The 70,227-nt window shown below is 48.9% G+C and overlaps 2 protein-coding genes across 4 annotated transcripts in view; both read right to left on the bottom strand.

Moving 5' to 3' along the window:
* The window catches only part of SASH3 (SAM and SH3 domain containing 3), a 15,320-nt gene extending 7,906 nt beyond the window's left edge, over positions 1 to 7,414 (bottom strand). Inside the window, exon 1 of one of the 2 annotated variants that reach the window (XM_019019341.4) lies at positions 7,126 to 7,414. In XM_019019341.4, coding sequence (XP_018874886.1) covers positions 7,126 to 7,182 — 57 coding nt within the window. In that variant the 5' untranslated portion in view covers positions 7,183 to 7,414. The remainder of the gene's footprint in view (positions 1 to 7,125) is intronic. The other variant, XM_004064839.5, reaches the window with a different exon arrangement.
* A 10,342-nt stretch (positions 7,415 to 17,756) lies between these two features.
* Positions 17,757 to 48,563, bottom strand: XPNPEP2 (X-prolyl aminopeptidase 2). Of its 2 annotated transcripts, none has more exons than XM_031006151.3 (21): positions 48,050 to 48,563; positions 45,100 to 45,173; positions 43,204 to 43,314; positions 42,009 to 42,072; positions 40,935 to 41,039; positions 40,596 to 40,682; positions 39,525 to 39,671; positions 36,710 to 36,811; positions 35,452 to 35,533; positions 34,933 to 35,128; positions 34,016 to 34,105; positions 32,680 to 32,789; positions 31,890 to 31,967; positions 30,706 to 30,777; positions 28,039 to 28,099; positions 26,699 to 26,768; positions 26,004 to 26,108; positions 25,215 to 25,274; positions 24,510 to 24,586; positions 19,586 to 19,675; positions 17,757 to 18,987 (listed from the first exon to the last, which is right to left on the bottom strand). In XM_031006151.3, the coding sequence occupies exons 1-21, from the start codon at positions 48,096 to 48,098 to the stop codon at positions 18,793 to 18,795; spliced, it is 2,025 nt and encodes a 674-aa protein (XP_030862011.1). In that variant the 5' UTR covers positions 48,099 to 48,563; the 3' UTR covers positions 17,757 to 18,792. The 2 variants fall into 2 exon arrangements, with proteins under 2 accessions (XP_030862011.1, XP_063559162.1); XM_063703092.1 differs by having other exon boundaries at positions 17,757 to 19,266; positions 48,050 to 48,394.
* Between the last annotated feature and the right edge of the window lie 21,664 nt (positions 48,564 to 70,227).

Raw genomic sequence — 70,227 nt, 5'->3', positions numbered from 1 at the left:
TGAGCTGGCAATCGTGACGTTTGCCAGTGTTTGGACTTTTAGGCATGACCTATTATTGTTTGTGGTCTGTGTTGATGAGATGTTTTTCAGGATATGAGCTTTATTTTATTATTATTATTATTATTTGTATTTTTAGTGGAGACGGGGTTTCACCATGTTGGTCAGGCTGGTCTCGAACTCCTGACCTCAGGTGATCTGCCCACCTCGGCCTCCCAAAGTGCTGGGATTACAGGTGTGAGCCACCATGCCCGGCTGAGCTTGCCTTTTTTTTTTTTTTTTGAGATGGAGTCTCGCTCTGTCACCCAGGCTGGAGTGCAGTGGCGAGATCTCTGCTCACTGCAAGCTCTGCCTCCCAGGTTCATGCCATTCTCCTGCCTCAGCCTCCTGAGTAGCTGGGACTACAGGTGCCCGCCACCAGGCCCGGCTAATTTTTTGTATTTTCAGTAGAGACGAGGCTTCACCATGTTAGCCAGGATGGCCTTGATCTCCTGACCTCGCGATCCGCCGCCTCAGCCTCCCAAAGTGCTGGGATTACAGGCGTGAGCCACCGAGCCCAGCCTAGTGAGCTTTCTTAAATATATATGCATGCACATGCAAGGTAGCAGCCAGAAACCAGTGCAAGGCAGGTAAGGGGGACAGGCCCTCGACACAAGAAGTTAAGGCTGAGCCTGTATCAAGATAAACAATCGAGACCAGAAGATACACACAGGAACCAGGGTTCACAGATGGCCAGACAGATAGAGTGGGATAGACTGCAGACACCCGAGATAAGGGCTTGAGGAACTGAAGCCCCAAACCCACACAACGTTGAAGGTTTCACATCCTCTTTCCTACTAAAGGGGTTGTGTGTGTCCAGTGACAAACTCCCAGGGCGGGGGCAATATCACCTGTCCCCCACCAACACACACACAAATAATTGGCCCCAACTCCTGGGGACTGCAGTGTAGCAGTTTAGTACTCTTGATGGGTCTTGACCAAAGCCAAGTCAGCAATTGGGGGTCAGGGGTCACACATTCCTAAAAGTCACAGCAAGGTAGTTGATGAGAAACTAGGTCAGCGGTCAGGCCAAGCAGACGCTAGCACGATTGGGGCCTGATGGGTGGGGTGCCTGCAGCCTCTGTCAGAAAGCCTCCTCTGTGTTGCCCTGGGGAGCTGAAAAGGGGGCCATAGGTGGGTGTGTGGGAGGGGAAGCATGACCACAGGGTGACCACTCTGGTTCACCTGCATCTTCTCCATCTTCCTTTCTTGGTTGTCCCCTCCCACTATTCTTTCCTCTTTTTCTCCCTTTCTTTCCCCTTCTCTCCTCCACCTTCCATTTATTTCCTCCTCTTGTATGGCTAGGACGCAGCTGCCTGGATAACTTCCTCCTCTTATTGCATGGAAAAGAGGGAACGGAGAGAGGGTGGGCATCGGGCTGGCCTGGGCCCAAGGAGGGCAGGCTGGGCTGCTATTTATAGGCCGATGGGGCCTATTGTGGCCTTCTCTCCACCAACCCTCAACCTGATCTGCAGACCAGGAGGCTAAGAGTCGCCCCTGAAACCCTAGGGACTGGTGAGGCTGGAAAGCAAGCAGGAGGGCAGGCATGGGGCCGGAAGTCGGCTTTGTTGGGGAAGAGTAAATTCACCGCCTGCCTGCCCTCTAATTGCAGCCCTTTCCCAAGGCCTTTTCCTGTCATTAATCTGCAGTCTGGGGGCTGGGAGGAAAGGCCTTTGGCTCCCAGACCCTTGTGCGAGGGTCCCTCTGTCTCAGTTTTAGTCCAAAGTGGGAGGAGATAATCACAAAGGACTACAGAGATGGTGCTGGGTCTTGGGCCCAGTTGGCTACTCTCAGCCCAGGGAGATGGAAAGGACAAACACATGTTCTTTGGGTGGTTGAGTTTCAGGGCCCGCCAGGGTGGCATTTTGCCAAGCCTACCTCCAACCTCAGGGACAGCCCCAAGTATCTTGACCACCTTTCAGAGAGAGGTGACCCCCACTCAGGGTTGAGTTGAAATTCTTGAGCCTGGCTGGCTTTTCTGCTGGCTTCCCTTTGGAGTGAGGACTTCCTGGGAGTCGTGCCTGACGGGGGAGGTGGTACCATACACTGTTGGCCCCCTTTTCACTTCATGGCTCAGGGGAATGTGTGGGCCTCTTGGAAAGAGCTGCATTTCAAATGTATATTACATTTGAAATATACTAAATATATTGTTGAGTATATATGTATTGTATATTACATTTGAAATATATATTGAAATATATATTGTTGAGTATATATGTATTGTATTGTATATACGTATTGTATTGTATATTACATTTGAAATATATATTGAGTATACTCAACAATATATATTTCAATATATATTTCAAATGTAATATACAATACATTTGAAATGTAGGGCCACCAAAGAGTATATATACACCATATGGTTCCCCCTGTATAATTATAGTTCAAAGCCTGGCAGAACTCACCTATGCTATTGTAAGTCAGGATAGTGGTTACTGTGGGAGAAAGGGGGCATGCAGTGGCTGGCAGGGGCATGAGGGAAGCTTTCTCAGAAGTTCAACTCTGGATTTGTGACCTCTGGCAAGTTATCGAACCTCTCTGAAGCCCACTTCACATCAGGGCAAGTGTTCCCATCTTGGTTCTGCCACTGATTGTGTAAACTGGGTATGTTTCTTAACTTCTCTAGGTTTCTGTTTCCTCATTAGTGGGATGAAGACAAAAGCACCGACCTCATCTGGCTGTTGTGAGGATGAAATGAGCGAGTACGCCTACAGTGCTTGGAACATTGTCTGACATGGCAGTCCCTTGTGGAGTGTAGGTTTATGCTTACTCTTTCCTACAACCCACCTCCAGCCTCTTACCCTGGGCATTTCCCCACCTGGAATACTCTGCCCTTCTCTCTGTCAGCCGTAGTTTCTCCCCCTTCCAATTTAAGTGGAAAACCCGCAAATGCCCATCATCTGTAGAATGGATAAATTAATTGTGGCAGAGTCACACAAAAGAATAGTACCCAGGTAGGAGACAGTACAACTGTTCCCAACAGTATGGATGAGTGTCACAAACATATGGTTGAGTAAAGGGGCCGGCCACCAAAGAGTATATATACACGATATGGTTCCCCCTGTAAGTTCAAAGCCTGGCAGAGCTCACCTGTGCTGTTGGAAGTCAGGATAGCGGTTGCCCTGGGGGAAGGGGTGGGGTGTAGTAACTGGCAGGGGCATGAGGGAAGCTTCTAGACTTCTGAGAGTGTTGTTTCTTGATCTAAGTGCTGTCTACATGGGGATGTTCACATTACAGAAACTCATTCGGTGGCGCAATTATGATTTATCCACCTCTCTGTATGGATATTATACTTCTATAGAAAGATTTTTCAATTCCAGCTTAAAAGGCAGCATTCATGCAGAAACCATGCCCTGATCAATCTCTCAGAGGTCCACACTGCCCCAGCCAGCATCCTCTTCCCTTACTTCCTGAGCAAACTTGGCTTTCCCCAGTGGTCTCCTGAGCTACCCCCTCTGCTCCTTCAGGGTACCAGGCATATACTGAGCACCCTGTGAGCTCTAGGCCCCACCTCTGTGTGTGTGAGAATCCAGCAATGAGGGTCTAAACTCCTCCCGCATGCCTGGCATCCTGCCAAGCACTTCATGTGTGCCAGCTCACTCCAGCCTCATCGCAGCCCCGCATCATATTCGCACCTCGAAGCAGAGGAGACCAAGATGCGAAATGAAGTGCCCTAGGCAGGGTGGCGCAGCTGGTCTTAGGAAGAGCAAGCATCTAAACCCAGGTCTATGACTCTGGAAGCCCAAGTATGTTGCTGTGCTCGTGCTACCTCAGAGCTCATGCTGTTGCCCCGCCCCACCAGTGTAGAAGTTAGCAGTGGATTGAGTGTAGTGGTGATGGCATGCAGGTGGTTTTTGAACAGAGCTCCTAGGAAAGCAGGTGGGAGTGCAGAGGGGGAAGGGCTCTGGCGGGGCTTTGTGGAGGAGGTATATCTGAGCTGGGCCATGCAGGGGAGGCAGGATTTCTCCAGGTGGAGCTCGGAAGGGTTTGAACAAGAATGAAAGAGACGTTGAGAGCATGATGATGGGATGGTGGGTGGGGGAGTAGAAAAGGCTATGGAAGGCTCTTGCCCGCCAGGCCAAGGGCATGTATCTTGTGGGCAGTGAGGAGCCACTGAAAATACAAAGTGCATGCTGACAGGGTGCGGGGGTCATACTAGAGGTGTGCTGTAGGAAGGGAGCCATAGAGAAAGTGGGGATGTGGTAGAGTAGGAGCATCCTTAGGGGAACCAAGTCCAGGAAAAATCCCTCTCCACTTCCTGTACCCCAACACTGGCCTTTGGGTGAAATCAGATCAAAGGGCTTGCAGAGCAAGAACTTGAAGGAAGTGAAAGTCTCCAAAGGGCAGCTAAGAGGTCTGTCTCCCAAACCTGGGGCCTCTCCAATCCTTCATGATCCATGGGAGGCGCCATGTCCTAGCCCTACCATTCTAGAGGGCCCACACCCTCCTCTGCTCTGCTGGCTGGAAGGTCACTCATTCCACAGCTATCTGGGTCTGCCCCACGGAGCTCTCCTGCTGATGGGTTGAATCTTTTATGCTCATCAGACTCTTCTAGCGCCTTTGAGATCAACAAGGGGACAAGAGAGTGGAGAGAGAAGGGGTCAAGACTCTGGAGTCAGACAAATCTTGGCTTGGATCCCTGCTCGGCAGCTTCCCAGCTGTGTGACCTTCAGCAAGTTGCTTCACCTCTGTGAGCCTCAAGTGTCAAATAGGGATAATGACAATATCTGCCCCTACCTCACCAGGTTGTCGTGGGGAGTGAACAAGGTAAGAGATGCACAGCACCGTGCCTGGCATCCAATGAGCTCTCACTCTGTGGTGGCTCTTAGTACTATTAAGTCTTGTGTTCTCTGTGCCAGCACTGGGGGCATGGCTCAATCTTCTTCACAGGGTCTCCCTATCCCCACCCATGCCTACAGCAGGCACCCCCTTGTGTGGTGTGCACGTGCACACTTGTGACAGGGTACTCTCACATCTATTCTTTTGGGTGATCTGTACAACCTCTTGAGGGGGGCAGATTAGGAGTTATCCCCCTTTTCAGAGGCGAGGAAACTGAGGCCCAAAGAAAGTCAATGAGCTGTCCAAGGTCCTACAGCTAGAGCGTGGTAGGATTCCAGCTCAGCTTTCTTGCCCCCTGTCTGGCACATTCTCCATTGGCAGGCCCAAGAGGAGAAGCAGGGGCAGGAGAAAGAGGCCTCTCTTGCCTTTGTGCTTTCCTCTCCACCACGTCATCTCAGCCTCTGAGAAGAAGGGACTAGCAGTGATTCAGCCAGCCCTCTGCCTCTGGGCCTGGGGAAGATGCTCTGTACCTTCTGGAAGCTTGGCTTTTGGGGGACATTTCCATAGTCTGGGGCTAGCAGAGTGTGTGGAGGCAAGCTCATCCCAGCTCTGGAGGCTGGCACCGGCTCTGGCAGGGGTTGGGGTGGGGTTTGCCTGGACTACTCTCCCCGAAAGGACCCCTTCTCCTGGGAGAGACCTGGGGAAATCCCAGGGGCCCACTTGCCTGCCGAACACAGAATCTGGGTAATTGAAGCTGGGAAAGAAAAAGGGGACTTCTGGCTTCTGTGTGCCCCTAGGTACGTCTTCCTGATGTGGCACAGGGTCCCAGTGTCAAAGTGTCAGCTCTTTCTCACACTTTCCTCCAGCTCAGCGCCCCTGTGGTTTGAGGCCTAGCAGTGTCTATAGAGCAATCTCTGTTTCCCACCCCCACCACCCAGAGAGCAAGGGGAAGTGGCCCTGCTCTCTTAGGAGTGGCAGCCAATGGCAGGCCTGCTGGGCCTAGCGCCCTGCAGGGTTTGGACGGGGATGACAGAGCCCGTGTGAAGATTCATGAACCTCCCCCCTCCCCCGCCCACCACCACTGCAACCTTAGAGAAGCAGCTGAGGTGGGGAGAATACAGCCGGAAGTGGCAGCCACCCCAGGACCTGAGAGCTGGGGCAGGATGCACACCCCAGTGCCCCGAGTCTCAGTCTTTCAGCTGCCTTGGCCTCCATCTCTGAGCTACTCCCCTGACAAGGGGGATCCACCATAGGGCACCTGGGCTGAGTTCCAGGGAAAATTGGCGGGGGATAGCCTGGGCCTCTTGGACCTAGTTCAGGCCTGCTTTGGGACTGTCCTAGCATCCCATTGGATGTGTAGGATATACTTGCTGATTGTCTGGGAGAATCCTTCAATCGAATTAAAGAATTAGGTCTAGAAATCCTCAAACCCAACCAAAGAAATCTGGAAATCCTCAAATTCAACCACAAAATCCTAGATCTGGCAGAGCCTTCAAGGAATCTTCCAGTCCAGTCTCTGCCCCAGGAGGATGAACACCTCAGCCATCCATGACAGCTGTTTTTCCTCCTGGCCTTTAAAATCCTCCCTCCTCAGCCTTCACTCCTACTCACCACCTCAACTTAATTTCTCATTCCCCACCCAGGAAGAACCTGTATGCCCCCTGCATCCCACTGCACTTCCGGACGCCTTTTCCCCCAAGACTGGAATGGCCTCAGGCCCCCATCTCCAGGTTGGCTCCATCTCGGGTAGGGCCTGGGAGCTACCACAGAGCTGAGCCAAGTGGGCAGGGTCTGGGCCATGGCCAAAGCGGAGGAGGGGGTGGCGGTCCTGTGAGCATCACGGCTCCAAGCTGGGCGGCCCAGCGGGGCCCTTTGAGTGAGATGGCTCCTGAGAGGACGTGGCTGGGGCAGAAGTGGCGGCAGGACCAGCGTAGAGGAGAGATAATTAAGTACAGGCTTAGGGTTCAGCTTAAGCATTGTATTTTGTTATTCTCAAATTCTAGTCTAAGATTCTGGCCCCTAATTTTAGATCTTTTTTCCCATTCTTCTAGGGTTGAATTGCATGACTCTAGATTTCTAAGGATCTATTCTGTAACTCTGTTGCTCCAGAATTTTAAACATCTCTTCTGTACTTCTGTTACTCTTGTAACCTTTGGGTCCCTGTCCCGTTGCCTTCTAGGTGAGTGGCCCTCACCTACAGACTCAACATATGGCCTTTGGCTCTTCCCACTTCCAAGAGTCTTGGAAGGGATGGGTCGAGCAAGCAGAGGAAAGGAAGATGTGAGTTCCCAAAATGCTCCTCACCTTTTTCTTCTGAGTAGGCTCCTTCTCACTGGCATTGGAGGGCTTGCGGCGCAGCATGGTCCTCCACCCTGGGAGACTCCGTCCCTGCTCTCCTAGGTGTCAAGATGCAGAGGCCTCTTGCTTAGCCTCACCAGAACTGCCCGGGGGCACGGCATGAACCGAGCCTTCAGCTGCCACTCTGACTGCTGCAGTGGCAGCTTGGGGGTGCGGGCCATGGACACCCGGCAGCAGCAGCATACAGGAAGCCCTGCCACGTGACCTACTCTTACAGCAATCGCAGCCCCTGCCGGCCCCTAGGGAGGAAGGAAGTCCAAGCTTCAGTCTCCAGAGATTCTGATGCAGACGGCTCTTGGGTTGAACAGTCAGAGAAAGTCCCTACCTTGTTGTCTCATGTCGATCATCATCAGTCCTTCTGCTCCATCTTCCTAGAGGTGGACAATCAGCTCGACATTATATGGCGTACCCAAGCCCTTTATCTCACTGACCAGAATCCAGAAACCAGAAGTTGGACCATCTGGCTGCCTGTTGGATCAATGCTCCCGGTCAACTCACATCTTCAAGGTCGTCACTGCCATCACTACCACTACCATCATCCCTGTGACCATCACCACTGCTACCATCACTCCTATCAATAGCCATCACCATACAGCCATCACCCCTACAGCCATCAGGCCTGCAGCCATCCCCGCTGCCATCAGCACACCTATAGCCATTGTCACTATGGTAATCACCTCTACAGTTGACATCCTTCAGCCATCACCTCTACAGTCATCACCATTGCTGCTATCACCCTTCCAGCCATCATTCTTACAGCTGTCACCCTTCTGGACATTACAGCCAACTGCACCCATGACCCTCTCACCCCTATAACCATCGTCCCTACAGTCATCTCTCCTACAACCATCATCACATCCGTGCAGCCATCAGCCCTGCAGCCATCACTCCTACAGCCATCAGCACACCTAAAACCATCATCACTAGAGCAGTCACCCCTCCAGTCAGTACCCCTCAGCCATCATGAGTATATTTATCACCACCGCAGCTGAAAAGCACTTACAGCCAACTCCACACCTCTAGCAAGTATCCAACAGGCATTTATCAAACACCTATGCAGTATATTCAATTTGTGGGTTGTCTGTGGCAGATTTTAATAACTTTAATAACTTCTTGTTATTACAAAAGCAACTTGTATTTGTCATACAATTTCACAAACACATAAACAAAAAAAAAATTCAAAATTTCCCATCATTGTCCTCTACACTGTTTTAAGCATCTATCTACTCTCTGTCTATACACATTTTTTTTCTTTTTACAAAAATCATACTGCTCATAAAACAGATAATTGGTTTGGGGAGAAGGGGAGGGGAGAGAAGGGAAGGGAGACATCACACAGGGTAACAGGAAGCTTTTAGGAGTGATGAATATGTTCACTATCTTGACTGTGGTGATGATTTCATGGGGGAATACACATGTCAAAACGTATCAAATTGTATACTTCAAATATGTGCAGTTTATTGTAGCTCCATTATACCTCAATAAAGCTGTTTAAAATTTTTTAATTAAAAAGGGTCATAATTCACACTATTGGTGTCTGCTTTTCACACTAAACACAGTATCTTTTTTTTTTTTCGAGATGGAGTCTCTCACTCTGTCTCCCAGGCTGGAGTGCAGTGGCGTGATCTCGGCTCACTGCAACCTCCACCTCCTGAGTTCAAGCGATTCTTGTGCCTCTGCCTCCCAAGTAGCTGGGACTATAGGTGCGCACCACCACCCTGGTTAATTTTTGTATTTTTTGTAGAGACAGGGTTTCACCATGTTGCCAGGCTGGTCTTGAACTCCTGGTCTCAAGTGACCTCTTTGCCTCATCCTCCCAAAGTGCTGGGATTACAGGCGTGAGCCACTACGCCCAGCTGAACACAGTATCAAGATTGTCTCATGCTATGAAATAGTCTTCAACTACGTGATTTATAATGGCTGCGGAACATCCCATTGTGTGGATGTGCCATGCTTATTTCACCAAGCCCTTGCTGATGAACTTGGGTTGGCTTAAATTTTTAAATTATTCATTGAACATACTTATGGTAAATATTCACATCCATAGTTTTTTTTCTGTAGGGGAAATATCCAGAAGAGGAATTGCTGGGGTCAAAGGTATGCACATTTTTAAGGCTTTCAATTCTGTGGTACTTGTGAAATACTAGGCTTGTCCACCCCTGTTCCCAAGATGTTCTCGTGACTTCCTCTCCGATTCTGCTTCATGCCCTCTGACCATCCAACCTTCAGGGTGAGCTCAGGGAAGATAAGATCTTTCTTCCCTAAGCTGAAACCATACATTCTTTGGCCTACTCAGTCGGCCAGGCAGACTCATGAAAAGATTCCACACCCCAGATCTCCTTCCCACTGGCCTGTGTTTTCCACCCTGAAAGTCCCTACCAGGCGGCCCAGGGGCACTAGCAAGCGCGGTAACTGGTTAAGGCTTTTCGGCATATACAGTAGCCTGGCAGCCATGTAGGGGACCCATTGGGCCTTTGGGGCTCTGCGTGACCAGGGGCAGGAGGGCAGCCCCAGAGGGTTCTGGGATTGGGGACGCCGCTGTAGTGGCCTGGGGCACCTGGAGCCAGGGCCGTGAGGGAGGAAGCAGGTCGCAGAATCTTCCGGGCCTGCGCAGCGGCTGCGTCCCTGGCCGCCTCGCAGGATGTGCCCGCTTCCTGTTTGCTCAGCGCCGGCAGCGACCGAAGATCACACACTAACCGCAGAACCTTCAAAGGCGGCCAGCAAACCAGGGCACAGGGCTGGCGAGGCTTGGGAAAAGGCAGCGAGGGGGAGGTGAGGGTGCCTTGGAGAGAAATATGGAGAGGTGACCAGCTCCCAGGACAGAAGGGAGCAAGTGTTTTCAACGGCTTCCTTCGTTCTCCTTTTCAGATCTGTCTCCTCTGATCAGCAACACCTCCTCCCCGCCACCTGGGGACCGGGGCCAGTGGAGGCGGGGTGTCCAGGACCCCCCATCGGGACTTGCCTTCCCCCAGCTTTTCTCTTCCAACAGATTGCCCTGGCTGAATCCCAATAGGCCAGGTCCTTGCTGGCTAATGACCCTTAAACATGTGTTTAATAGATTTTCCCTTCTGGGTAACATATTTGCATTTTACAGGTTATGTTGTTTGAGGTACGCAGAGCTCTCAGCTAAGGAAGTGATACGAGTCAGTAGTTAAGGGAACAAGGTCACCTTAAACTTGATAATGGGCCGGCAGGCAGAACCTAGGAACTTGCTGTGGGCACAGCCTTGTGCTAGGCCTCGGGAGGAGGTACAAAATAAATAGCCATCAGGGCCCCTTGTACCTGGGAGCTGACATCCTAGGTGGAGTGGCAAGCTTACATTTACCCAGCACTTGTTCTTTACCAAGCACTACATTAAGCACTTGACAGATGTTGAATCCCACCACAACCCCTGGAGGCGAGTAGTTTAATATAAAGATGTATCCAGAAGTATAGATTTGGGGCAGAAGAACCTTGATTTAGCACCAATACTGCAGGATTGCAGGGTGTGTATGTGCGTGTGTGTGTTTTGGGGTTCCACTGATAGTGAAATCAACCTGAACCCTCAGAGGGTGGATGTAGGGCTACCAAAGACACAAAGGTCATCGTAGGCCACATTCAGATAAAGCAGCTCCCACACCAGCGCACTCCAAGTATTTTTTTTAATTTAATTTAATTTAATTTTTTTTTGAGAGTCTTACTCTGTTGCCTAGGCTGGAGTGCAGTGACGCGATCTCGGCTCACTGCAACCTTCACCTCCTGGGTTCAAGCTATTCTCCTGCCTCAGCCTCCTGGGTAGCTGGGACTACAGGCGCATGCCACCATGCCTGGCTTATTTTTTGTATTTTTAGTACAGACGGGGTTTCACCATGTTAGCCAGGATGGTCTTGATCTCCTGACCTCGTGATCTGCCCACCTTGGCCTCCCAAAGTGCTGGGATTACAGGTGTGAGCCACTGCACTCAGCCAAGAAATTCTTATTTAGTAGATGATCATGAGTGGGATATTTGGGACAGGTGAGATCCAGACCATGTACAAAAGCATCTCTCACTCTCTGAATGGATATATTTCTAATTTGAGATAGTAAGAGTTTGGATAGTGAGAGATACTTATATCTGGAAAAACCTCCCAAAAGATTCTTTAAGTTTTAATTAATTAATTAGTTAATTAATTAATTTGAGACAGGGTCTCCCCCTGTTGCCCAGGCTGGAATGCAGTGGCGTGGTCACAGCTCGCTGCAGCTTCAAACTCCTGGGGCTCATGATCCTGCCACCTCAGCCTCCCGGGTAGTTGGGACTACAGGCACATGCCACCATTCCTGGCTGTTTTTTTTTTTTTTTTGCCTATGTTGTCCAGGCTGATCTTGAACTCCTGGCCTCAAGTGATCCTCCTGCCTCTACCTCCCAAAGTGCTGCAATTACAGGTGTAAGCCACTGCACCCGGCCCCCAAAGATTCTTATTTCCATTCCCCCCCACCATCCCCACATCTAGCTGAAAATTATTATACTTCATGGCAGGCAGTGGGCTTTACAACAACCTGGTAAGTCAGGCACTATTGTTATCCCCATTTTCCAGGGAGGAAGCTGAGGCCCAGAGGAGTTAAGTGAATTGCCCACACAGCTAGTAAGCAGTGGAGCCCAGCGTTAAATGCAGGTCTGGTGTTGGCCAGGGCCCACACTACTAACCACTCAGCTGAAGTGCCTGTGATGTGGAGTTCCTGAACGGGGAGGTGAGAGAATTATGGAGCCCTCGGCTTGCAGCCTTCTCTTGGCACCTGATGCTGGTTTGGGTGCCACACTAGGTGCCACAGAGCCACCTTGAAGCAGGCCCAGAGGGGAGTGAACAGGATGGGGAGGACATCTGGAAGTCGCATCACATGTGCAAAGCTGCAATAGCTAGGGTCGATTAAGCGGGGATGAAGTATAGGGAAGTCGTCAACGTGTGAAGTACTAAACTCCTGTCACATTTAGCCTAGGTGATTGGGGTGGGGAAGCAAGTGGTATGAATGATGGGGAACAGATAAATGGAAGGTTTTAGTATATTCCAAGGAACAAATTTTGGCTATTCAGATGGCACTAGTTCAGCTCTGGTAAGTAATGATCTCCCCATCTCTTGAAATATTCAAGTAGGCCGGGCACGGTGGCTGACACCTGTAATCTCAGCACTTTGGGAAGCCCAGGTGAGTGGATCACCAGAGGTCAGGAGTTTGACACCCACCTGACTAACATGGTGAAACCCGTCTCTACTAAAAATACAAAAATTAGGCGGGCATGGTGGCACATGCCTGTAATCCCAGCTACTTGGGAGGCTGAGGCAGGAGAATCGCTTGAACCTGAGAGGTGGAGGTTGCTGTGAGCCAAGATCACGCCACTGCACTCCAGCCTGGGCAACAAGAGTGAAACTCCGTCTCAAACAAAACAAAACAAAACAAAACAAAACAAAACAAAAAAAACAAAAAAAAAAAAAAAGAAAGAAAGAAAAAAAGAAAAGAAAAAGAAATGTCCAAGCAGAGGCCACATAGTTTCTTGAAAATACCTGGACATTTCCAAGGTGAAGCCCACTTTAGTAGCCCGGCCCATTAGCAAATTTAATGGTGGTCATTTTAGGCAGGGAGGGCAGAAAGAGCAAAATTGCAGGAGGGAGAAGGCGGGCAGAGGAAAGCAAGGAGACAAGGGCAGGTGACTCTTGCGCCCATTCCTCATGCCCACATACAACACACACAGAGTGGGCAGCTGGTGGCAGTGACTGATGGGAGGGGAGGGAAAGACAGTGATCTTTGGAACTCTGAACTCGTGATAAGGTCTTGGTTTTAAAACAAAACAAAACAAAAAACACCTGCTGGTAGCTCTGTCAATTACCATCAGAAGAGGAGGCTGGACTTTGGTGCTCAGATTAAAACACACTCATGACTCACTGGTGGGGGGGGTGCACTTTCTATGGGGGACAAGTAGGGGCTGGGCTACTCTGCATAAATCTCTGTCCCACGGTTACAAGGACAAACCTCTCTGATCAGTGGGCCCCTCCCCCATGGGGACAATTGTCCAGGGCTCCAGGGAAGAGGAGGAACAGAACACCTCTCAGAAATGGAGTCAGGTTGTCCTGATTGGATTCAGATTGTTGTATGGTCACCTACTGGCTGCATAACCTTGGGCAAGTGACCTCACCTGCAATGAGCCTTAGTGAAGATGGTAACAGTGATAATGTGGGCCTTTCTTGTGGGTGTGTGTGACTAGGGTTACTACTCAGGTGACATGCATAGAGGGAGTGCTCTCAGCCCAGTGCCCCAGCTAGTGGAAAGTGCTGGGTACCTGGTGAGTGACTCCACATCAGTTCACTTCAGACTCCACCTGGAGTTTCTCCCCTTGCTAAATCCAGGAAGGCCTTGGTGACCGTTAGGAGCTGCCGCTTTCTCCCTTGGTGTCCCCTTGGAATCTTCTTCTTCTTCTCCTTTTTTTTTTTTTTTTTTTGAGACAGAGTCTCACTCTGTGGCCCAGGCTGGAGTGCAGTGGCAAGATCTCGGCTCACTGCAACCTTCGCCTCCCAGATTCTCCTGTCTCAGGCTCCCGAGTAGCTGGGATTACAGGCTCCTGCCACCACACCCGGCTAATTTTTTGTATTTTTAGTAGAGACAGGGTTTCACCATGTTGCCGACAATGTTGCCAAACCAGGCTGGTCTCGAACCCCTGACCTCAGGTGATCCACCCACCTAGGCCTCCTAAAGAGCTGGGATTATAGGCGTGAGCCACCATGCCCGGCCTGGCACCTGCTTCTATGTCTCTTGAGGTCCGCATCTGAATCTCTGCTACATGACCCTGTGGCCCATATCCTATGTCTCCACCTTGTCAAGAGTGCATCCCTCACCCCAAGTTGTTCTAGAACACAAGAGGTGTGACAAACAAGAGGGCCTGAAGCTGCCTGGGACCCGCTGGGAGAGAAACCAGCTTTTCAGCTTCGTGGACTTGCCACGGACCACTGGGGCTTTCTCAACCACCCATCCTACCCGACTTAAGCTGCTTGCTCAGTTCCTGTTTCACAAAGAAACAAGGAAGTGAAGAGATGGGCCGGCCTCTAGGCAAAGGCTAGCTGGGTAGGGGTTTGGGGAGCACCTCCCCCTCCTGGCTGTGACGAGCCATGAGGAGCAGGGACGGACAGGGAGGAAACGGTTGCTACTGAATCTTTCGCATTTCTATATATATATATATTTTTTGGTGCCAAGAGTGCCCAACCACTGATTTGAGGAAGCACCCAGTGAGTTGGTAAAATTCACTGCTGACGTGGTTTAGCTGGCTGAAGAGTAGCCAGCCCAGCCCCTTCTGAGGTCCCAACTCACACACAGCTGGAACCAGCTGACTGGCAAACCAGCAAAGGCTGAGTTAGTTATCATTTAAAAAAATGAACTATTAAGTGTCTCACACCTGTAATCCCAGCACTTTGGGAGGCCAAGGCAGGAGGATTGCTTGAGGCCAGAATTTTGAGACCAGCCTAGGCAACATAGACACCATCTCTATAAAATAAAAATTAAAAAAAAAATTAATCAGGCATGGCGGTGCATGCCTGTAGTCCTAGCTAATCAGGAGGCTGAGGCGGGAGAAGCACTTGAGCCCAGGATTTCAAGGTTACGGTGAGCTATGATGGTGCCATTGCTCTCCAGCCAGGGTGACAGAGCAAGACCCTCTCTCTAAAAAAAAAAAAAAAAAAAAAAAGGAGCTATTTAGATGATTTGTGTATGTACCTATCTACCTATCATCTTACCTATGCCCTTTTCTATTCAGATTTGAAGCTTGAAGGAACGTGGCTCAACACCGCCGTCACCATTGTTGTCACAGCTGTGTGACCTCCAACAGGTCTCCTTGGGCCTCAGTGGGTCATTAGAGGCAGTGAGGGAGTGACAGAAGCACACACTGAAAGCGAGAGCGGAGTCATTGTGGAGCTGAGTCAGTATGCTGCGGATTTAGTCCTTGCTCTGGCCCCACTGGACTGTGTGACCTTGGACAAGTCCCTTCCTCTTCCTGGGTTGCTGTTGAAGTTTTCCCATCTGTACGCTGAAAGGACTGCACCAGGTTTTGTGTGTGTGTGTGTGTGTGTGTGTGTTTGGTCATGGAGCTCCTATTCAGGATTGGCTCTTGAATTTTGCGGGCCTTGTGCAAAATGAAAATGCCTGGTGCCTCTTGCTTAAAAATTATCAAGAATTTTGAGACAGTGACAGGCGAGCATTAAACCAAGCATGGGGCCCTTCTAAGCACAAAGTCTTGAGGGACTGCACAGGTCCTACACCTGTGAAGCTGGCCCTGCAACTACTTCAAGTACAATTTTATGGGAAGCCCGTCAGGGCTACTTCGTGCAGCAGCTCTGTTTTCCTCGACAGCCCCTGTGGTGTTTCTGAGGCATCTCAGGCTCCCGGGAGCATAGTTGGAAAGACGTAAATTAGATGTTTGCTCTAGAGCCTTTCTAATTTCGGCTATTTATATATAAAACTTGGGTTCCAGACCTTTTTCTTACCTACCTGCAAAGGTGAAGCTGAATTGAACTTGTGCTGGGCAAATAACAGCTATATCATTTCTTGTCTGTGTGGCTTCCTGGTTTAGAGTGCTGCCACATCCGGGTCTCATGAGCCTCTCGCTGTAACCTCACCAAGAAGGCAGCATGGGAGATTCTAGAAAGGATAACTGAAGACCAGAGAGAAGTGACTTGCCCAAGGCCACACAGCTGGCACAAATGGGACTCAAACCCCAGAATCTTAACTCCTAGGAAAAGGGGCTTTTCCACATGGCCGGCTCCCCAGGCAATCAGCAGGCAAGGAGAGGTTTGCTAAGCCCCATCCTCCAACATTAAAACAAAGTACTAGAGCCCAAGGGGACAGTTCCTAACAATCTTTCATTCCTAACGATGTCACAAGAGTCCCTGTGTATCAGCCCTGGTGTATGTGCCCTGACTGTTTCCCTGCCTGACCCAGAGTTAATCCCTTAAAGCAGGAAAGGTCAAGTCTGGCCATCTGGGTCCCAGGGGAGGGAAGAGCTGGGGTGACTGTGAGCCCTCGTTCCAGCCGCATTCCAGGGCTGGGTTCTTCCTCCCAGAATGGTAGGCTGGAAGGGGCAGTTAAGGGGATTCAGAGATGAGGTGGAGTCCTGGGTCTCGCACTGAGGAAAAAAGCACGAGCTGCCTCGGTCCGAAAGGCCTGTGTGAGGGTGTTGGTCAGGTGCCTGGTCTTGCCACCCATGACCTGCCAGAACCCCAGGAGCAAGTGTCAGGGTGCAAAGGCAAAGGTCTGGCAGGGTCTGGGGAGGCATTATTGTGTGGAACTGCTTCTCACCAGTGGTGTGATCCTGCTTGAGCCTCAGTTTTCTCGTCAGTAAAATGATGAAAGCCATACCACTTGCCCTTTATTTTTCTTTATTTTTTTATTATTATTATTATTTTTTGAGATGGAGTCTCGCTCTGTTGCCCAGGCTGGAGTGCAGAGGCACGATCTCAGCTCACTGCAACCTCCGCCTCCTGGGTTCAAACGATTCTCCTGCATCAGCCTCCTGAGTAGCTGGGACTATAGGTGTGCGCCACCACACCCAGCTAATTTTTGTATTTTTAGTAGAGACGGAGTTTCACCATGTTGCCCAGGCTGCTCTCAAAATCCTGGCCTCATGTGATCCTCCCACCTCAGCCTCCCAAAGTGCTGTGATTACAGGGGTGAGCCACCACACCCGGCCAGGACTTGCCCTTTCTTGAGAGTGGATTCTAGAGTCCTCTGACTGGTTTAAATCTGGCTTTTTTTCATTTACCCAATGAAAAAAGTGACTTTGAGCCACTTGATAAATCTCTATGGGCCTCACTGAGTTCCTGCACTTGCAAAATGGGAATAAGAAAAGGGCCTTCTCAGAGGTTGTGAGGATTAAATGAGAAAATGCATGTAAAGCTTCTTGCACGGTGGCACATAAACAGTAAATGGCAGCCATGATGATGATGATGGTGATGATGATGAGGGTGATGATGACTTTAATTTTATTAGTAGTACGTGTCTTTGTGGGGTGAGCAGGTGAGGGAGCAAATTACTTAGCAAACAGAGGCCCATCTTTGGATACTCAGTAAGGCTTGGTCAGGGCTGGAGCCTCTGGATGCAAGCATTGGTGATGGTAACCATCACAGGTCACCCTCACACTCAGCAGACTAGGCCTGATGGTTTCAGGCCAGGAGACTTCTCTGCCTGGTGCCTTTGCCTGGCACCCTGCACCTTGGTTCTTTCCTTCCACCAACTGTGCGCTGCTTGGCAAAGGTGCCAGCCCCAAGTTTTCTGGACTACATTTGACAATTTCCCCAGTGTAGGGCTCCTTTCTGTCCCTTCCACAAGGTTACAATACCTTTTTAGACAGGCTGGAGGTTGGCTGGTTGGGCGTGGTGTGCACGTGCATCTGTGCACATGCGCACACATATTCATATGCATGCTCACGCACACACTCTCAAGCCCACGTGCTCCCCCACTGAGCTTCTAGGAGCCTCATGTCCCCACCCCCACCTCACCCTCTCTTCTTCCTCCCCCACCACAAAAGCCACAGGTGACAGCAGTCTCTGGCAACACAGCAGACACAATGCAAAACCCAGAGGCAAGTGTCTTTGTTAGGCTGTTTTAAATGTCTTAGCAGGATGTGGACCCAGGTGGCTAACGGCCAATTTGGCCGGAGCAAATTCTTCTCACCACAGTGGGCTCAGAGAATGAGGAGAGGGCTGGGAGATGGGCTCAAGGACTCTGCATGGTGCTGAAGGGTGAAAGAGCTGGAATGCTGGCTCATCTGGCCCCATCAACTCCCAACCAAATTCGTGTGTCCTTAGGCAAAGCCCACTCCCTGTCTGAAGCTCAGTTTTCCTGTCTGTAAAATGGAGAAACCAGACACTGTCCACACAAGGTGAAGGGGCATCCAAGAATGCGGGAGGATTTAACAGCATTGTAGCTGTGGTTGCACTTTGGAAAGTTCAAAGGGCTCCTCGAATGCCAGGGAAGTCTAGAATAGTGACGGGTTCCGGCTGCCCAAGTTTGTTCTCCAACCTCTGGTAGGGTCATATTCCAGAGTGCCTCACCGCATTCCCTCTTACTCCACAGCCAAATTCCTATGGCTTAACTCCCTCTGCTGTTACTTGGCATGGAGCCTACCCAGGGTTTAGGAATGATGGGTTCACATGTGGGGGGTTGATGTTTCATGCCCTGGCTGGGTGGGAACAGCTCTGGCTATGCCCAACAGGTGGTGATAGGTTTGGGTTCTCCTGGGACCACGGCACCCTTGGGTGGTAGGGGCATTGCTCTCTTGGGGTTTTGTTTGGCGGGAGGGGAGCAGCTGTAGCAGTCTGTGCTAGGTTATAGGTTAGGCCTACTGAGATCACAGAAGAGAAGAGACTAGCTGGCTTTCCTATCTCGGGGCCTGGGATTAGGGGCCCAGGGTGTGGTATACAACCCCGGGGTGCAGGGAGGTGCCGTCTGGGGCCAAGAAGCCCTGTGTTCCTGGGGCCTGGTCTTGGAGAAGGAGGATGAATGCAAAGGTTTCCAGGCAATGGGCCAGCAGGGGCTCTTGGGGTGTGTTCAGTGCAGGGTGAGGGGAGCTAAGCAAGGGAGCCCCCCATCTAGATGGAGGGTTAACAGGAGAGTCTGGAGCCTCTAGACACTCCAGCCGAGGATGGCAAGGGTGGAGACCACTAACACAGAGGTCCAGGAGGCGGTGTCTGGGGCCCTGGCGGCCAGGGGCTCTGTGTGCTGTTGAAGCCACTCGAACTCCTCTAGTAGCTGGCGCCTCTGCAGCTCTGGACCCACCTTCTCCCGGATGGTCTGGTAGTAGCGATTCAGGTACTGGAGCTGCAAAGGATAGAAGGGGTGACAGCCTCTCCAAGCCAAGCTGCCAAGAGGTGAAGTCTTGGTGACGCCCAGTCCCCTGCTGTGGTACTCCAGCTGTCACCATAGTCCAGATGGCCACAGGTCCCCCACCATCATCAGGCTTCAGGAATTCTCTGGGGCTTTTCAGAGGCAGTTCCCCTCGCTGGCTGTTTCATGTCATGGTGATGTTCATGGGCGGTGGGGTGGGTAGATTTCAGGCCCGAGAATGGGAGTAAGCTGGGCAGGCATTCTTATCCTCAGCTTACAAAAGAGGAGACAGAGGCAAAAGAATGGAAGGGATCACTTATAGTTCCAGGCCTTGTAGTGGCCGAGCTCAGAGGCCCAATCTCAGATTCCTCCAGTTATTCACCACCTGAGGTTGGGCAGGCTGGTCTGACTGGAAAGTTCTAGAAGCTCTGGGGTCTCTGATGAGCTGGGGAGGAATGCCCCAGTGTGTGTCTGCAGGTGCCACCAGTGTGGACCCTCCTGGAGGAGGGGCAGGGACAGAGGATGTGGTGGCAGGTAGCAGAGGCAGGAAAGGCCCAGGGTCAGGGAGAAGGCAATGCTGAGGGGCACTCACATGCTCGGGAGACAGCAGGCTGACATCGATGAGGTTCCGGTCATAGGGCACAAATGATACCACTTCAAAGGTCAGGTAGCTCCCTGGGTACTGGGAGCCCAGAAGAGAAGCCGGGTAAGCAGGACAGTGAGGGAGGAGGAGGAACTGGGCTGAAGGGAAGGAGGGAGCACTCCACCCGGAGGACACAAGGAGCTGGGCCTCATCAACCCTGGACGCCCTGGCTAGGCCTGAGCCTTCTAGAGTCCCTTCTCTTGGCCAGCCCCCTTGTCTGCCACTTAGTGCTCCACCTTTGGTGCTTCCCTCCTGATTCTGGAAATTTAGACTTAGGTTTGTGTTTTTCAAAGTACGCACATCAACAGCACTTAGGGAGCACGATAAATATGCAGATTCCAGGGCCCACCTCCCAAACCTACTGGAGGCAGAATCCTTAGGGCAGGGCCCAGAAATCTAAATTTCAATTATTTTATTTTATTTTTTTGAGATAGGATCTCCCTCTGTTACCCAAGCTAGAGAGCAGTGACGCGATCATGGCCTCTGCAGCCTCTACCTCCTGGGCTCAGGTGATCCTTCTACCTCAGCCTCCCAAGTAGCTGGGATTATTGATGGGCACCACCACACCCAGATACGTTTTGTATTTTTTGTAGAGATGCGGTTTCACCATGTTGGCTAGGCTGGTCTCGAACTCCTAAGCTCAGGTGAACCACCCACCTCAGCTTCCCAAAGTGCTGGGATTACAGGCATGACCCACCACGCCTGGCTGATCTGATGGTTTTATAAGACAGTTTTCCCTGCTCTTGTTAGCTCTCTCTTTCCTGCCACCATGTCGAGATCCTTGCTTCCCCTTCGCCTTCTGCCATGATTGTAAGTTTCCCAAGGCCTCCCCAGGCATGTGGGAACTGTGAGCCAATTAAACCTCTTTCCTTTAAAAATTACCCAGTCTTGGGTAGTATCTTTATAGCAATGTGAGAACAGACTAATACACCAGTCTCTACAAAAAAAACACAAAAATTAGCTGAGCATGGTGGTGTCCATCTATAGTCCTAGTTATTTGGGAGGCTGAGGTGGAAGGGTGGGAGCATCTCCTGAGCCCAGGAGGTTGAAGCTGCAGCGGGCTGTGATCGTGCCACTGCACTCCAGCCTCGGCAACAGAGTGAGACCCTGTCTCTAAAAAAAAAAAAAAAGAGGCCAGGTGCAATGGATGGCTTACGCCTGTAATCCCAGCACTTTGGGAGTCTGAGGTGGGTGGATCATTTGAGGTCAGGAGTTCAAGACCAGCATTACCAACATGGTGAAACCCCATCTCTAGTCTCTACTAAAAATACAAAAATTAGTTGGGCATGGTGGTGGGCGCCTGTAGTCCCAGCTACTCGGGAGGCTGAAACCACAAAAGATGTAGAGGAAAACCTATATCAATTCATTTATAATCTCAGGGTGGAAAAGAGTCTTTCTGTGCAAGATCAGAAGCTATGAAGGAAAAGATTAATAACTCTGACTAAACTAAATAGAAAATGGAAACAATGTTTATGGAAACAATGTCATAAACAAAGCCAAGAGTTGTGTGACAAATATAGCACATATCACAGAGAGAGGGTGAATTTTCATATTTACCATGAGCTTTTACAAATCCATAAGACAAAAATAGGCAAAACAGGAACAAATAGGGCAAAGGACATGAAAAGGCAATTCACTAAAATTAACACCAAATGGTTCACATACATGTGGAAAGATGCTCAAGTTCATCCTTAAAGAAATTCAAGGCTGGGTGTGGTGGCTCACGCCTGTAATCCAGAACTTTGGGAGGCCAAGGCAGGTGGATCACCTGAGGTCAGGAGTTCAAGACCAGCCTGGCCAACACGGTGAAACCCTGTTTCTACTAAAAATACAAAAATTAGCCAGTCGTGGTGGTGTGCGCCTGTAATTCCAGCTACTCAAGAGGCTAAGGCAAGAGAATCACTTGAACCCGGGAGGCGGAGGTTGCGGTGAGCCAAGATCTCGCCACTGCACTCCAGCCTGGGAGAAAGAGGGAGACTCCATCAAAAAAAAAAAAAAAAAAAAGAAAAAGAAAGAAAGAAAGAAAAAAAGAAATACAAGTCAAAACAACAATAGAATACCATGTTTCACCTATCAGATTGGAAAAATTAGTGACTTTGATGATTCTCAGTGCTAGTGAGTATGTGAGGAAATGGGCACTCTCACACACTGTTGGAGAAAGTACAATCGGTGCAACCTTTCTGGAGGGCAGTTTGACAATATCTATCAAATTACCTATTAAAAATGCTTGTACTTTTTGTCTTGGAAATCCCTACGCCAGATATGTACCTTCTGGATATAGTCCCAAAAGCTCACCAAGATGTTTATACAGTGATTTGTAGCATTGATGGCAAATATGGTAAAAATTTGGAAACAGCCTCAATATCCACGGTTGGTTAAATAAATCATGGGACATCCACATACTATAGGCTCTTCCACAACCCTTCAAAAGAATGAGGTAGATCTCCCTGCACTATTGCAGACCACTCTCCTAGGTTTACTATTAAGTAAAGGGCAGCGGGGCAGGGAAGGAAGGTGCAGAAAAGTATGTACGGTAGAATCCATTTTGTTTGTATTTTCAAAATATATACATAGATAGATACATACGCTGTGTGTGCCTGAAATGTTCTCAGGAAGGAAACTGAGCAAGAAAGAGACTTTTTTTTCCCTTCTCTTTTCTTTCTTTTTCTTATTCTTTTTTAAGAGACAGATTCTCACTCTGTCGCCCAGGCTGGAGTGCAGTGGTGTGATCTCGGCTCACTGCAACCTCCACCTCCCGGGTTCAAGCGATTCTCTTGCCTCAGCCTCCTGAGTAGCTGAGATTACAGGCACACACTACGACGCCTGGCTAATTTTTGTATTTTTAGTAGAAATGGGGCTTCACCATGTTGCCCAGGCTGGTCTTGAACTCCTGACCTCAAGTGATCCGCTGACTTCTGCCTCCCAAAGTGTTGGGATTACAGGTGTGAGCCACCATGCCTGGCCCTGATTTGTATTTTTTTTTTTTTTGAGACTGAGTTTTGCTCTTGTTGCCCAGGTTGGAGTACAATGGCATGATCTTGGCTCACCGCAACCTCCGCCCCCCAGGTTCAAGTGATTCTCCTGCCTCAGCCCCATGAGTAGCTGGGATTACAGGCATGCGCCACCGCACCCGGCTAATTTTGTATTTTTAGTAGATATGGGGTTTCTCCATGTTGGTCAGGCTGGTCTCGAACTCCTGACCTCAGGTGATCCACCAGCCTCGGCCTTCCAAAGTGCTGGGATTACAGGCGTAAGCCACCACGCCCGGTCTTGTATTTCTTTAAGGATGAACTTGAGCATCTTTCCACATGCATGTGGACCATTTGGTGTTAATTTTAGTGAATTGCCTTTTCATGTCCTTTGCCCTATTTTTTCCTGTTTTGTCTATTTTTGTCTTATGGATTTGTAAAAAGCTCATGGTAAAATAAGAAAACTCACCCTCTCACAATGCCATAAACAAAGCCAAGAGATATTTGTCACACATCTCTTGGCTTTGTTTATGGCATTGTTTCCATAAACATTGTTTCCATTTTCTATTTAGTCAGAGTTATTAATCTTTTCCTTCATGGCTTCTGGTCTTGCACAGAAAGACTCTTTTCCACCCTGAGATTATAAATGAATTGATATAGGTTTTCCTCTACATCTTTTGTGGTCTCATTGCTCACCTTAAAACTTTGGTCCATCTGGAATTTTATTTTGGAGGTTATTCAGTTTAATCCCCCCAAATGATTAGCCATTTGTTCCCCCTGTCCATTTGCTGAATAATCATTTTTTTCTTACTCTTTTGAAAAATCAGCTTTCTTGTAAACTAAATTCCCATGTTGTTTATGGGAATAAGAGGGTTTATTTCTGGACTGATTGTTCTGTTTCATTGTTACAGCTATCTATTTCATCTCCAGTGTCATACTGTTTTAGTTATGGTAGTTTGTGTTCAAATTTGAGAGGACTGGCTTTTCTTATTGCTTTTTTTTTAGATTGGGTTTTGCTCTGTCACCGAGGCTAGAGTGCAGTGGTGTGGTCACAGCTCACTGCAGCCTCAACCTCCCTAGGCTTAGACCATCCTCCCACTTCAGCCTCCCGAGTAGCTGGGACTGCAGGTGCATGACACCACGCCCAGCTAATTTTTTTTTGTATTTTTTGTTGAGATGGGGTCTTGCCATGTTGCCCAGGCTGGTCTCAAACTCCTGAGCTCAAGTGATCCTCCTGCCTTGGCCTCCCAGAGTGCTGGGATTACAGGCATGAGGCACTGCACCTGGCCCTGCTCTTCTTTTTCAGAATTTTCCTAGCTATCTTCGCATGTTTATTTTTACAAATAAACTTTACTATCTTTTTGTGAAGTTACAAAAGTATCCAGTTAGCACTGGAATTGAGGTTATCTTGAATTTATAGATTAATTTAGAGAGAAATGATATCTTCATAATATTGAGGCTTCTCTCCAGAGAGCACCATTTACTTAAATCTTTTTTATGTCCCTTAGTAGAGAGTTTCTCCATGTAAGCCTTTTTAAGTTTACATCTAGGTATTTTATCTTGTTGGCTGCTATTATACAGAATCTTTATTTCTAACAAGCTCCCCTGGCGATTATTATGTGCATTGAGAACCAATGATATAGGGCAGGGATACTGATTCACTTGGTCTGGAATGGGGCCTGGGCATGGGCATTTAAAGCACCAGAAAGCTCTCTGGGTGATTCAAATGTGCAAGTGAGTTTGAAAAGTCTGACTTATGGAATTCCTAAGGAAGACTCCAGATAAATTCATGCCTGCACACTAAATGCCCTTCTCCTTTGATCTTCCTCCCCACTTTCCTCCCATGCAGCCCAAAGTCACTGACATGCTGCCCACACCTCCAGCCCATCCTGGTGGCAGTTTACCTTGGTCTTTGCTTCTACCACGAGAGCCACGTCTTCGAGACGGATCCCAAATTCTCCATCCTTATAGTAACCAGGTTCTGGGAGACACAGAGATGCTTGTGGCATTAAGCTGGGAGAGGGCCCAAGCCCAGGCTTCCTGTACCTACTGATGAGTGGCTGGAGGGACTGGCTGCCTGGCTGTCCCCTGGCTGTTGACTCTGGCAGCCCCACAACTGGTTAGATGCTTGTTGGCTAAGCAGAGGCAACTCATCCCTGTCAGGCCTCAGATCCCCCACAGGGGCATCTCTGACTCACCCTCTCTTCCCTGTAGCCCAGCAGGGAAGCCCTAAAAACCCACTTGGGTCCTGAAGGTACTCCCATCTCCCTGGATGCCACTGTCCTGTTACTCCAGCATTTGGCAACTCCAGAGTCTGAATATACAGCTGGGTCTACGGCCATAACACCCTGAACGCACCTGATCTCATCTGAATATACAGCTGGGAAACAACTCCCAAGAGCAAAAAGAGGGTCTGGGCTGAGGGGAGCTGGAATTAGGGTGGGACAAGCCATTTGGGGCTGGGCGTAGCGGTGGGAATGGGGAGGTGAGTCCCGAGCTGTACTAGTGCCTGCTGTGCTCCTCTGAAGGCTGGTACACTCTAGACTGCAGTCCTGGGCTAGCCCTGCTCTGGGATGGGGTGGTGAGGTAGAGGGGCCTGAGGGCCATACCAATGGAAGTGAACATGCCCTTGGCCATAGCGATGTTGTTGGACTGGAATCCCACTGGCCCTAGAAATGAAGACATAAACATGGTATCAGTTCTCCTATACTCACCAGCTTGGAAGTGAGCAGCTTCCGAGGAAGAGCAGATAAGTGAGGATCCCAGAGCATCTCTATGAGCACAGGTCCATCACATCATTGTCTGCCTGGGCCTGGCACACACCAGATTGGCTCTGGCTTTTATTATTTATTTAGGTATTGAGAGGGGTCTTGCTGTGTTGCCCAGGCTGGAGTGCAGTGGTGCCATCATGGCTCACTGCAGCCTTGACCTCCTGGGATCCTCCCACCTCAGCCTCCCGAGTAGCCAGGACTACAGGCACATGCCACCATACCTGGATACTTAAAACATTTCTTTTGTAGAGACGGGGTCTTGCTGTGTTTCCCAGGCTGATCTCAAACTCCTGGCCTCAAGTGATCCTCCCACCTTGGCCTCCCAAAGCAGTGAGACTATGGGTGTGAGTCACCACATGCAGCTGGCTCTGGCTTTTATTTCTCTGGGGTCTATACAAGTTAGTCACTAGGGCTTGACCCTCTTTCTGGTGCCCTCTTGAATGCCAAGCAGCCAGCAGGACTGGCCTGCTGCTGGCATTCCTCACTTACCCTCTGGAGCTGGGTAACCTTGGGTAGATCATGGCATCTTTGTGGGTCTTTGTCATTTCCATACCTGTGAAATGCTCTACCTTCATAGAGGGTATAATAAAAGGGGGGTGGCCTGGGAAGTGCTGAGGAGACACCTACACTCATGCACACACAGGAAGTTGCCAATGCCGTGGCCTGTCCCGTGACCATAATTGAGACCAGCATCCCACAAGGCTCTGCGGGCAAAGGCCTCCACCATTCGCCCTGGAAGGGAAGAGAGATTGACCCCAGTCAGATGGCTTTACCGAAGACTGTCCACCTTGCCCCTTCTTGCTTCACTATCAGAGTGGTGCCTAAGAAGAGGGGCCCCTGAGAGGCCGCTAAGCATGCACTGATGCAATGATGTTGGGTTGGGATGGAGAGGGGCTGATGGATGGAGTTAGTGGTTCCCTCGCCAGACCAGCCCATCACTATCTCCAGCTTACCATACATTGTATCCATTACCTGGATTGATGCCTCTACTGTAATTTCTCCCCATCTGTCAGGGCTTTGCACTTTGACACCTAATTCCTCTAAGAATCCTCCCATAATTGCTGTGGCCCACTGATCTCTCCCACCTCTGAGCAACAGTGTTAGATTAAGAGGCAGGAAACTCGGGTTCAAGGCCTGGGTCTCCCGCTAACCTTCTGTGTGACCTTGGGCAAGTCACTTTCTCTCTCTAGGCTGGATTTTCTCATCTACATAAGGGATGGGAGGATGACAAAATCCTTGCCCCACCAGCCTCCCAGGGTGATGGTCTGAGTCCTGTGAAATCAGGGCCAGAGGCTGTGTCCAGCCTGGTTTCTGAAACCCACCTGATGTAGCAGCGGGAAAGATGAGCCTGGACAGGTCAATATTTCCTATCAGCACACGGGTGTATGCCTCCTGATGGGGAGAGGAAGAGGTGATGTGGAGGACGGGAGGAGGAGCCAGGGGAGTTTCCAGCTGCTTGGCCTATGGATACACAGTGCAGGGCCCAGGCCTGGGTGTGTGTAGGCAGGGTGGGAGGAGTTGCATCGTCATGTGTGGCTGCCCGGGTTCTGGAAGATGGCCAGCAGAGGCTGAGGAGGGCCTTCCCAAAGCTGGGGCTCCATCACGTGCTTCCCTCTGGCTGGTCTATGAGGATCATTACAATATCTGCAGGAGACACTTGGTGGCGGTGAACCGAGGCTGTGACTCCCTGGGCTGAATCCTGACTCAGCCACTCACTCTGAGACCTTGGGCAGGCGACTTTAACTGCTGTGTGCCTCAGTTTCCTTATCTGCGATGGGAAGATAACAGGACCTAGCTCCTACGGTTGTTGGGAGAGGCAGGCAGACTAATGTACAGAAGGTGCTGCCAACAGCGTGCATGCTTCACAGAAGTTTAGCACACTCATTCCTGTGGTTGTGAGGCTGCTGAGTTTTCTTAAGGCCTTTCATGAGGGTTGAGGTTTGCTGACTTGGCAGCTTAGCCTTCCTCTGTCAGCGGAGGGAGGTGGGCTGACAGTGGCCTCTTCTGGTCACTTCCAGAGGCGATGTGGTCAATCTCCGTCACCACACAGGTTCACAGGCTTGTCACTTTGGGCAGGACAGCCAGAGGCAGCAGACTCCGCCGCTAAACTGTGAGCTCCTGGAGACCTGGACAGCATTTTGTTCCCCTCTCTGTGTTTCCAGCACAATGTCTGCCCCATAGTCGGCCTGCTGCATGCAGCATGACGGCAGCTTGCTGCTCCACCCCCAGGGCCCTCTGGTGCACAGAGACAATGCCCTCGCCTCTGCCCCAGCTGGCCAGCCCTCGCTGTTTCCTGAACACCTCTGGCTCCTTTCCACCGCGGAGGCTTCACTTGTGCCGTTTTCCTCCACTTGGGATGCCTTTCTTTCTCCTTTCTGCTGAGTACAGGGCCAGGCACACAGGCAACAACAAAAAAATATTTGTGCACTGATTTACCAGAATAGGATGAGGCTCAGCTTGGGCTGAGGCCTTGTCAGTGGCCTGAAATATCCCCGGGGAAGTAGCAGGGAGCACTGGGTTTTCTGGCACCAATGGTGTCATCTTGGGCAAACTACTTAACCTCTCTGAGCTTCAGTTTTAGCCTCTGAAATGGAAGGGATCTTGACTGCTTGGGTGCCCCCTTGGGGGAGGATGGTGAGGGGAAATCTGGGCCCATGCTTACCTTCTGGAAGGCAGAGGGGGTGCCCCAGTGGACTGTTCTGGTGATGTCTGTGGTCCCGTCCCTATGGAGAAGGAAAACCAACATGTCCTGCTCTGCCAAATGCCTGGGGCTAGGGAATGGGGCCATGTGCTTTCTGTGTGCTTTCCACAAGTGGCAGGGCTGGGATGGAATGGGTGGACAGCGAAAGGAAGAAGACAGCTACCATAATCAAAATCCCCTCTTCAGCACCTATGTGTGAAAGGCCTCTGCAAACCTATCAAGTTAAAAGTTACTAAGTTGTCTGACAAGTGTGACTCCCCACCCTACACACTCCTCCCCCATCCCACTCATCTTGGCTGTTCTGTAGGTCTGGGTTTCCTTGGGTCCGGCTGGTTATGAAAGCAAAGCTTCTTCCAGGCTTCCTGGGAGGCAGAAAGGGGATTGTCCCCTTTCTACAGCTGGGGAAACTGAGGTCCAGAGAGATTATGTTATCATAACACTCTCATATTCAGATAGTTGTCGACCATTTATAGGACACTTTTGCTGCTCCCTGGGAAGAATGGCAGAGGAGGCCTCATTATCCCCGGTTCACAGATGAGGCCATTGAGGCCATGCGGCTGTTTCCCTCTCTGAACCTCAGTGAAGCCAGGCCTAGAGCAAGTACTGCCTCTCCACACAGTCCTCTCCATGGCAAACACGGATCTGACCCAGTGACTTGCTGAGTTCCAGTTAGGCGAAGCCTCAGTCCCAAGGTCTGACTCCCAACTCCCAGCTGCAGCAGTTGCCACTGATGGCCCCTGTGATCATGCCTTGGTGAGGGAGAGGGGAGAAATGGTCCCAGGGCCCTGGGGCTTCTCCTTGGGTCATGGGGTGTGGTGACCTTCTTCTTCAGAAGGAAAGAAGAGGAAGTGAGGTGACTATTTCCCCGGCCTCACCCTACTCTGAGCACACCCCATTCCAGCAACGCCCCCACAAATTCACTTCCCCTTTGCTCATTGGCCATCTCAAGTACACACAGCATCGAACTCCTGACCAGCAAAGGCTGTTAAGCTGAGCGCCTGCTACTCTGGATCCCCTAGAGCTGTGCTAAGAACAAGCAAAGAGCCTCTGTCGTTAGCACACTCGCCATTTCCACAGGACTCCTTGCTCCTCCATCAGTTCAGTACGGCCCTTCTTTTGTCCCACCCCACACTTCCCACACTTCCTTCCTCAGTGAGAAGGGAAAATCTTTCAGGTCAGCTCAGCTCAGCTCAACTCTGGTGTGAATGATTGGTCACACGTTTGGAAGGAATGGGGTTAGCCTATTCTCTTTCTTTCTTTCTTTCTTTCTTTCTTTCTTTCTTTCTTTCTTTCTTTCTTTCTTTCTTCCTTTTACAGTCTTGGTCTATTGCTCAGACTGGAGTGCAGTGTCATGATCTCAGCTCACTGCAACCTCCGCCTCCCGGGTTCAAGCAATTCTCCTGCCTCAGCTTCCCTTGGGAAGCATGCTCCACCACACCCGGAAAATTTTTGTATTTTTAGTAGAGATGGGGTTTCACCATGTTGCCCAGGCTGGTCTCAAGCTCCTGACCTCAGGTGATCTGCCCGCCTCAGCCTCCCAAAGTGCTGGGATTACAGGTGTGAGCCACCATGCCTGGCCAGGTTAGCCTATTCTGCACGGCTGTCATGTCTGAGCATTCAGGTTGTACACTGTACAAAGGTAGCCCATCGAAAGGGTTGCTTCTCTCATCTGCCCCCAACTCCACCCTGAACAGTGCCATGGGGAAGAGGGGGCTGAGGAGTCTGCATGACGTTGGCGGTGCGGGGGTGTCCAGGGTGTGCACGAGTGGATGAGAATAGGGTATATGTGTTTGTGTAGCCAGGCAGGGACATTAAGTATAGTTGCTCAGACTGTGTAATAATACGTGGACTTAGAAAACATTTTACTTGAGGCTGGACATGGTGGCTTATGTCTGTAATCCCAGCACTTTGGGAGGCTGGGGCAGGTGGATCACCTGAGGTCAGGAGTTTGAGACCAGCCTGGCCAACATGGTGAAACTCCATCTCTACTAATACATATATATATATATATATATATATGTGTGTGTGTGTGTGCGTGTGTGTGTGTGTGTGTGTATATATGTGTGTATATATATGTGTGTGTATATATATATGTGTGTGTATATATATGTGTGTGTATATATATGTGTGTGTATATATATATGTGTGTGTGTGTGTGTGTGTGTGTACATATATATATATATATAGCTAGGCATGGTGGTGGACACCTGTAATCCAAGCTACCTGGGAGGCTGAGGCAGGAGAATCACTTGAACCCGGGATACAGAGGTTGCAGTGAGCCAAGATCGCGCCACTGCACTCCAAACCTGGGCGACAGAGTGAGACTCTGTCAAGAAACAAACAAACAAACAACTCACAAAAAACAGCAACTTAAGCAAAGGGAGTCTTTTCCTAATTCCCACAGAGGTGCTGCCTGGGTCCTGCCACTATTCCAGCCTCTGTGTATTTCCCACTGTGCAGGGACCCCCATGTGTGAAAATGGGAAGGATGTTCGGGGCTCATTCCAGATCTCTCCTTTTTCAGATGAAGAATCCGTGGCCCAGGAAGGGAAAGCTTTGGCTGACTCTTGGCAGGCTCAGGAGGTCTGAGCAGAGACATCCAGGCTAGGGTGAGGTGAGGGGTACATACCAGTACTGCCCCCCAGAGTCCAGCAGGTACATCTCATCTGAGGACAGCTTGCGGTTCAGCTCCTTGGTCGGGCTGAGAAGGGGAGAGAATGCTGAGAAGGGCAGCCTAACCCTGCACTGGGTCACGTGGGAGGCCTTGGTGGGAGGACCTCTGGGGCCTGGGCTTCCAGGCCAGTCCCTCTGGAGGAAGTCATTCTATCCCAAAGGGCCCTGGAACAGAACTCAGCTTCCGTTGCTTCTGTCCTCAGCACACGTCTGTTAATCCTGCACCTGGCTGAGCCAGGCCCTGGTCCCCAGGGAGGAGAGAGGGGGTAAAGCCCAGAATATGAGAGCTGGGAGAGCCCTAGAGACCCCCCAGCTCAGCTGTCTCCTTTTCCATAAGGAGAAGTAGGCCTATGGAGGCCAAGGGGCTTGCACGACGATGCGCGGTAAAGCGGCAAAGAGCTGGGCCTCTACCCAGAGGCTCCCTCCGGCCCTTTGTCTCTAACTTCCTGCTGCCTCCGAGAGCAGAGGGCCCTGAGAAGAAGCAGAGCACAGGAAGGGAGGATACCTCCAGGGTGGGGCTGCTGAGCAAGAGGTGGTAAAGCCGAGGAGAACCCACCCTGCCACTCTAGCCCGAGTGGGTAGGAGGGGCTGGGGCAAGGCAGCCGAAGGCGTGGGAGACACCAGGGGACACCAGGGGAGGGAATTCTGGGACATGTCAGGCATTCCCTTGGAGGGCATTGACCTCTCCCTGCTGTGCCCATGCCAGGCGGAGGCAGCTGGTCAGCTTTTCATCAGGCAAGCCTGCAGGGGTTTGTTTTCTATAGGGCCAAACACCTGGCTAGCCTGTATCTTGGGCCCACCTTGGCTGGTTCAGGCTGAGTGAACAGACCTCTCTCCATGTGAACTCGTGAGCTTTAAGCATTAGCTAACATAAGCAACACATGGGAAGCCAGGGAAAAGCATCCAATGGCAGCGGTGTCTTCCTTCCAGGTCTCCCAGCCTCCAGCGCTCAGGCCTTTTCATTACAAGGCAAATCCCTACTCCACACTGAGCTCCTCTCCCAGCCCCCACAGGGCTAGGGGCCTCGGACCTTCAACGTGGACTCAGGTCCCAGAACATCCCCCTCCCCTCACCCTGTTCCTCTACACACACAACAGGATCCCCCAACAGGGCCCTAGAAAATTCTTTTTCCTCAAGTACCTGTAGTGGGCCAGGGCAGCATTCAGACCACTAGCAGAGATGGTTTCAAAACTGGGTCCGGAGGAGAACTGTTCTTCTCTGGAAAGTACAAGGCAAGGCATGGTCAATGAATGGGCCCCTGGACTAGGCTGGGCCCGGGATATCTAATCAAATCCAATGAAGGTCATGGCTGCCTCTACCTCTCAACTGGACACCATTTGGCTCTCCCAGCCCTCACCTCCTGGTTCCATCTCCTCAAGCCCTGACCTGTCATTTATAGAGGAAGATCAGAGGACACACTGTAGACACCCATTATTTCCTCTCCACCTCCATTTTACGGATAGGAGTGAAGAAACCCAGCTCTCTGTATCTGAAAACTCCCCCAGTCCTGGAAGAGCATCCTGTACCTCAAACCTACAATCCGGCCCTGACCTGGGCCAAGCATGCCTTCAGGAATCCTCCTCCCTACCTGGTATTCTCAAGTGGTCCAGGGGCTGACCTGGTCTGAGCCACAGCACCCCCCAGGGAGATTCAGATTGTGCCTGAGGCAGACACTAGGGGACGCTATTGGGTTGTGGCCCTTCGAGTTGTCCTGCTTTCAGCGGGGCGGGAAATATCATCCAACGCCCCCTGCTCAACTCCCCGACCACCCAAGAACCTGTCACTCCTTGTTCTCCAGAGCCCTCCCCCACCCAGCACGCATATGAGGAGGATCTTCCTTTCTGCTAAGTAAGGGGACAAATTCCCCCTCCCTGCCCCCACTGCCACACTAAAAGACAGTCAGCCAAAAAGGACGGCCATGGCTCTTCACCCTCGGAACTTGTCCATGAGCTCTGCCCCCGAGAACTCGTCCACTGTGCCTTTGGGCACGTTCTTCTCCAGCCAGACCAAGTACCGGATCACAGCCACAGCGTCCCGCACCTGGAGTTGGGGAAGCAGGGAAACAGAGGAGCCGGGTGAGGTCTGGTTGCAGCCACAGGCTCCAAGATGATGGAGATCAGATAGCGGCTCCAGGATGTGGAGCTTTAAAAACACTGGCTATTTGATGTCAAAGAATTCTTGTTAGTGTTTACATATGATCATAGTGTGTTCCTGTTTTTGAAAGAGTTCTGTGTTGACGGCAGAAATGACACGCTATCTAGGATTTACTTTTAAAAGAATCCCGCAGCAGAGGGGGTGGTTGTGGTGGTAATGAACATGGGGTTATAGACAAGACAAGAATGGCCATGAGTCAAGGATTGTTGAAGCTGGATGAAGGGACACTGGAGATTATGATGCTATTTTCTCTATCTTTGTGTGTGTTTAAAATTTCCTATAAGACAAAGTTTTTTTTTAAATGAGGTGGTTTATCTTAATTTTAACAAGAATTCTTTTTTAAAAATTGAGCCATCCTCTTGCCAGTGTGAGGAAATCATTATAGCTAACACTTATTTAACACTTAGAATGTGCTAGGTGGTGCTCAGAGCAATATACATATTCATTGAATTCTCACAACAACCATATGCTGTAAGATTACTGTTATGATCCTCATTTTACAGATGGGGTAACTGAGGCCCAGAGAGGTAAAATGACTTGGTCAAGGTCACCCAGTTAGGAACTGGGTGGAGCTGTGGTTTGAACTCAAGGCACCCTAGCTCCAGGGCCTGTGCTCTAAACCACTGTACTATATTGGGGGCAAGGATATGAGGTGCATGTGGGCGCCCGGGAATAATTTGGTGTCTGCTTCTTTATTTCTTTTTCTTTCTTTCTTTCTTTTTTTTTTTTGACCTAGTCTCGCCCAGGCTGGAGTGCAGTGGCATGATCTTAGCTCATTGCAACCTCTACTTCCCAGGTTCAAGCGATTCTCGTGCCTCAGCCTCCTGAGTAGCTGGGACTACAGGTGACCGCCACCACGCCTGGCTAATTTTTGTATTTTTAGTAGAGACAGGGCTTCACCATGTTGGCCAGGCTGGTCTCGGACTCCTGAGCTCAAGCAATCCTCTCACCTTGGCCTCCCAAAGTGCTAGGATTACAGGCGTGAGCCACCGCGCCCAGCTTGCTTCTTTGTTTCATTAAGGGTCTTCTTCAGGCTCTTCTGGAGGCCTTCCTTTCTAACTCATTAGGCTGGATACTCCCAAAAGGCCATGTCTGCCTGAACGTGGACTTACGTGGCTGGCCTTGAGGAGGGCCTGCTCCTTGCTGTTCTTCACTGCCTTGGTCATCATCACTGGGGAGTAGGTGTCTGTCACGAGTTTCTCCTGTTGGGGGCAGGGAGGAGAAAAGGAGGTCTGGGGGCACAGGTCTGGGGGCACAGGTCTGGGGGCACAGTAAAGGAGGTCTCCATGGCACAGGGGTGTTTTCAGAGGACTGGCAGGAGGACCCAGCAGATGTGAGATTTGCCACCGTTTCGTGGCAATGCTTTCTACTCTGTGTGTGCTTTCTGTCTTTCCTAGTTTTCCACGTCCAGCTGAACCCTCTCTCCTTCCAGGAAGGCTTCCTTGATTGACACTGCTTTACTTGGCAGTGAACTCCCTGTCTTCAGATCCCACCAGCACTCCGGGATGGATCAGAGTCTGGCCTGAGTCACTCAACAGGCTGTCCTGACAGTGTAAGTTTCCTGTACATATCATGACAGCTACCATTTATTGGACACTACCATGTGTCAGTCATATACACTATCTCCTTTAAATCTCCACTGAGCGACTCCTGCGAGGTCAGGACTCTTATTGCCATTTTATAGGTGAAGAAAAAGACCCAGATTGGCTAAGTTACTTGTCCAAAGTCACTGCACAGCTAGTTAGGGACAGAGCTGGAATTCATTTTCAAGTTTGGCTGACTCCAAAGTCTCTGCTAGATCGGGCCGTATACTCTCCAGCCTCCTGACAATTTTATGAGCTCTCTGGACGGCCATCCCTGTTTCCTCTTCTGGCTCTTCCCAGTTAGGCCAAGAAGGGAACTCACTGCACAGTTGTTGGCTGACCAGGTGACTGAGTGGCTGAGGGGCTTCACTCCACTTTAGGTTAAGACTTCTCAGGCCTAGAGTGGGGATTAGTGCCTGGCTTGGGCTGGGGCCTGGCAAACCCACCTTGGGTATCACTTCATAGATCCCATACATGGTATAGCTGGTCCCGATCCAGATCCTCACATCTCCCAATGCGTAGGCCTGGATGCTGTCACGAACTTGGCTGTAATCCTCGATTTGCACACACATGGGGCCTGTGCAACTGGAGTTCAGATAGCTCAAGGTTTCGGAGCTAAAGCGACTCTTGTTTGCAAACAACCTGTGTGGGGTGGGAAGACAAGGAGGGTCCTGAGCATCTGCTAAGGATGCAAAGGACCAGAGGCAGTCACAGTCCCTCTGTTCCTGGAGGTCAAAGGAAGCCAGCCCCAGGGAGCCAAGCAGGCCAGATTTGGGATTCAACAGGGACAGAGGTTTAAAGAGTCAGGAAAAGCCAACAGGGGGTTTTCTAAAGGGTCGTGCTGCAGCAGGCGCCGAGCTGATGGGCAGCCAGAGGGCTGTATATTAAGGCGGGATCAGTGGTGGGGCATCAAGAGGGTGGAAGTTGGAGAAAGTCCACAACAGCAAGCTAAGGAAAAGCCATACCTAATAGAAGAGTCTGTGAGCAGCGTGTAGGAATAGAAGAAGGGGTTATAGGGGATGTCACTGGCTCGAAGGTTGAAGAGCCCTGGGAAGAGAATTGACAAGGAATATTTAATGCTGATCTGCCTGAGGCAAGCTTTTCTTTTCCTCTTTCTTTTCCTTTCCTTCCTTCTTTCCTTCCTTCCTTCCTTCCTTCCTTCCTTCCTTCCTTCCTTCCTTCCTTCCTTCCTTTCTCTCTTTCTTTCTTTCTTTCTTTCTTTCTTTCTTTCTTTCTTTCTTTCTTTCTTTCTTTCTTTCTTTCTTTCTTTCTTTTCTTTCTTGTTTTCTTTCTTTTTTGACAGTATCTTGCTCTGTCACCCAGGCTGGAGTGCAGTGGCAAGATCTCACTGCAATCTCCACCTCGCAGGTTCAAGCAAGTCTCCTGCCTCAGCCTCCCAAGTAGCTGGGTTTGCAGGTGGCTGCCACCATGCCCAGCTAATTTTTGTATTTTTAGTAGAGACGGCGTTTCAACATGTTGGTCAGGCTGGTCTTGAACTCCTGACTTCAGGTGATCCGCCCACCTTGGCCTCCCAAAGTGCTGGGATTACAGGCGTGAGTCACCGCACCCGGCCAGAGGCAAGCATTTCTGACACTTTTGCCCCACTGTTTCCTTTGGCCCCCAAAGATTACCAACAGCATGCTTGCATCATCTACCTCTGCATGTTACTCAATCTTTTTTTAGGGGGGTGGGGGAGTGGGTGTCTTTGAGATGCTGTTGAGAGTTATGGATCTTTTCCCCCCAGAAAAATGCAGATACTTAGCAGTCAGCACACAGTTCCAGTGGGTCCCTGGAATATCTGAAGCCCAGCCATAGGGATCAGACAAGAAGTCCTGAGCCATGTCGGAAAGAGTAGAGTCCCACTGGGTGCTAAAGCTGGGAGTGTGAGTGCCCTGGGGTAGTGGCTAAGTTGTTGGGAGGCATTTCCTGGTCCTCCTCCCCTTAGTGGGACAGAAGCACTTTGCTGCCATGGTCAGTTCCTTCCTCTGGTGGCCTGTGGGCTGGTCCCAGCTTGCTCAGGGCTACCTTTTGTCCTTTTTCTGCAGCCATGAGCTCCTGCCCCCTTACCCTTCTTGGTTCCCACGGGCTGTGGCCATGGAGTTCTCAAGAATTGGTGGGCACATGGTTATTTGGGGAAGAGCTAGCTCTGTGCTGCAGGGCCCGGGAGGCTTGGGGCATTGGAGAGACCCAGGCGCCCACCCATGTCTGCAAATCCACACTCACAGGCCGTCTCCTCAAGCGCTGACAGAAGGACGGCAGTCGGGGCCTTTTGATGCTTCTGCATCTGGCTTCGGACGCCAGATACTTTCTCCTGCCAAGTGCTCCCTAGAAGCAAAGGAGCCCCAAAAAAGTGTAAGTGACAGACCTTGCCTTTGGCACTCGGTTCCTGGAAGGTCAGCCTTAGGGTAACAGTTTTGCATCCTCTTAAAAAGCAGCAGAACCCTTTCCTCAAACAAACTCTTACTTGTGTACTCATTAATGACATGGGCCCTGGACCCAGACGGGACTCAAATCCTGGCTTTGCCATTACTGGATGGGTGACCTTGGGCAAATTACCTAACCCCTCTGTGTCCCATTTTGCACATTTGTAAAATGGGGATGGAGTATAATAAGTATCTGCCTCAATAGGGCTGCTATGAGGATGGAATGAATTAATATTTGTAAAGCACACAGAATGGTATCTTGAGATGTAGTAACTCTTGTATCTTTCTGATTAATAAATAATCATGCAGACTGAGATCAAGAGAGCAGTCCTAGTTGAAGGACAAGGGGGTAGGGCTGGGGCCGTGTTCAACTTTCTCTGCAGTAACCCCAGTATTTACTAAGCCACGGGTACTGGGCTAAGCATTCCATGTGCATTGTTCTAATTCTTACCCATCCCATTTTACAGATAAGGAAACTGAGGCTTCAGAGAGGTAAAGTGACTTGTCTAGGGTTTCATGGATGCAAGAGGTGGAGCTGGGATTTGAACTCTGGTCTGTCTGACTGCATGGCCCACGCTCTTAATCTGTACAGACACCGTACTGTCTTGATAACATTGTCAGTCTCCAAATCTGTCCTTAAACTCTGTGTCACAGCACCGTCCTTTCTTGGATGCTTATATCTGGGTTCTATGACTTTAGTTTTCATCTTCTATCCCTGCCCCCTGCAAGATATTCAAAGAGTCTACCCCTAGGCAGGACTAGGAGTTTGCTGGCCGAAGGCCATAAACATTAAGGGTCCTAGTTGGGTTGAGATATGAGCATAAATAACTTAATGTCGTGAAAAATATTTCATGTAAACAGATAAAACTATTCAACAATGACCAAAGCTTTGGGTACAATACATTTTGTAGGTTTATTTTACTACATATTTTACACATAATTTATGTTATGTGTATTTTACACATAACATAAAACGTATCATTTTAATCTTTTTAAAGTGCACAATTCAGTGGCTTTCAGCACACTCACAATGTTGTGCAACCATCGCCACGATCTAATTCTAGAACATTTTCTTCATCCCCAAAGGAAACCCTGTGCTCACTAAGAAGTCACTCCCTATCCCCCCTCCCCTGAACCCCAGGAAATCCCTAATCTATTTTCTGTCTCTATGGATTTGCCAATGCTGGATATTTCATACAAATGGAATTGTACAATATGTGGCCTTCTCTGACTGGCTTCTTTCACTTGCAATTATGTTTTCAAGGTCCAGGAATATGATACCTTTCTGAGAAACCAAATGAACCCAAATTTCAATGGTCTGGTGCGTGCAGGTATGTTTGAGTAGCGAACTTTTCATGTTCTGCCCTTTGCACTCTCCTTTCTCCTTTAAAATCTGCAAGTGGCTGGAAAGTCTCTCTCGTCTTTATAAGCTTATTGAAGCTGAACTCTGTTCTTCGGCTTCCAAACTCAAGCTCCAGGTGCCTTTTTCTTGAAGACTGGCAGCGGGTGATGACTCGGCATCCCCTCACTTTTGGGAAGTGACAAAACCCTTCCAGCCCCAGGAAGGTTTTTCTTTTTTCCCTTCCCCTTCCCGACATAACTTTGACTTTCTTTATCTGAATAAGATGAGTTTTATTTATGATTTAACAGTCTTGGATAACAAATTTCTTTAAAAATGGTGTCAAGATGCAGAAAGAATGATTCTGGAAGTTACATCAGAACAGATAAAGAAAAATGGACACAATTTTCACTTGTTTCGTCATGGCTGCTATTTTGAAATCTCCCTCCTGCTGTATTGGCTCCTTTCTAAGTGAGAAATTATGTGGACTTGCATGCGGAAAGGGATCTCTTGGCTTGATCAATGTTACTAGGAATCCAAGTTCATTGGCTCATTCAGAATTCCCAGGGAGATAGGAGTGGTTGGTGGCCAAGACACTGATTCATAATCAGTAGGCTGGTCCTGGTCAGGACTTTAGTTACAACTTACAGGAATCTTACAACATACTGTTCTTTTGTGATGTATTTAGATAGTGTCAACGGGGTCAAGGTTATTGATGTTATATTTTTCTAACCTTCCTGATTGGTCCAGCAAAACCTGAACTGTAATCTGTGCTACAGAATGACTCTGAACTTAGTTATTTACTTCCTCTGTCCACTCCTGGCCCACCTGGCCCCAGCCATCTTACAAATCTAAATTCCTCATCACAAGAGGGTCAGAAGTAAAGGTCTGAATGATTCATTATGGATCAGTCTCTGCCACCAGGCAAGCAAATCATATCACGTTTTTTTCTCTCTTGAAAGGGGTTGGATATTTTCTCTCATCTTTCTCTGTTTCCCTTCTTTCTTCCCTTCCTGCTCCATCTTGCTTCAAATCCTAACATTCTTTAACCCAACATTTTCTAAATATGGCCGGAGGACATTTTGATTCAGACTCCTCAAGGGGAGGGGGCCCTGAAATCTGCATTTTAAACAAGCATCCCAGGTGACTCAGGTGCATGCTAAGGTTTGCAAGCCACTGCTTTGGTACCTCTGATGATGAAGTTTGCCACCTACGGAATAGCAGCCGGGACCTGCGTTGCTACAAGTTGGGAAGGAAACTGGGCTTACTGAATCACCTGTGAATGCCTCCTGCAGGGCATAAATGGGTTGATTTGGAACCGGTGGCCTCTCTGATCCCCATACCAGGTCCACAAGATTGGTTGTGATGGACACCAGCTGTCTGTTAGAGCCTTGGAGGGCCAGATCATAACTCTCCCAGGTGTCTGCAGAGACAAGAAGGAGTCACTTGTCCCTTGCCCATTTACACCTCAGGAAAAAATTGTGATTCAAGCAAAGTTAGTCCTGGTTCCCTTTGCCTCCCTTTGCAGCCCAGCTGCCCGGAGCCTGCCCCAGCAGCCTGCCCACCCCCCACCCCCGGCATGTATGCCCACGCTGGGGTATGTTTCTCATCCTCTTTCTGCTTTCCAAGCCTAATGCCCTGAGCCTACTCTAACACTGACTGCCACAAATTGGCTAAGCTTGTCTTTTTCATTGCCAGTGGCTGTGGGTGGTCCTTCTCTTGGGCACTAATTATTTTATCAGGGCTTCAGTGTCACAGTCAAAAGGAATGGTGATGTTCAGGCCATTGGACAGGCTGGCAGAGAAGCCAGTTCTAAAGCACAAGCCTTTCAGTACATATTCATGAGGACTCCCCTTTGGGGGAATGGGCTTGCCAGCTGTCTGAGGCCCCAGAATTCAGGGAGTTGTATTCTCAGGGGCCCTTTTTTTTAAAACTCAGAAGCCCTCCCAACTCTTTTGACCCTTCTAAGCTACCTTCCAGAAGAGGGTTACCATGTGATTCCAGCATCATCATTGGCAGGGTTCCAGGGCACAGAGGATGGTTCTGGGTTCAAGCACATACTGGCCTATTCATCCACTAGCTCTTTAATGATTCACTGAGTCTTCTAGGTTGGGTCTCTGCACTCATGAATTTTAAAATATTTGTACTGATTCTTTTAAATGTATTTTAATTACACAATCCATGAATACATCCTCATTGCAAAACATTCTGAAACTACAATTTCAAATGCTCTATCTTTATAGTCCCACCGCCCCTCCTTCTACCAAGGTCCATTTCTTTATATCCTAGGGAAGCTGAGTCACCCTCGTTAGCATGGACAAATTCAGGGACTGAGGGAAGAGCATACCAATGGACAAGAGGAAGGGGTCAAAACCCACATGCCCTCCAGCGGGAATCTCGGTGAGGAGCCAGGTGACAATAGGAGTGGTGCCAACTGAAAGAAAGATAGGAAGCAATGCAGAGGTCACCTTCAGGGCCAGCCCGAAGCCCTCCAGCCAGGGGTTCTGTCTGGGTCCTACCACGTGTGTCTTCCTTGAGATCAGCCTTGAAAGTCAGTGATGGCCTCAAATTTCCTAAGCTCCCCATAGAGGCCCAGCATGGTCTTACATGCATGCTCTCACCTATACCTTCCTGAACCTAGTCCAGGTCCCAAGACTTGGGGAACAAATCCATGCGGCCCTTCTACCTTCCTTATGGAGCTCCCAGTTGCAGTCCATCTGCCGCTCAGCCTGAGTCCAGTAGCGACTGTCGGTCCAGACAGCTGCTTTCTTCATAGTCACCACTGCAGTTCCTGGGGCAGAACAGAGAAACTTGCAGGTGAGGGTGAAGGGGAGGAACGTGGCATTGGCTGATGGATGTGCAATGCAGTGCTGGCTCTGAGAATGCCACAAAGGGCCTCTGGAAAGAGATTCTCTCCTCCATTGGAAAGAAGTAAGGAAGGAGATCTTAAAAAGAGCTGTGGGGGGAGCTGGCAGAAAGGGGTCCTGAATCAGGCACCTCTGCTTTGTGTTGAGGGCTACTTGTGGACTTTCAGCAGAAGTGAGGTCAACTTTTGGCTGCATGTAGGCGCTCTCAGGAAAGATGGGGCTCAGCGTAAAGACTCGGTGGCTGATAGGGAGGCTAAACCAGAGGCTCAGCTGAGGACTACTGGGCAAGAATAATCCAGAGACTTTGGCAAAGGGAAAAAGAGCCTATGATGCACGAGGCAAGGTAGTCTGAAGCCCAAGGAGGAATGTTTGAGGATCAGGAAAGGAAGCTTGGATTTCATTCAATGGGCCAGGATCACGGTGCGAGGCCCCTTCAGACACTGTGATCTCATCAAGGGCTTCTATGTTTGTGTCTCATTTGGCCATGTGAAGTGATGTTGTCCGTAAAACAACTGGCAAAGGAAAACTTTGTCCCCAAATGAGCCCTCATGTGAAAGGAATCAGCGGGTTCTTAGCGGTTAGAGGTAGAAGTAGCAACTATTTAGAAACGGAGCTTGGGAGTGCTGGACTGGGCCTGGTTGCAGCAGAGGTAATGAGCACAGGAAGGCAGCCTCTGCCTCATTTCTACACAGAAAGTGGCTGGTGGGCTATGAGATATGTGCCCTGGGGAATCTGATGGTTTTGGGGTGGTGGAGGGAGACAGAGAGAGTAGAAGGGTTTTCTCTACAGTAGGTTCTGGGGTCCCAGATGCTGAGACACTAACCACATTAGGTCCTCTGTGACCACCTCTGGATCTACCAACAAAAGCAATGGGGCTGGGTAATGATTGTCACCTGCAGACCCTGTAAAGCCTGTAATCCACGCACGCCTCTCGTCATGTTGGCCGATGTACTCGTTCTAGGAAATCAACAACACCATCATTAGCCTTTTTCGTGGTGTCAGATCCCACATGAAAGGCCCCCAACCACATCCCAGTTATTTCTGTCTGTCGGCTCCAACCCCTTGTCAGCTACAAGCCCAAGCACACCAAGTGCCCCTTCCAGGAAGCCCTCTGTAACTCTCCCAGCCTTCAATATCTTCCCTTCCTTTGAGCAACCGTATCTTTTGCAGTTCAACTCCCCCGCCCCCCTACTGTCCACACTGGACTCAGTGTAACACTGGACTGTTCTGCAAAGGAGACTTGTTTCCCTGCCCTGCAAATTCTATGCAGTCTAGGGTCCTGTCTTTTGGCTCATTTGGGTTTTCCCCTCCAGCTAATCCTTCTCCCTCCTGAGTCAAGCACAGTAGACTGGGAACATCATAACTTCTGCAAAGGGCTTTACACATTATCATATTTTGATCCTCATAATCCTTGGAGATAGATCTCATTACAGACCCATTTCTCTTTGCAGAAGAGGAAACTGAGGCTCAGGGAAGTTCAGATACTTACCCAACGTTCTTAGCCCTTCCCAGCATGTGGGAAAATTAATTTAAACAAGCTCATTGACACTAAAAATGCCCTCTCTTCCAAATGGGCTGGTGTTGGAAAGGTGGATGGTGTGGAGGGTGGAGCTAGTGAGGGGAAACGGTGGGATGGGTGCCCCCCTCCACAACCAACCCCGCACTCCCTTAAGCCAGGATTTTGGATTATTTTGCTACTCCATTCCACAGAGTATGGGAAGGCCTGCGCCAGAAGGGAGCTTGGAGTTCTTCCAGCCCAATTTCCAGCCCACCTTCTAACCTCCTAGGGCAGGGATACCCTAAACATTCATTCTGGATCTGCCTTCTAGGAATTGATGAAAATTGATTCTGAAGTTGTTTATAGTTTAATTTCTTGAGGTTAAGGAGGTTTGGCAATGTCTGCCCACCTATGTAGAGGGATACATTCTTTCAGTTGCCCTAAAACTACCGTGTCCATGCTCTCTACTTCCCTCCCTTTGCCCATCAGATCCTTTCTCTGTCTTCATCTTCTGAGTTTTAACAGCTCCTGTTTGTGGTCTCTGACCCAGGGTAGCAGAGAGGGCAAGGGGGAGAGAAGCTGTCTCTTACCATGTGAGCATCTGTGTCTGGGATGATGTAGGCTGAGAGATTCTGGGTCTGCATCTGCTGGCGGAGGGCTGTGAGTGACATTGTGGTATTGACCACAGTAACTGGAAGGTACTGACAGATGACAAGAAGACATCGAGACACAAACAAACAGATACACACGTTGCTTAGAGAAAATGACATCTGGGCCCCTGGCCTCCAGAAGAGCCCCCAGCCTCTCCTGAAGCAGGGGTTGGGGGAAGTTAGGCTGGCTTGGCTTGGGAAGGGATGGGGCAGCAACTGATGTTACTGCTTAGTCTAGATTAAGATGCCTGGGCTGGGTGGAGATGGAGGTGTTGGAGAGTTTGGAAAGGGACCCCTTGTGACAGTAATGGGACCTGAGTCTGGGATATGGGTGTGGGTGAGAACTGCTGGAGTCTGAGCTCTGGCATTGGGCCAGGCCATGCAGACAGTCCTTCTTTGGCTACCTGGGGGTAGGGTTGCCAGATTAGCAAATAAAAATACAGGACACTCACCTAGTTATGTTTGCATTTCACATAAACAATGTGTAATGTTTTAATGTAAGTATTATATTAAAACATGCACAATTTGGGGCATACTTGCACTAAATTCTTATTTGTTATCTAAAATTCAAATGTAACTGGGTGTCCTGTATTTTATCTGGCAACCTTCCCTTGGCAGGGCTTTTTCAGGTTGCCACCCACTGGTCCCAAATGGCAGAGGAGAGTGAATGAATGCCCCCAGCAGTTTGAGATATTGCCCAGAAAGACCCTTTCCAGACCAGTTCTCTATTTCTTTACAAGTCATTTTAGCTTTAAAACGAAAAGCATGTTTCCGTTTGTGCTGTTTTGCTTTCTACTCCACGATATATCCATGTTTGTTTTAATATAAAAGTAATGTGGTTTGCCCACCCACCTGCCTGCCCCAGGGGTCCCATAAAGTTGATATTGCTAGCAGATGTACTGCGTTTTTCCCATGGCTTACAGTGCTGCTGGCATGCCTACCCCTTAGCCCTACTCTGATTGTAGAAAGAATCACTCTGGTCTCCAGCTAGGAAGCTGACTACCCAAGCCCCTTCTGCCGGGCCTTTTCCTCGTCTGCACACCCTAGGCCTCCCTCTCTTGCCCTTCCGTTGGCTCTTCTTTGGTTTTGGTTTTGTTTTGTTTTGTTTTTGAGACAGAGTCTTGCTCTGTCGCCCAGACTGGAGTGCAGTGGCACAATCTTGACTCACTGCAACCTCTGCTTCCTGGGTTCAAGCAATTCTTCTGCCTTAGCCTCCTGAGTAGCGGGGATTACAGGCACCCGCCACCATGCCTGGCTAATTTTTTTATTTTTAGTAGAGACGGGGTTTCACCATGTTGCCCAGGCTGGTCTCGAACTCCTGACCTCAGGTGATCCACTCGGCTCGGTCTCCCAAAGTGCTGGGATTACAGGCGTCAGCCACCATGCTCGGCCTCCGTTGGCTCTTCTAACCTCTGTCTTCCTCCCTCTTCCCTTCTGTGCTTCTCTTTTTGCTGTCACTCTAGAATTTGTCTTTTCTTTCCTCTGCCTGGCCTCAGCCAAAGGCCAGCTAGGGGCCTCCTGCCCTCCTCCCTCCTCCTAGAGGGGTTTCCCAGGCCCAGATCAGGACGGAAGCAGATAACCTGCTGCGGGAATGAGTGGGAGGGAGGGGAGGGCACTGATGTGGAGGGGAGGGAGTGGAGGGGGGAGGGGCCCAAGAGTCCGGAAATCAGGAGAAACCCTGGTAGGAGGAGGGGCTACCAACTGACCCAATGACGGATAGAGAAGATGATAGGGCAGGGCGGGGGTGCTGCGGTGCAGGGGTGCGTGGGGCAGGGGTCGGGGGGTGCGCGGGGCCGGGGGGGGGGGGGCTGTGCGCGGGGGGCAGGGGGCACTCACAGGGGGATTGGTGGAACAGTTTCTCACATCCTGCCCTCCAAGGTCCACTGGCTTTGGGTGGCCCCAGGCACAAGCTAGAAGCCGGGAGAAAAATCCAGGGTCATTTGGGGACCAGCTAGTTCCTAGAGAGGGAAGGAGTATCCTCTCAGCCCGCCCCGCGGGGCCTCCATCCTTTGAAACGCACGAAGCTGGCCAGCTCTACTTGAGGATAAAAATAATCACATTTCATAGGAAATCAGGCTGAATTGGATAGCACCCTGGGTCACAATCAAAGAAATCTGTTTCATAGACAAGTGATTGCCACTTTTGGATGGGTTTTAGTGCTCATTAAATCAATTTTTCTTCTAATCTAATTGGGTCTTTTCAGGGTTTAGTGAAGTGGAAAAGTTGTGTGTAAATTAAATTTTTGTTATCAAATTTTCTTTGAAATGCTCTAGAAGATCACGCTAAATAATCACCCCACCTTCATTTTAGCCTTTTATAAATCTAATTGTATGATACATTGGGTTGACTTCAATTCAAGGCCTGCTTGCACTGTTTCTTACAGTCCAAATCTTTGCCTATCATTCCAGGCTCATTTTCAATATATTAGACAGAAATCCTAGTCTGCCATGGTGGGGAAAGACAGATTAATTAGTATTTAAAGACACCCTATTATGTGCCAGATACTGAACGCAGCAATTCATCTACAGTATCTCATTTGATATTTGTGACATCACTATGAGGTGGAAATTATTGTTCACTTTCTGCAGAGGAGGAAGTCAAGGCCCAGATAGATTTGGTAACTTGTCTAACTTGTGCCACCAGGAGTCAGTGGTAGAACAGGGATTTGAACCCAGGCCATCTTATATACAAAAGAGGTGAGTGCACTTTCAGTCCTCCCACTCTGCCAAGTATGAGAGGTGGGCCTGGAAAGGGTGATGCCACAGAAGGGACAGAATATATGGAGATCTAGTTTCTAGTTTGGGCTCTGCCCCCAATTTAGAGTGACTCGAGAGTGACCCTCCCCCCGCAATATTCATTGAGCAACCATCTCCTAAGTGCCTACTGTGTGCCAGGCACTGGACTAAGTTCTCCAGGCTCTGGACCTCTGGAAAGGAGGGGCTTGAATTAGACAAAGCCCCTTCCTGCCCTGAAAGCCCAGTGGCCTCTGATAGTCCTTGCCTCTAACCCCCCTGTCTTTTAGGGAGGGATTTCCCTAGATGGTAATGGGGCCCTGAGTGTGGGGAGACATTATACTCCCCCGCCCCCCCTCCTTTTTTTTTTTTTTTTTTGAGACAGAGTCTCTCTATCACCCAGGCTGAAGTGCAGTGGGGCGATCTCAGCTCACTGCAACCTCCGCCTCCCGGGTTCAAGCGATTCTCCTGCCTCAGCCTCCCAAGTAGCTGGGACTACAGGCATGCACCCACCACACCCAGCTAATTTTTGTATTTTTAGTAGAGATGGGGGTTTCACTATATTGGCCAGGCTGGTCTCGAACTCCTGACCTCAGGTGATCCACCCGCCCCGGCCTCCCAAAGTGTTGGGATTACAGGTGTGAGCCATTGCGCCCAACGCCCCCTGCCCCCGCTTTTTTTTTTTTTTTTTTTGAGATGGAGTCTCCTTTTGCCCAGGCTGGAGTGCAGTGGCACAATCTTGGCTCACTGCAATCTCTGCCTCCTGAGTTCAAGCGATTCTCCTGCCTCAGCCCCACGAGGAACTGGGATTACAAGCGTGCACCACCACGCCTGGCTAATTTTTGTAATTTTAGTAGAGACGGTGTTTCACCATGTTGGCCAGGCTGGTCTCGAACTCCTGACCTCAAGTGATCCGCCTGCCATGGCCTCCCAAAGAGCTGGGATTACAGGCATGAGCCACCACGCCCAGCCACACTTTTGAGTGGGTTGAGCTACAGATGCAAGGAGGGTGGCTGGGGTTCAACACCATGAACGTCCTGTGTGATTTTATCTTGGTCTCATAAACTCAAGGATCAGATGCGACCCATACTGTTCATTTAAGAAAACGAACACCCATTTCTGTAGAAACAGATCCCTGGCAAAATGTTGGCACTGATATGCTAACATAAGAATCAGGACACAGCCAACTTATGTCTCTCTGGACACCAGAATATGCTGTTCTCTGAGGCCAGGGCTGTGGCTCCCAAGAGCAGGCTCTGCAGCTGAATGACTCTGTGGTCCCTGGCACAAGGCCTGGCACTGGGTAGGTGCTCAGGAACTGGACACTGAGTGACTGATCAGGCCCTGCTGACAGACAACAAAGAAAGGAAGGCTAGGGTGGGAGCGCTGGGCTGGGCAACTAGTTGAGGACAGAGAGGGTGCCGCAGGAATGACAAAGAGGAAAGACTCTCTTCCTGACCAAAGTTTAGTTAGGCTCCCCCAAAGCCTCTTCTCCACTTGGCCTTGACCTTGGCCTTCTGTGTCTGTCCTGCCCTTGCCAGGCCTGCATCACCCAGTCTTAGCAAGAATCTTGCTAAGTCAGTTTAGACACCCTTGATATCTGATCACTCTGGCCTGCTGTCAGCAAGAATCCTGTTCAGTCGGTTTAGCAAGAATCCCCCTACCCTTGCTATCTCCTCTTAATACTTTTCCATCCACTGACCCCCTCACTCTGCTCCTTGGCTACAGATCCCTGGAAGTCTTTTCTGTAATCAGAGTTGAGCCCCATTTCTCTCCTCTATTGCAATGCGGTAGTCTTAAATTAAGTTTTCCTTACCGTTTTTACGAGTGTCAGAATATTTTTTTTCTATAACGGGGGGAATGGAAAGGTGCCAAACCAGACCCGATCCAAGTCATGAGGGCCCCCAACACTGGCCCTGAGTTGTCTCTTCCTCAAGTCAGAGAGAGGAAGCAACAGAAAAAGAGACTTGGGCCCCAACCCTCACTCCAACCCTTTCTGAGCTCAGAGGGGAGAGGTCAGAGCTGCCTTCCAGTGGAAGCTAGGATGCACATACCACAGAGGAGGACCAGCCAGGGGCAGCAGCCCCAGTGAGCCCGGGCCATAGGGTCTCCAGATGCCGGCGCTGGGTGGATGGAGGGACAAGGGAGAGAGGGAGGGCTCTTTCCCCGGCCTCTTCCTTCAGGCCTTTCCTGGGCTCGAGCAGACAGAGGGTGGGGGCTGGCGTCAAGAAGGAGGCGTCTGGCTGCTGGGTGGAGAGTGCTTCTCTGGTCTTTTGTTTTGGAGGGCTCTGGGAGCCAGGGTGGGCAGAGGAGCTTTGGGCTGCCCGAGGCGGACTGTGCAAGTTCCTAGTCGTGTAGGATAGGGTGTGAGGCTATCCTGGGCAGAGTCCAAAGATCTCAGAGACAGAGGCACAACAGCTGGTCTCAATCAGCCTGCTTTTCCCAGCCCCCTCTCAGCGGCAGAGCCCCAGCCATTCCTTAATTCGGTCCCTTTCCCTCCAGCAAGCTGATTCCCATTAGCTCCCACACTCTGGGCTCTGGCTCCAGCACTGCTTTTGCTGTGGGGATGGAGATTTGCCTCCTGCTGCTGCTCCTTTTCCTCCCCACCTCTTCTTCCTCCTCGTTTTCCTTCTCCTCCTCCTTTTTCCTCCTTCCCCTCCTTTTCTGGGCTCCTCCACTTCCTCCTCTTCTTCCTCCTTTTCCCTCTTCGTCCTCCTCCTTTTCTTTTTTCCTCCTTGTCCATTTCCTCCTCCTCCTCCTTTTTCCTCTTCCTCCCCCTCCTTTTTTCCTCCCTCTCTTCCTCCAAGCTGACTGGAAAAGCCAGTGTCCTCTCTTCTTGTAGTGCTTGGCAAGTCCCACTGTACCCCTTGGGAAAGTTGGTTGTGACTGGAGAGTTACTTTCTTGAGCCGGGATGAGTCCCCCCAGGAGTGCCCACTCTGAAGAAGTGATGCCAGCTCTTCCCTTAGGATCTGGGGAGTCCCATTCCCCTGCATTTTCTGAACCTGCACTCTGGGGAACCGAGGCTGTTAGAGTCACTCACACCTGGGAGGAAATGAAAGCCCAAAGATGCCCCTATCTGGAGGGTTCGGGGGATGCCACTGAAGAGGGAAGAAGACACAGAAAGGGGAGTTTGGGCGCTCTGAGAAGACTAATTTGGTGAACTGGAAATGCTCTTTCCGCTGTAGCTTCTAGAACAGGGATTTGGTTACCCTGAAGTGTGAGTCACTCGTAAACAACACAACTCCCAATGAGGGAAATGGAGAAGCTGAGGCCTGCCTTGTCTTCACGCCAAGCTGAATCAGAAGGCAGCTTCAAGGCAGCTCCTAGTAAATGCTCTACAGAACCCTTGCTCTTTGGGTTCGAGGAGGGCGATTTCCCAGAGAGGAATGCTCTAGAGAGACAAACAGACCCAAAGGGGATGGATGCTCACCTAGCCTGGAGGGCCCCAGAGGCAAACCGCCCATTCCTTTTGTTTCTATTTTTATTTTTGAAACAGGGTCTTATTCTGTTGCCCAGGGTGGAGTGCAGTGGCATGTTCTCGGTTCACTGCAACCTCAGCCTCCCAGGCTCAAGTGATTCTCCAGCCTCAGCCTTCCGAGTAGCTGAGACCACAGGTGCGTGTCACCATGCCTGGCCACCATTCCTTTTGTTTCTATTTTTAATGGATTTACAGTCTGCTTATGTCCACATCAAGTGTAAAGCAACTTTCAACAATCCATTCAAGAATGACAAAATAGGCCATTTTGAAGAGGGAAAACGGACCTTCATGGGAGTCTCTGAAGGGGCAGAGTCAAAATGAGTGAGGTGGCTCAGTGAACTTCATTCTCAGGAATAAAAGCAGAGGGCAGGAGCCCACAGCCTCAGAGGACAGACCAGGGACAAGGAGAACATGAGAATGCTGTCATTCAATAACTGCTGAAGCTCCCGCAGCCTTTTCCCCGTGCTCCTCTCTCCCACCCCTTCCAGGGCTGGTAATGAAATTATTCCCAGAGACCAGAGCACTGGGAAATGCCCCCTCAAAGGCTCCTGCCTCCTCTGTTTGCTGTAGTAGCCATCCTGAAGGGCAAGCAGGTAGAGCTGATGGGATTTTGCAGGGGAAGACCCCTGAAGATAGCCTTTGAGGACAAACACGGTCCTGTCTTTCTGTCAGTGAACTGAGCCTCGAAACACTGACTTGGGAGCCAATCAGCCTGAGTTTCAATCCCAGCTCTGGCACCCACTAGCTGTGTGATCTTGGGCAAGTGACTTTATCTCCCTGAGTCCCCAGTGTCCTCACCTGTGAGTTGGCATAATAATAGTACTAGCTTCTTAGGGTTGTTATGAGGATTCAATGGGCTAATGTTGGTGATGCTCTCAGAACATGTCTCGCAGAGACAAGAGTAAATGTTCTACAAACGTTTGTTAATTCACATACTAGAACTAAATAAAGCCAGTCTCATCTGTACTTTGTTCTTTCTCTCCCTGGCATCCAGCACTGCTGAAATAGCAGTTGTTATAGCAAAGATCAGCTGAGCTGAAGGGCCAACCCCTGAAGCAAACAAACTAAATGGGGATTCCACCCCTATCTTCCGGACTCTGCCCAGGGATGGTCCCCACATAATACTCAGCCCTCTGGCTTCATACCTCTGGGTCCCAGCCTTAGCCCTGGTGGCGAAGATAACTTCACTTGCCTTCATCAGCTCCTTCCTTATCTCCCTATCTCGAAACCACTGTCTTTACTCTTATCAGTTGAGAGACTTCAACCCAAGTTGGCAACAGGCTTGAAGTGGAAAGAAATGATTCAACGTGGGGAGGGTTGAATGGCCGAGTCTTTGCATCAAAGTTGTTTGGAAGATGCATGCATCACTGGAGTCTCGCTCTGGCCTACTCAGGCAGTGGACTTCTGCTTGTTTTACTTTTTGGTCCAAAGCTAGCCTAAAGGCCAAATTCTGAAATCAGAGGTGATCTTCTCTAGAGTACCTCCTGTCTGTGCCTCTTATTTTGCACCCTCATGCCACCCCAGGCTTGTCACCCTGACTTCCAACCTAAGCCTGCCCTCTCTGGGCACCAATGCCTCCCTGACTTCCATCAGAATACACCTTCCTGACTTACATGTTCTCCCACCAGGTGACAACCACTAGGTGTCCTGAATCGCAGCTGAGGTCACAATAACAACTCATGTCATGAGTGTGAATGAGAAAATGCATATAAAGTGACGAGCAAGCAAGGAACTCTAGCACCAGGGATACAAACAGCTCTGCTGTGGGAGCCCTGGGGAAGGGTAGAACCTGGAGGAAGGCCAGGAATCAGAGAGGTGGAGTGAATCTTGGCAGTAGAGGTGCAGAGATGGCATTGCAGGAGGTGGTCACAGGGAAGGACAGCAGTCTAGGGGCAGACTGGCGGCAATAATGTGAAAAGCAGCCTGAGGAAGCACAGGTGGACAGTGCCATGGACTGGAATAGCCGGTGGCAACAGGAAAGTCAGAGACCCAAGGGGGCTATGAGCACTGCAGAGCATCCATCCCCTGGGGATGTCCCAAGTTACTGAGGATGAAATCATGAAATGATACCTGAGGTTCTGCAGTTCTACAGGTGGGAAGGAGGCTTTTGAGCTAGCACATGCCCAATCTAACTGTTCATGTGACCTCACAGGCTGAGGGACTGGGGACTCTTGGCCTTGTGGGCACAGCATGTGATCGCTGCTTCTGAATTCCCTTTATACCCTCCCATCAGGTTCCAGCATCTCATGCTGGGAGATAGGCAGGGTTCTCAGCAGCAGAAGAGAAGACAGGCTTGGAGAAAAAAAGTGGCTTTGCCCAGGTCCAAGCTGACCTGTGGCAGAGCTGGGACTCAAACCTGGGTCTGGGGAACTTAAAAGCCCATGCTCTGTCCCTTGGACCTCACAGTCACCCCAATCTGAAGATCCTCCATGGCTCCCACTGCCCTCAGGGCAGAATTCAATCTCTTCAGCTCAGCGGCCAAGGCCTTCCTCTCTAACATTATTCATCTCTTCTTGTCCACATTCTCTCCATCCATCAAAGTCCAGCTCAAAATTCATCTTGTCTACCAAGCCCTCATCACCTCAAATTCATCTTGGAGACTCCCATAACATTTTATGGGAGCTTCTATTTTCAAAGCCTGACATTGACCTTTTTCTTTCTCAACAACTCTTCTGTCTTAGGTCACCCATCCCCAAGGGCAGGAGCTTGCTTTTTATAAATGTTTAGATCTGGAACAGGTCCTATCCAGGACAGAGCCCAGCAAAGAGTGGGCTCAGCACAAGTTTGTTGAGTTGATGCTAAACCCCACCATTGTGCGGCCTAGCCTCCCCATCCTTAACCTGAAAGGAATACTCTGAATGGAGGGCAATTTTCCAGCCCCAGAAGGCTGCTGTGGTGCTGTTGGGTGCCTCATCCATCACATCTGCCCTGCTTTGACACAAAGCTACCCTGCCTCTGTGTGTGTGTGTGTGTGTGTGTGTGTGTGTGTGTGTAGGGTGTGGTCACACAGCAGGGGGAAAGAGCTCATTTCATGGCATTTGATCTTTGGTGCTATGAGGCCCAAGACCTCACCCAGACAGCCAGGCATCAGAGAAGGGAGTTTCTTTCCTCAGGGCAAGGGTTGGACGTCCTTCGCTGTAGTTGGTGGATCCAGTGGTCAGCTCCTTTTCAGCAGCTCACAGCTGCCCACGGCTCCTCCTTCTTCTTGTGAAATCTGTTGGTGATTGTGTTAGACCGTTTTGCATTGCTATAAAGAAATACTTGAGATTGGGTAATTTATAAAGAAAAGAGGTTTAATTGGTTCACAGTTCTTCAGGCTGTACAGGAAGCATAGTGCTGGCATCTGCTTTTGGGGAGGCCTTAGGAAGCTTACAATCATGGAAGAAGGCAAAGAGGGAACAGGCATCTCATATGTCAGGACTGGGAGCAAGAGAGAGAGTGAGGGGAAGGTGCCATACACTTTTTTTTTTTTTTTTTGAGACGGAGTTTTGCTCTGTCACCCAAGCTGGAGTGCAATGGCGTGATCTTGGCTCACTGCAACCTCTGCCTCCCTGGTTCAAGCGATTCTCCTGCCTCAGCCTCCTGAGTAGCTGGGATTATAGGCGCATGCCACCATGCCTGGCTAATTTTTGTATTTTTAGTTGAGATAGGGTTTCACCACGTTGGTCAGGCTAACAACCAGATCTTGTGAGAACTCACTTGATAATGCAAAGACAGCACCAAACCATGAGAGATCCACCCCCATTACTCAAACATCTCCCACCAGACCCCAATTCCAACACTGAGGATTACAATTCAACATGAGATTTGGCAGGGGCACGTCATTCCACCTTGGTCCCTCAAATCTCATGTCCTTTTCACATTGCAAAATATAGTCCTCTCTTCTCAATAGTCCCCCAAAGTCTTAACTCATTTCAGCATTAACTCCAAAGTCCAAAGTCTCATCTGGAAATGAGTTCCTTCAACCTATGAGCCTGTAAAATAAAAAACAAGTTATTTACTTCCAAGATGCTATGGGGGGGATAGGCATTGAGTAAACATTTTCATTCCAAAAGGGAGAAATTGGGCAAAATAAAGGGCTACAGGCCCCATGCAAGTTTGAAACCCAGCAGGGTAGTCTTTAAATGTCAAAGCTCCAAAATAATCTCCTTCAACTCCAGGTCTCACATCCAGGCCACACTGACACAAGGGGTGGGCTTCCAAGGCCTTGGGCAGCTCTGCCCCTGTAGCTTTTCTGGGTTCAGCCCCTGTAGCTGCTCTCACAGTTGTTGAGTGCCTGTGGCTTTTCCAGGTGCAGGGTGCGAGCTGTTGGTGGATCTACCATTCTGAGGTTTGGAGGACGGGGGCCCCCTTCCCACAGCCCCACTAGGCAGTGCCCTCAGTGGAGACTGTACATGGGGGCTCCAACCCCACGTTTCCCCTCTGCACTGTCCTAGCAGAGGTTTTCCATGAGGGCTCTGCCCCTGTAGCAGGCTCTGCCTGGGCACCCAGGTTTCCTATACACCTTCTGAAATCTAGGCAGAGGCTGCCAAGCCTCCTTCACTCTTGCACTCTGCACACCTACAGGCTTAATGCCAGACAGAAGCTGCCAAGGTGTACAGCTTACACTTTCTGAAGCAGCAACCTGAGCTGTATCTGGGGACCTTTGAGCCAAGGCTGGAGCTGGAGTGGCCAGGATGCGAGAAGCAGTGTCCAGAGGCTGCTCAGGGCAGCAGGGCCCTAGGCCTGGCCCATGAAACCATTTGGTCCTCCTTGGCCTCAGAGCCTGTGATGGGAGGGGCTGCCTCTTAGATCTCTGAAATGTCTTTTTTAGTTATGCAAATATCTCTAGCAAGTGGTTACCCCACAGCCTGCTTGAATTCATCCCCTGAAATTGGGCTTTTCTTTTCTATCACATAGTGAGGGTGCAAATTTTCCAAACTTTTACACTCTGCTTCCCGTTTAAATAAAAATTCCAACATTAAGTCATTCCTTTACTCCCATACTTGAGCATAGATTGTTAGAATCAGCCTAGTACCTCTTGACTGTTTTGCTGCTTAGAAATTTCTTCCACCAGATACCCTAAATCATCAATCTGAAGTTCAAAACTCCACAGATCCCTAGGTCATGGACGCGATACAGCCAAGTTCTTCGCTAAGGTATAATACAGGTGACCTTTGCTCCAGTTCCCAATAAGTTCCTCATTTCCATCTGAGACCTCAGCAGCCTGGACTTCACTGTCTACATCACAAACAGCATTTGGGTCACAACCATTTAACTAGTGTCTAAGAAGTTCCAAACTTTCCCTCATCTTCCTATCTTTTTTGGAGGCCTCCAAACTCTTCTAACTTCTGCCCGTTACCCAGTTCCAAAGCCACTTCCAGATTTTCAGGTATCTTTATAGCAATGCTGTACTTCTTTGGTATCAATTTTCTGTATTAGGCCAATCTTGGATTGCTATAAAGAAATACCTGAGACTGAATAATTTATAGTGAAAAGAGGTTTCATTGGCTTACAGTTCTGTGGGCTGTACAGGAAAGCATAGTGCTGGCATCTGCTTCTGGGAGGGCCTCAGGAAACTTACAATCATGGCAGAAGGCAAAGAGGGAATAGGCATCTCACATGGCAGGAGCAGGAGCAACAGAGAGAGTGGAGAAGGAGATGCCACACACTTTTAAACAACCTGATCACTTGAGAACTCCCTGACTATCATGAGGACAGCACTAAACCATGAGGGATCTTCCCCGTGACCCAAACACCTCCACCCAGGCCCCATCTCCAACACTGGGGATTACATTTCAGCATCAGATTTGAAAGAGACATATATTGAAACATTATCAGTGATTATGGTTCAGGAACTTTGCTAGTGAGACCCAGTGGATCTGGCTAGAGCCCCGTGTAGGCCAGTTAGCTTGGTTCACTTCAGTGGTCACAGACTAAGTCAGATCCTGAGCCCTGGCTGAGTCCAAAGCCCAGCCAGGCATGTCACAAACCTATGCTGCCCTCTCAGGGGCCTTGCACTGCATAAGGATGCATGGCGATAGCACCACTGGGGCACACCAAGGTTCTAGTTGATTTCACTCAACCCTTCATTTGGTGGTCTTTGGGCACTCTCCCAACCTTCTGTCCTCTTCAGGAGCCTGATCTCTTTACTTCTCAGCCATCTTATGCCCCTCGCCTTGCCATCTCCACTCTAGCCATATGCCATTCTTTGAGTCCCTCTTACAGTGTCTCCTCTAGCAACAGGGTCTTTGCTCATTTCTCTTCACCCAGAATACCCGCCCTTCCTTCCTCTCTTTGCTCTGTGAACTCCTCTTCCTTCCAGTCTTGCCTCAAATGTCATTTGGTCTGGAAGCTTTCCTTGACCTCCTGGCGAGGTTGGCTTCCCCTATTAGTTCTGTTACTGCCTTTGTCACAGGTCCCGTCATCTGCCTTTCAACACTTCCTCAGTCGTGGAAAGGACCACAGCAACTAGCTCATGGCTGCCTCTCTGCAGCATGTCTGCCATTACCATGAGTCATATCAAGGTTCCTGTCAATGACCCATCTAATGTCCTCCTTCTTCAAGTCCAAAGCTCCTCAGCTCAAGGCCCTTTCTCCTCCACTCCTCCTCAGCCTCCCACAACCAAAGTAGCATCTTGGGCCTTGCCACTGCTTGGGATCACTGTCCTTTGACATACTGAACTCCAACCCCCCATTCTCCGAACACACCCTCCTGTGCTTCTCTCCTTCACTCTTACTGCACCTGATTTTTGACTTCACCAGAACATCCTGTTCCTTGCCCTATGCTCTTCCTCTCCATTTATCAGCAACCCTTGGTTTCCCTTCCCTCTCTATTTGGCTCAAACTACATAACCCATCACTCCAACCTCGCTTTTACTAGCACATTTAACTCTCCTGTTCCTTTGTGCTTCCACTCCATGTATCCTGCCAATGTCCATCCCCAAGTAAAGCATGCTCCCATCCCAGGGTCATTGCATATACCATTCCCACTAACAGGAATGCTCTTTTTTCAGATGCCAACATGGCTCATTCCTTCGCTTCATTCAGTCTTCTGTTCAGATGTCCCCTTTTCAGAGAGGACTTCCCTGATCTCATTATTTAAACAGTGCCTCTGTCACTCTTTATTTCCTATTCTGTATTGTTACCTCTTCAGAGTATTTTCCTGACATTATATTGTGTATCTATTTGTTTATTTTTGTCCACTGTTATATCTCAGGGCCTAGAACACTACCTGGAGCTTAGTAGGCATTCATAACTTTTTGTTGAATAAATAAGTAAACCCCATGGCATTTGAACCATCTGTCTTCTCTACAGGAGAATATATCCCAACCCTGTTGGTTGGGATCACTCCAAATTTTTGGTGTCCAACCTCGGCAGGCCTCTTGGTGCTGCTTGGCAATCCTTTTCCCTGTCCTGAGTCAGCTGTATTTTCCGTTGCCCTTGTGGGAGATTCCAGACCTTTATCCTTGTCCTCAAATCCCTACCCTGCTTGCATTTCATGACTGATGGACCTTCAGGTTGTTTCTGACTTTGCATTGTTACAAACAGGGGCCATGAAAATCCACGCACATGAAGCATTGCTCTAGGATCCATATCTAGAAGTAGAAAAGCGTACAATTTTGTCATGTCAATAGATTCTGCCAAACTGCCCTCCAAGAAAAGCTGTAGCAGTTCACACTTCTACCAATAAAATAGCTGTTTCCACAATGTCTTCAACACTGGATAACATCAATGGTTTAAGGTTTTACCAATTTTATGGGTGAAAATTGGTCTCTTGCTGCTTTGTATTTACCTGCTGGCTGGTAAAGGTTGACTATGCTTCCTTATGTTTTATTTGCCTTTTATTTTTTTCTTCATCTTTGAGTACCCGTTCCTTTCATTAGCCCATGTTCTCATTGGGTTGTTTGTTTTTTTCTTATTAACTTAAAAATGAGATCTTTATATATTTTGTGCATTCTTCATTTATCTGTTTGACAAATATTTATATACCTCAAGTATTTTCTCCCTTTTAACTTTGTTTTTAATTTTAGAGACTGAATTTTTTTTTGTGTAGCCAAAAACCTATCAAGATACTCTTATAATTTCTGGGACTTGTGACTTACTTAACAAGGAAATACTGTCCTATATATTCTCACAGTTTCATATAATTTTTTTGTGAGTGCACGTGTATTTAGCTCATTAATCCATTTGGGAATTGTATTTGGATATGACATGAGGTACAGATTTAAGAATATTGTGCCCTAACCCCCCACCCCCAATTTGACAACTAATTGTCCCGACACCATTTATTGACGAGTATATCTTTTCTTCATTGATTTTCAATGCCTTATGTAGTGTATATTATAGTCTCACATATACGTGGGGTTGTACTAGACTCTTTTGTTCCATTGATCTATGTCGCGGTGCCAACATTACACTGCTTTAATTACTATAGCTTGTGTTGTGCTTTGATAGCTGGCAGTGGAAGACTTCCTGCCCATTTTTTAAACACTTCTCTGTCATATTGCATATTTCCCTCTCTAGATGATCTCAGGATCAGCACATCAAGTCCTATAAAAATTCCTGTTATGATTCAAATTGATATTGCATTAGATGTTTGGATTAATCTGGGGAAAATGTCTGAGTTTTTAAAAACATCCTGGAATATACCTTATCTTTTCATTGATTCAGGTATTGTATGCCCTTCTGTAAAGTTGTCTATGCCTATCCTCGCCCATAGTGGTCTGATCTGAGCCCCAACCACTCCACTAAAGGAGCTCTTGCTAGAGTCATTAATAACCTTTGTGGTGTTTGCTACTGAGAGATGGCAGGTTATGGGGATGTCTTTGTCCACTCCCCTTGAAACTGGGCAGGGTTTTATGAGTATTTTGACCAATGGCAGGTGGTGAAAGTGAACTTTCCATTTATTTAGGTCTTCTTTAATTTCTATATGCAATGTTTTGTAGTTTTCTGTATACAAGTCTTTCACTTCCTGGGTTAAATTTATTGATAGATATTTTATTCTTTTATGTACTACTGTAAATGGAATTATTTTCTTCATTTCCTTTTGGATTTTTCATTGCTGATGTACAGAAACATGGTGTATTAGTTAGTTTGGGCTGCTGTTACACATTGCCATAGATGGGGTGGCTTGAACAATGAACATTTATGTTTCACAGTTCTGGAGGCTGAGGAGTCCAAGATCAAGGTGCTGGCAGATCAGGTGTCTGGTGAGAACACTCTTCCTGGTTTGCAGATGGCCATCTTCTTGCTATGTCCTGATATGACAGGTGGAGAGAGAGGGAGGGAGGGGGTAGAGAGAGGGGGGGTTCTCTGGTCTCTTCTTATAAGTGCACAAATCCCACCAGGTGGGCTCGACCCTCATGACCTCTAATCACCTCCCAAACTTCCCCATCTTCAAATACCATCACATTGGGGATTAGGGTTTCAACATATGAATTCGGAGGCACACGAGCATTCTGTCTGTAGCACATGGGACTCTTTCTCTTGGTCTTCAGTTGCCATACAAGCAGGTCTACTCCCCGGAGACCTCCAGGCTGTGAGGAAGCTCAGAGTAGCCCCTGCAGAGAAGTGGCATGGAGAGGCCCTGAGACCACAGGAAGAGAGAGAGAGAAGGCCAGCCAGCCCCCAGGCCAGCCCCCAGCTCCCCGCCACCCAATGTTCTAGCTTCTAGCCCCTCTCTGGCTGCAACAATAGGTGAGACCCTGAGCCAGATTCCTTGCCCACCCCAAATTTCTAACCCACAGAAACCATAAGCGATGATAGGATAATACCATGATTTGTGTTGCTTTAAGCCACTAAGGTTTTTTGTTTGTTTGTTTGTTTTTTGTTTTGTTTTTACATGGCAATAGATAACGAGAACAGCCTTCTACTTCCCAAATCTAAAGGGCCATTTTAAGGCTAATGACTTCTCTGTGGTAGTCGACTTAGCAGAACTGTTCCCTCATTGAACCTCTCCTTTTCTTTGACTTCCTTGACAATTGCTCCTGGTTCTCCTACATCTGTGGCTACTTTTTCTTAGTCTTTTTCCTACACTTCTTTTATTCTCCCTTCCCCTTAAATATTGATGTCCTGGCCTCAGCCCTCTTCTCTTCTGATGAATTACACTCCACTCTCACCCATCTCCAAGTCGGTGCTGGCCCAGGTCTCTTTCCTGAGCTCTAGACTCATAAAACCAATTGCTGGCTGGGCGCAGTGGCTCATGCCTGTAATCCTAGCACTTTGAGAGGCCGAGGCAGGCGGATCACGAGGTCAGGAGATCAAGACCATCCTGGCCAACATGGTGAAACTCCGTCTCTACAAAAATGCAAAAAATTAGCTGGGCATGGTGGTGCGTGCCTGTAGTCCCAGCTACTCGGGAGGCTGAGGCAGGAGAATTGCTTGAACCTGGGAGGCGGAGATTGCAGTGAGCCGAGATCGCGCCACTGCACTCCAGACTGGCGACACAGCAAGATTAAAAAAAAAAATTGCCTACTGACCTTCCCTACCTGGATGTCTCTTTCTCCATATGTGCAAAATGGATCTCTTCATTTCCCCCATGCCCCAACATGTCCCTGTCCACCCAGTTGCCCAAGCCAGAATTCTGAGGGTCATTGCAGACCTCTCCCTCCCCCTTGCCTTGACACCATGTCTTGTCAAGTCTACCTCCTACATGTATCTAAAGATCATCACTTCCTCTGCTTTCTGCCCTGGACTATTGCCATAGATCCTAAATGATTAGTCTGCTTTCACTCTCTTCCCCTCCAAACTACCCTCCACACTATGGCCAGTGGTTAAGAACACCAGCTTTGGGGCTAGGTAGATCTGTTTTTGTGCCCCATCTCTGCCATTCATTGGCTCTGTGACCTTGCATAAGACATTCACTTTTCTGAGTCTCAGATTCTTCATCTTTAAAATGGAAGTAATAATAATAATTTTACCTACTGGGAAGGTTGATGCCGGGATTCAATAAGAATGCATACTCAGCATTTTGCACAGTGCCTGGCACACAGCAAATGCATAATAAATGATTGCAGAATGTTTGAGAAGGGGGCTTAGATGAGTGTATGGATGGTTCTAGCAGCTTCCTTTCTTTGCTGAAAATAACAGTTCTGAACTCATGGACTACACCAGATGTGGCTTGGCTGTCGAGTCTGAATAGGAAAGACTGTGCATTTGTCCAGATTAAGGGAGAGCACAGATATTGCAGAGGGCATCTGAGTTGTATTCCTGAGGTCACAGTGGCAGCTAGGGCCTGGAAAAACTGACAGGTCCTTGGAAGCTGACATAACTGGCCCAACTGGAGCCAGCACATCTGGAACTAGACAGCAGAGGGCAGCAGAGGTTGGTGCGATTGCAGTTCCCTGGGTTGGAGTCGGGGTTGGGGAAGAGAAACCTAAAGGAAAAACTTGGGATCCAAATGGGGGTTTGGCTAGGGGAGCTGTCCAGAGGATAGCAGTGCTCTTGAGCATCCTTTCCCTTAGGGCCTGGGATGAAGATGATTAAGGAAGTAAGGCTGCTTGGGAGGAAAAGAGGAGGCTAAGATTTAGAAGTGGGAGCTGAGTGAGTGAGTTGGAACTTTTACAAAGTATACTAAGAAAAGTGAATCTATCCTAGTCTTGTCTATTTGGGTCTTTGCTCATTTCTATGAATCCCAATGGTACTTCTATGGGCAGAGTTATCAACTGGGGACCCCAGAGGGTGGAGATGCTTTTATGTGTGATAGATGATGAGTTTGTAGTACAGGTAGGGGCCACATCCCTAAGGTATGAATAAAAGAAGCTTCAGGCTCATGAGGAAATCAAAGCCCAGAGAGGGGAAGTGACTTGCCTAAGGTCATATAGTTAGGATTAAGAGTGAAAGCCAATATTTATTGAAACCTTCTAGCTATTGCTGAACACATTCCATGCATTACCTCACTTGATCCTCACAATAACCTCATGAAGCAGGATCAGGTGTTGTATCATCACATTTTACAGAAGAAGAAACTGAAGCACAGAAAGGCTAAGCCATTTGCCCAAGGCCAAACAGCCAGTCAGTGTTGCACCAGGATGCAAATCCAGGCAGCACAATTCCAGGGCCTGTGAATGTAACCACCACATTCTGCTACTTGCCTAGGTCAAAGGTTAGGTTTCTGTACTCCCAAATCAAGGCTCTTACCAGTATAGACAATTACTCTATATTGTCTTGGATGGAACCCAGTTTCAGTACGTCAAGTCCTGGTCTCAAATTAAGTACACTAGAAAGGCAGTTTGCTACTTTAAGTGGAAGCTCAGTTAATCCTTTTGTGAGGTAAATACTGCCATTTTTCTTCTCCTATCTATAATTTACCTGCATTGTGATGTTTCTACACTGTGTGAACTGTCCAGGGGACATATGGTTGGCATGCTTCCTATAGAGTGTCACTGCTGATACAGGTTCTGCTTTAAAGGGCTTCTTTCCCAGTCAGCTCTAGATTTCTCCTGAGTTGCATTCCTATACCACATTGTTACTGTAGTCCAGGGATGGTGAAAGAAAGTCAGTTAAAGTGATGTTTTCTTTAAAAAAATTCTCTATTTTGTTTTCCTTGTACTATTGCTTGTTGAGCAAGCAACCATTCTTATTCAGTGTCTGTCTTCATAGAGGCATTCATTCATTTATTCATTCATTCATAAAACACTTGCTGGGAGCCTGCTATGTGCCAAGCACTTTGCTAGATCCTAGGGGTACAGTAATGAACCAGGAGAGCGTGGTCCCTGTCCTCATGGAATTTTGAGTCTAGAAAGGAAGTCAAATCATCCCTCTCAGGTGCCTCTAACTGAAATTGGGAACCACCCATCTTCTCCGTCACCGTTGCCTTAGCTTGAGCTCTTATCACGTCCCTTCCTTGGATCACTGCAGCTGGTCTGCCAGCCCCTGTTTCTCCCAACCCCCACCACAGCCTGCACACAGCAGAGAGCAGCAGACAGACTCCACCTTTGAAAACATCCCTTCAAACATGTCACATCCTTCCCCTGCTCAACCTGCTCAAAATCCTTCAATGACTCCCCATTTCCTGTCAAATGACATCCACATTCCTTCACCATCTGGCCCGATTCAAGCAAGTTCATGAGCCCATCCTGCCCTATCCTCTTCTCTATAACCTCATTTCCTACCTGGCCGTCTGCTTTAGTAGGTTTTCTTACTGTCCTCATACACTTCCAGCTCATTCTTCATCTTTAGTTCCATCTCCTCATATCCTACCTATCCTACAGAAGCTCTGACTGGGGTACCACCTTCTGTAGGAAGCCTCCCCAAGGACTCCCTCCTTCCTCTGCTCTCCCTTCTCTGTGATCCTGGGCCCAAGGCCTGAGCTGGTGCGAGGATTAAATGACATGCCATTATGAGCAAATGCTTTGTATTGCATCATGGGAGACTTCATATCCATTCTCATAGCTACCATTTATTAAGCACATGTTCTCTGCTAGCCAGTGGAGCTCAATGGCTTAAAGAAACCATTTCGTTGAGTCCTCATAACAGCTTGCGAAATAGACAATATTGATTAGGTCCATCATTCAGATGAGGAAATTGGCTCAGGGAAGTTGTGTATCTAGCCCAAGATCACACTTATAGATAGGTCCATCTGGGGATCCTGTGCTCCTTCTGAAGGTGGTCCATTGGACTGAGCTGGTTTGAATCCCAACTGTGCCTCTTTTTAGAAACCTGTAGTGCAACTTTATATGACCTTTCAGGTCTTTAACTCTTGATTTAAAACTTTCTATTAATATTTTCCCTGGTCCTAATTCTCTGTTTTTATTTTGTCATTATTTTTTCATTGTCATTAACCACCTCAAAGTCTTTGGGAAACAAGGTGGGGTAATTAAATTAAATGCATGAAAATAAAATTGCTTCCTTGGCTCCACTTATAGTGCCCAAGAAAGAATTGGGAACCGGTGCTAGGCGAGCATCATCTAACCTTGTGCTCTGCAAGGCCTTGAGGAAAAGACAATCCAAATTAGAAGCCAAAGGTCAGTTCTTTCTGCGAAATAAGAATCCATGCCAGGTTCCCTATCAACATGCCTGACTGTGGCATGGACTCTATTTCCTTCCATAGTTTTATTTTTATTTTTAAGGAGCCATCAGGTGGTAATGGATGATTCATGCTTTACTTACTCTTCTTGTTTATTTCCCTTCCTCGACCTTCAGATTTTTTCCCCTTAATGTTTGTTCCGGGTTTTGACAAAGCACCGAGGTACTTGACTTGCATTGGTAACTTTTTTTCCTAATGTCTTCTTAGGAAAAAAAAATGAAAGGAAGTGACAGTATTCCAAAACTATCTTTTATTTTATCAGTGGATGGATTGCACCTGCTGCTCTCCAATTGTTTCCTTTTACAGTAAAACCTCATTAGAAGACACTCCATGAGTACCAAATGGGGATAGCTTGGGCCCTGTCTGTCTTGACTTTGTCCACTCTCAACAAAGTCATAAATGAATTGAATAAATGGACTCTGTGCACTGAGTTTCTATACTTCAAGGCAGCAAACTTTATCATTTCCTTGGCAGGACCATTTGCATACAAATGATTGATGCTGGGGATTCTTTTCATTTCATTAAGGCAAGTCTCCTAAGGCCTCGATTAGGCTACAACTTGTTAGCTTACTTGGAGCTACTGTGAATTATTCAAAGCAATAAAGCTTCATTTCTTTACAAGTAACCTACAATACAGATGGTTCACTAATTTGAAAGGCTACCTCCAATTAGTTTGAATAAGTGAGGTTGGACTGCATTCAATAGCAATTTATTGATTTCTTTCATCATACAAATCACTCTCCCTAGGCAAGAATTCTTTTTAATAGCCCCAGTACTCCGTGAAGACTGGAACAGTGGCATCTCCCTCAGAGACAAAGATGTGGTGCCCACTCACCTGTCTCTGAGTTGGAATCTTACTAGTAGAGGTCACTTGCACTGATACATCCACATGCTTAAAATCTTGTTCTTAGTGGCTAAAATTCAGGGTCAATATATGGCTGGGACGGAGGATTGGTTCTGTGTGATGCTGGCCAAGTTGCTTTACCTCTCCAGGTTGGAGTTTCTTCACTCTGCAATTATATACTCAGTCTGTGAATGAGATTAAGGGCAGCCCGTTACCAAGGTTTAGGCTCATTCTCTGAACAGGTTTAGGGAACATTCTAGGCTGGGGTTAGTGCTCAGTCAGTGGCCAGGGTTAGAGCTTGCTTTGTGGATGAAGAGCTAAGTGAAGGGGACTTTATTTTCTAATCCTAACTGCCTGCTTACAGGTAGCGCTATGCTCTACCCCACTGAGCTGAGGACATAAGACACCAGTAGCAACGAGGCAAGACCGGAATTATAGGACAGGGACACTTAGGAACATAGGGAAAGATACTGGAAAATTTATATTCCCTGTCTAGTACCTCAACATTTTCTGTAAAGACGGCAAGAGGGAGAGGCTCACTCGCAGTCACTGACGTTGCAAGGAATCATCAGATTCCAAATAATTATTTGCAATTGGTGCATTTCCTTGCTGTGAATTTCTTTCTCAGGGACTCTGGCCATGGGGTGCTGGTGGGATCTGTTCCAGTCAAGTTATCTATTCTCTATGTCTCCTATAGGTGTGGAAGAAAGGAGATGGGCTGGGCCACCTTGGCCATGTTTGAGTTAACAAATGACAATAGAATTCCTGCTTAGAATGCTAGGGAAATAGGTTTCTCTGACCTCCTGGGAGGAATTGTAATCACCAAGTTTTCAAAAGGCTAGGGAATCTTAACTGAAGGCTGCTTTTCATTTGAGACAGGAAGAGACAGACACGGAGGGTGAGACTGATAAGTGAAAGGGCGTGAAGCACCATTTCCCCCTTCAGGATGCTGGGGCTGGGCTGGAGAAGATGCAACAGGAGGTGGTGGTGGTGATGGGGGAATCCACTGTGCCTGACCTACATGCTCACAACCACCCTATGGGCTCATTACCATATTACTCCCACTTTAGAGATTAGGAAACTGGGGTACAGAAAGAAACAGAGGTCACCCTGCTAGTGAGTGCAGTGCTGTAATTTGAACTCCAGAACCTCTGAGAATTATGGTTATTGGAAATACCAAGTCAATTTGGAATAGCAGGAAGACAAGGAGAAGAGATGGAGGGGGTTATGGTATCATGGTACCTCAAGTGCCCGGAGGTGGCCTCAGTGCCAAGAGGTAGCACAGTGTAGTGGTTAAGAGCATACACTAGGAACCCAACAGTCTAAGCTGACAGACTTGGTTCAAATCCCAGATCTCCCACTTTCTGGCTGTGTGACCTCAGGCAAGTTACTTGACCTCTCTGTGCCTCAGCTTGCTCATCTGCGAAATAGAGACAGGGATAATAATAGTACCTACTTCATGGGATTGTTATGAGGATTGAATGAATCAATGAGGGAGAGTGTTTAGACAACACCTGACACCTAGCAAAAGCTACCTGGCTGTTTAACATCTAGTGTAGTAATGAATTGCCCACATGCTGGGTCTGTGGTTGGCTGGGGGCTGTTTGAGCCTCAGCTTCTCCCTACAACCTACTTTAGAGTTGATGTGGGACGTAAATGAGGCAAGGTACATGGAGAAGAGCACACGATGAGCTGTTTAGCATTACTACATCAGCCCCTCATAACCCAAAGGTAGAGTCCACATTGGTGTAGCATCTGTGAGTTCAAATGTTGCATTAAACGAGTGGGTCAGTGGCAAGGTATGAAGATAACCTTTTTTGATCTGCAAGGAATTCTGTTTTCTTTCAAAAATTTTTAAGAGACAGGGTCTTGCTCTGTTGTCCAGCCTGGAGTGTTGGGCTCAAGCCATCCTCTCACCTCAGCCTGCCGAGTAGGTGAGACTACAGGCACACGCCACCACACCTGGCCAGTTTAAAATTTTTTTGTAATAATGGGGTCTTGCTATGTTGCTCAGGCTGGTCTTGAACTCCTGGTCTCAAGTGATCCTCCCACTTCAACTTCCCAAAGTGCTGGGATTATAGATGTGAGCCACCACGCCTGGCTGGAATTCTGTGTTCAATCTAAGTGACTTTAGACCCTGCTGACACACAGTGAAGAGGGAAAGGGCCATGGCCTCAGATACCATTGGGCCCAGATCCACAGCCTCAAGAATCCACACCCTTGGTAGAGGCAATGGGTGAGAACTCAGTCTCCAGAGCCAGACCTGTCTAGGTTCAAATCCCAGCTCTATCACATATTGTGCGACCTTGGGCAAGTCACTTTGCCTCTCTCAGACTCAGTTCCCTCATCTGGAAAATGGGGGTAATATTCGTGCCTTCCTCATAGTGGGTGTTGTAAGGATTAGCTCCATGGACACATGTGGAGAGCTAAAAGCAGCGCCAGGCACGTAGTATAATATTTGTTGATTTATTTCCAGAGAAACCAGGGATATGAGTGAGAAATGAAGGAAGGCTGTGGCGCCCCTCTCCATCCTCTCCCTTTCCCCACCGGCTGGAAGATGCTCCTGTCCAAATGGGAAATTGAAGCCAAAATAGCACAATAAAGGAAAGGAAGCGCTCCAGGAGCAGATGGGCTCCCACTCGCCGTCCTGAGGAATGTGCTGACTATTCAGGAACAGGCCTTTGGCAGTCACTTAACACAATCACGAAGCAAAGGGAAATGATCAAGTCTGTCACCAGGGTCAGTGCCAATTTGTTTAAGAACGTGGTGAGGCTGAAAAGGAGGATGTGGGGAATGGGAGGCCCCGAACATTCCTGGAGCCAGTTTGCAAAACCTCCCGGGCAGCAATCCCAGGTGCGTGTGGCTGGAGACCTGCCCTCCATGTACCCTCCAAAGTTCCCCAGTGAGCAGCCTTGGCCATGATGGGGGTGCTGGTGGCTCACGTGGGCTGGGTCAAGTTGGGGGTCCCGTGCTTCCTTTATTCTATTCTGCAAACTTGTACTGAGTGTCCACTCTGTACCAGACACTGGGCTAGGAGCCGTGGGGTATGTGGGGGAGAATGATAAAGGTAAGGTCCTTGCCTTGGAAGAACTCCTAGAGGATTGAAGCTATGTCCCCTTCACATGGGGAAAACATCTAAGAAATGCTGAGGGGTCAGGGACTGAACAACTACCCCTTCCCAGGGGGTTTACCTGGAAAAAAAGAGAATATCTGGAAAGGATAATGTTTAACATGGAGTAATTTCTGATGATGGAATTAGTGGGGGTGTTATTTCCTGGTGGGTGGAGGGGCCATGGCAGACTGTAAACTTATTAAAAGTAAAGCTTCTGCTTCTGTGAATCCCTTGACCAGTGGCTAACATGATTGTGCACCTAAACAGACTTCTAGGCAGAGCATTTAGAAAGGATCCTACCAGCTTTGACTGAGTGCCTACTATGTGCCAGGGACAATACCAGGTGTTCTCCTATGCTTTAATATCACAAAAAATCTATCTGAAGTGGATTAATGTAAATATTGAATGACTGGACATGAATCACAGGAAGGCCCTTGGGTAGAATGTAACCTAATAGTTGTCAAAGTGTGGTCCCTGGACCAGCAACATCATATCACCTGGGTGCTTGTTAGAAATGCAAATTCTCAGTTCCATCCCATATACACAGTCAGAAACTTTAGGGGTGGGCCCAGCAATCTATTCTTACAAACCCTCCAGGTGATGCTGGTGCACACTCAAGTTGGAAGCCCACAGCTCTAACCCAGTGGTCTTTAAAAGGGGCTCTGGGCTACCATGGAGGTTCTAGGGGAACCTCTGGGGAGGTGAATGGGCTGAGAGCAGCTCTATTTTCATCTGCCACCTTACATGTTGAGTTGCCCTGTTAGATTTGTTTAAAGAAAGTGTTCCAAACTGCAAAAGTTTGAAAACCATGATTCTGGTCGAACAAACTGCCTTCCCCACTTGATGCATCCTGCCTCATCATTTGTGCAGATGGAGAACACTGTAGCCCAGGGAGAGGAGGGCTCTGGCAGGTGGGAATGGGACTAGCACTCCGGCCTCCTAACTTCCAGCCCGGGGCTCTTTGTGGCATCTCAGGCTGCCCCCTCATGAGAGAGGAAACAGGAAGGCAAGCCTTTAAGCTCTCATTGAGTAAGATCCTGGGGCTGTCTGCTTCTCTTTCTAGTTATGCCCGGAAAGGCCAGAGGCTTCTGGGGTTCTTGGAGGAAGCCTTTCCGGTACCTCTCTCCTGTGGCCCAGGGCTTGTAGCCCCAGATCTACCTCCCAGCCAGCCTGGACTCTCCTCCTGACCACATTCATCTCAAGGTAGAATATCATGGAAAGTCTGTCTGCACGTCCAGACTTACCCCCCATTCCTCAGCCAGGCCTCTCAGGCCCACCTGATGCCTGAGGCTCTGAGTATGTGCATTTCCCTGGCCTCTATTTCCTGCCCACCCCCAATCCGGACAATGCTCTGTCATTGCCCTCATACTATGAAGGGGGGTGGGTCACTGTGAGCCTTTCCTGGGGGGTCATTGCTTACTGTACTATATGTCTCTCCCTTCCCAGCCTCCAGCACTGCCAGGCCTATTGCCTCAGTGGGCAGCTCACAGGGTTGGCAAGCAAGCAGCAGAGATATCAGTGGGGTTGGGGTCTGCCCTACCTGCTGCTGGTTCTGTCCAAGGCTCAAAGATCCAGCTGAGGACTTCCCCACTGCTGCCTGGGCCCTTTCTGATATCAGGTGTTGCCTTCGACTTCATACTTAAGCTTCTGCCAATCTCAATGGCTGTCTTCCCCCAGGACAAGAGCACCGGCTGCAGCCATCTCCACAATAAAGGGGAGAATGCAACAGCTCCTCTGGGTGCCAACTGAGGACACTGCCAATGCTGGGGCTGCAGTCTCAAGCTGCTGAGCCTACGTGAACAAAGTCAAGGCAACTGCGGCATGGTGTGTGAGTCAGCTGCTTGGCTCTTCTGTGTGTGTGCATGTGTGTGTGTGTGTGTGTGTGTGTGTGTGTGTGTGTGTGTGTGTGTGGTGAGGGAGGTGGATTCTGGATGAGTGAGAGACTAAAACGAAATTGGAAACACGACCGCTAAAAGACTAACATTTTCAGGCCAAGTCAGCTCATCCTCCCTGCAAAAGAGCATTTGAAACCCTAGCCAGTCCCGCTCCTGTCCGACTTACTAGCCCCTGTGGACTGGCTTATAGCAGGGATTTTACAACTAATAGAAGCTGGCAGTGTAGGGAAAATAGCAAAAGGGCTCTGGAGCCAGAGAGATGAACATTGAAATCTGGGCAAGGGACTCACCTCCTTGAACCTTGGTAAAAGAATTAGGTAACTTAGGTTGAACCATATGAAAATGCTATTTTGTGGGTCAAAAAAGATTGAATATTGACAATTTCTTATGGTTCAACCCAGTAGCGCCTTCCTCCCAGAGTTACTGTGCAGATTAAATGAGCTAATGTACAAGAGTGTTTATACCAGCATGTGACACATGATAAATGCCCAATAAAGGATAATCATGATGATGGTGATGATAATGGGTATTTAACACCTAATTTTGGCCACAGAATGAGCCCTGACCCTGGCCATCTCATAAATACAAGTCCTGGATAGGCTGAAATACCTCAGGGACATAATCTTCGGGGTTAAAATATTTCCCTGACCAAATAACACCCCCCAACCCAGGCTGTCCCAGCTCTTAAAATTTTTTGCTTATAGGTCACTCTGTGGTGAAACCACTCTTCAATGAAGGCTCCCACTAAAGAGTCCCCAAAGGGGAAGAGATTCATTCACTGATTCATTCGTTCATTGAACAGCTTGTATCAAGAGCCTATTATGTTGCCAGGCACTGTGCTAGGTGCTGGATTGAAGAAGGTATGGTCCCTGCCCTGGAGGAATTTGCAATTAGA

This window comes from Gorilla gorilla, chromosome X, assembly GCF_029281585.2.
Source record: "Gorilla gorilla gorilla isolate KB3781 chromosome X, NHGRI_mGorGor1-v2.1_pri, whole genome shotgun sequence".
Taxonomy (NCBI): Eukaryota; Metazoa; Chordata; class Mammalia; order Primates; family Hominidae; genus Gorilla; species Gorilla gorilla.
This window is presented reverse-complemented; position numbering and strand designations above follow the sequence as displayed.

Excerpts from the sequence above, each read along its gene's own strand:
- XPNPEP2 (XM_031006151.3), bottom strand. The coding sequence starts at position 48,098 with ATGGCCCGGGCTCACTGGGGCTGCTGCCCCTGGCTGGTCCTCCTCTGT. Across the intron at positions 36,812-39,524 it reads CCTGCAGGAGGCATTCACAG|GGAGCACTTGGCAGGAGAAA; the intron begins GTGATTCAGTAA and ends CTTTGCTTCTAG. Across the intron at positions 19,676-24,509 it reads TGGTAGAAGCAAAGACCAAG|TACCCAGGGAGCTACCTGAC; the intron begins GTAAACTGCCAC and ends CTGGGCTCCCAG.